At 48.5% G+C, this 72,089-nt stretch overlaps 2 protein-coding genes across 2 annotated transcripts in view; one reads left to right on the forward strand and one right to left on the reverse strand.

Moving 5' to 3' along the window:
• Positions 1–75, reverse strand: part of Tbc1d7 (TBC1 domain family member 7) — a 13,288-nt gene extending 13,213 nt beyond the window's left edge. Inside the window, exon 1 of the mRNA XM_077693672.1 lies at positions 1–75. This exon is cut by the window's left edge and continues 144 nt beyond it. Coding sequence (XP_077549798.1) covers positions 1–46 — 46 coding nt within the window. The 5' untranslated portion in view covers positions 47–75.
• Positions 76–6,370: 6,295 nt separating this feature from the next.
• Positions 6,371–49,961, forward strand: LOC144161718 (acidic mammalian chitinase-like). The gene is made up of 11 exons (XM_077692334.1): positions 6,371–6,420; positions 10,414–10,565; positions 16,635–16,679; positions 18,977–19,039; positions 33,055–33,210; positions 35,675–35,892; positions 36,634–36,728; positions 38,112–38,223; positions 43,571–43,732; positions 46,686–46,799; positions 49,666–49,961. Exons 1-11 carry the CDS (start codon positions 6,371–6,373, stop codon positions 49,903–49,905), a joined length of 1,407 nt encoding a protein of 468 aa, XP_077548460.1. The 3' UTR covers positions 49,906–49,961.
• Positions 49,962–72,089: the final 22,128 nt, after the last annotated feature.

Consider the following 72,089-nt stretch of genomic DNA (forward strand, 5'->3'; position numbering starts at 1 on the left):
CTTTATCGTAGTAGTGGGCCCGAAAGTTCATCTCAGCTGCTGCCATGACACCATCTGCCAGCTGGCGATGGTGCCGCCCCTCTCAGGTGAGAAATAGAAACTTCACACCGCACATTAGAGATTTATTTATAATATTTGTTATTTATTTCAACTTTTGTGGCAATTTAGTCTAAAAAGCCTTGTTAGTGTTTGTCGTTTGCATTTTTTTACTCAACATGCAACGAAACCGAAAACCGAAACTGCGTTGTGCGGGAAAACAGCTCCTGCTTCAAAGTCTCTCTCTCTCTCTCTCTCTCTCTCTCTCTCTCTCTCTCTCTCTCCTCTCTCTCTCTCTCTCTCTCTCTCTCTCTCTCTCTCTCTCTCCTTCCTCATGGAAGCTGAGGCGAAGGTTCAGCTGTTTTGAGACGAGAACGGGCAGGCGCGTCGCCAGGAATTTTTTTCGGATGGAAGGGGGGGGGGGGGGGGGTGGCGGTCGACCAAAAGACGTGATCACTACTACTACTAAGTGGTTCGAGTGAAAAGGAAAGGAGATGCACTGGGGATATTATTGAGCCAGCTGGGGGCTCACCTGCATACAAACCCATTGCGGGGGGGAGGGGGAGGAGGGGTATCCCAATCCAATCCAATCGAATCCAATCCAACGCCCCTCGCGAGAGAGTGTTCGCTATCGGAGAGGAGAGGGGGTGAGCGGCAGAGAGCGCAGTTGCGGCGGCAAGGAGAATGGGGAAGGGTGGACAACGCCGCCGCCGCCGACGACGATGACAACGACGTCCACGCCGGAGGGACAAGGCGAGTGAATCAGATGCTCTGCATCTAAAAAAGCAGAGAGTTTTGCCGGCGTAGCCCCCAGCTGGGCTCAATAATATCCCCAGTGCATCTCCTTTCCTTTTCACTCGAACCACTAAGTAGTAGTAGCGATCACGTCTTTTGGTCGACCGCGGCCCCCCCCCCCCTTCCCCCCGAAAAAAATTCCTGGCTACGCGCCTGCCCGTTCTCGTCTCAAAACAGCTGAACCTTCGCCTCAGCTTCCATGAGGGGGGAGAGAGAGAGAGAGAGAGAGAGAGAGAGAGAGAGAGAGAGAGAGAGAGAGAGAGAGAGAGAGACTTTGAAGCAGGAGCTGTTTTCCCGCACAGCGCAGTGTCGGTTTTCGGTTTTCGGTTTCGTTGCATGCTCTCTCTCTCTCTCTCTCTTCTCTCTCTCTCTCTCTATCTCTCTCTCTCTCTCTCTCTCTCTCTCTCTCTCTCCTCATGGAAGCTGAGGCGAAGGTTCAGCTGTTTTGAGACGAGAACGGGCAGGCGCGTAGCGAGGAATTTTTTTCGGGGGGGAAGGGGGGGGGGGGGGCGCGGTCGACCAAAAGACGTGATCATGAGTGTGCTCGTGAGTGGCGCGCGGTCCCCGAAGTTCGTCAGGCGGAAGTGGAGGCCAACACTGGGTGTTTTTTATCAGATTGGAGTGCTTCAGATATTCCTTTAGAAGGGTCGGTAATGCGATGCAAACGCCGGCAAAACTCTGCTTTTTTAGATGCAGAGCATCTGATTCACTCGCCTTGTCCCTCCGGCGTCGACGTCGTTGTCGTCGTCGTCGTCGTCGTCGGCGTTGTCCACCCTCCCCCATTCTCCCCAGGGGGGAGAATGGGGGAGGGGTGGACTGTATAATGTGGGGTACATCATATAATGTGGGGTACATCATATGCAAGCTGTATAATGTGGGGTACATCATATGCAATTGTGTGGCATGTGGGAAGGAATTTGTCTGAAGTCTTCGTAGTTGTGTCGATTCTTCTCTGGTGAGCTTTGGATGTGGAGGTGGGTATTTCCTTCTTGTAAGCCTGAGGTGTTCCAAGATGTCTTTGCTTCGTTTGGCGATGGGAGAGAGAGAGAGAGAAAGACTTTATTAAATGCCAGCAGAGGGGAGGTCCGGGCTACACAGAGCCGCTCCCTCCCACCGACGCGTTTACGTCGCCCTCGGGACTAGGCCCCGCCGGCGTCGGCGAGAGCGGCGCGCGAAAGGTACTCGCGAACTCGTCCCTTTACCCCCCGTCGGTGCCTCTCTCCGCCTCTGCCTGGCGAGAGCAGCCTCGAGCTGCTGGACGGCGAAGGTTTGTGATGTCAGGTCCGGTGAGTTCGCGGCACTGACGATGGTGTCCGGCAACCGGCCGTAGAGGTCGGCTGCTTCTACAGGATGCACTGCACAGTCCCACAGGATGTGGGCCAAAGTTGCGCGTTCACGCTCACATACACTGCACACATCACTGACATAGACGTCCGGGCACACGTGGCGTGCGAGTGCCGGCGTGATTACCGATAGTGTCTGTAACTGGCGTAACAGCACTGCCTGCGAACGCGTGAGTCCCGGGTGGGGCGGTGGCGCGGTGCGGCGGCCGAGCCGGTACCACTCCAGCACCTCCCCGTACGTGAGGAGGGGCTCCGGGTCCCACCCGTCGTCGTCGTCGTCTTCTCGGTGGTCTTTCGCCGCGGAGCTCGGAGGAGGAGGGGGGGCCCCGCCGTCTACGCGGACGACATCACGCTGTGGGTCCCCGGGGGTAGCAACGGCCACATCGAAGACGCGCTGCAGACGGCGGTGGACGCCATCGAAGACCACCTCGACGGTACGGGCAACTGCCCGGAGTGAGAGGTCTCGGGCTACGGCGTCAGCCGCTGCGTTACCTTCTAGGGACTCGTGCCCCGGTGTCCACACGATGTATATGTCTATTGGGTTTCGGCGTTATTGAAAAGTCTTGGATAATATTCGAAGCGCCGTTTTAGAAATTCGTCCTTTTTGGTAATTCCTGCAGGCTGCTTGTGAGTCCGTGAGCACTGTGATTCGCTCTTTGGTTACCGGCGCTGTGGTGACGGCAAGCGCAACCGCTGCCTCCTCCGCCGAGTCCGTGTCTCCCGTCTTGATTGTTGCCGATGATAGGTGGGAACCTTTGAAGTCTACAACGCTTATTGTATGGGCTCGTTTATTTATTTGGCTTGGATACACTGCCGCATCAACGTATCTTGAGTTTTGATCATTTCTGTAGGCTCTGTGGAGTGCTTTCGCTCTGGCTTCGCGACGCTTCTTGTGGTAGACGGGGTGCATGTTTCGTGGGATGCTTGCTACTTCGATGTGCGTCCTTAAATCGAGGGGGATGCGTTGCTTTTTGTTTTCTGTTTCTATTGGGCCCTGATAGTTTAGGCGGCGCAAGGTAGCTCTGCCCGTTTTTGTAAGCTTGAGACGTTCCAGTTGGCTTGCCCGGTGCGCTTCTGTCAGTTCGTCCCACGTATTATGCACCCCTATAGTTGCAGGAGTTTTTCGGTTGAGGTTTTGGCCGGTAATCCAAGCGCCATTTTGTATGTTTGTCGAATTAAAACGTTCATTTTTTCTTTTTCTGCTGTTTTCAGTCTTAGGTAAGGGGTTCCAAAAAAAAAAAAAACGCCTTCCCTTACTACCGCTGACGCCCACATTTGGCGCCGACTTCAAACCAACACTTATTACAATCACCTCCATCTCCATCACATATCCCCTACTAACTACCCACTTAACTGCCCCCAATGCGATGAGCCTAACACCACAGCTCATCTCGTGTGGACGTGCCCCACCAACCCCCCAGCACCCAGACCCCCTACCCTTGAGCAGTGGGAGTGCGCGTTGCACAGCTGCCAGCGGGCGAGGATGGCATCCGCGGCACGCGGCCTACCGGAATAGGATGGTCGCCCACAGCTTCTAACTCTTTTTCTCCCCTACCCCGTTCCTGTTGTTTCAATAAACGTTTTCTCTCTCTCTCTCTCCCGTGGTCGGAATCGAACCTTCCCAGGTCCCTCGCGTTACGAAGCCGACGTCTATCCGATTGCGCTATTTTGGATTTTGACTCTGACTTAGGTTTCCTGGGAGGAGGCTTCTCTCGTTTTAACCATCTCTCTCTTAAGAAAGGGTCTTTGATTTTATCTGTTGGTACGTCCCGTCCGTGTGTAATGCCTGCGGGCCTTTTAATAAAATCCATTGTTCATAGGACCTCCAAGGCAAACATACATAGATGTGTATGTGTGGAGATGAACGCTGGGAGGAACGCGCTTACAATTTCACTGAGGAGTTTCAACGTTTCTTCTGTTGTGGTTTTCTGTGCGTAGGCGGAAAAGCACAAAATTAAAAGAAATGAAAGAAGGCAGATTTCTTTGTCAATAAACAGGCGCTAACTTTCCCATTAGCTTTCTAGCAGGGCACACACGACATTCAGCCACAGAAAAGGGAGAAAGAGGGGTGCACTTAATTGGTTACTCAGAAGAAGAAGAAGGCGACGACAATCGGGATGTACGGTAAGAAGCCAAGAAATCCTCGGTTATCGTTCTTACGCAAAAAAGAAGATAAACAACACACAGCGCTTTTGTTGTTTATCTTCCTTTTGAGTCTCGTCCTTGTCGCCCAACTTGCGCAACTAGACACTTTACATCATTCTTCTTCCGTCACGAGTGCATTTATTCACGCGTATGGCTTTGAAGTGAACGCATTGATGCAAATACCGCTCCATTGTTTACCTGCGAGAAGAGAGCACAATGTTATTGGCTCACGTCGACGAATATTCTCCCAATTCAGTAACAAAGCGAACTAAGCTTGAAGCATGCAAGGTAGCATCCCTGGACCTTGGCTATTCAACTCCACGTAAATTATTTTTTCCAAATGAACCCATTTGTCAAGTTTGTCATACAATCCGATGAACGAGGTTGTTCATGGTTTCCGCCGAGGGCTGCATAAATCATTGGTGAGAAATAACAATGATAATATGGCATGAACTACAATCTGGATCGTCGCTTAAAGCCTGAACTCGTATATCTGTGGTTTTACGACAGCAATACATGCTTCATATGATCGCCGTACATACTTCATTAAACAAAAAATAAAAAAATCAGTGCCCTTCCCTTATGTGAAGGAGGATGACAAGAGAAGCTCAGCTGCAGCCCAAGGACTGCACAATATAAAACACGTATATATGTAGCAAAATGGAGAGACGAGCTAGTTGGTGGACATCCACGAGTGAAACTCAAGCGCAAACTGACCCACGGACGAGAAAGGGAAACGACACCAACTCATGATCACGGACGTGTACTATTTGTAATTTGCGATTGGGCACACTTCCTAGCCAATTAGCGTTATTCTAGCGGACAAACATGGGGCTGTCCATTTCCTTCCCGCGTCGTGAGCAACACATCACTGTGTAACACGTCGCAGCAACATAAATGTTGCGCATGATGTGCGCGTGTTTAACGTAAAGAAACTGGCTGAAATGTCGCTAGTTGAGCAAGACTTACAGGTTTAAACCAGCGTTCTAAGCGGGCAAGTTGCTCTCCATCCGGGAGGGATTCGGAGCTACACGACGAGGTAGAACTTGAGACGGCGAAGGTGGCGGCTCCAGGTTCCGCGGCAGCTCTTTCCGTTGTTTCCGAGCCCATTCGCGCTTCTGCGTAAGCCGTTCATCCGAGCGAACGACACGGGTCCGTCCCATAGCGAGTTAAACGTGCGACTGCTGATAACGGCGCTAACGCCGTTATAAGTGTTTGGAGACCGGTCCAAATTAGGAACAGGAAATCTCCCATAAGTTAGCGATCTCCTTGTCCTCTCTTCTTCCTCGTGTCCCGTCCCCGCTTGGCTACTCTTGGTTACGTTGTCCGTCCAATATTTCGTTTAGTGACCTCGATTGAAAGGATTCGCACACCGACACAACGACCAACGCGGTACTACGAATTGGGTACTAACCACCGTCTTGCACAAATAAAAAAAATTTCACAGATGATCACTCAGTGTGATGCTACTTTCAGAGCCGGCTGATATATGCATCCGCCGAGCATCTTCCAACGCAATATTTTGACCTCGCGATTTCGAACATCGGGGTACCAGCCAGCGGCGCAATCAGATCGTTGCCACCTGCTCCTGGGTTCGAATCCCTTCCACTGGGATTCCACTCTCGTCTGGGCTCCCGCCCATACCGCACTACCTGGAAACTCAGCGGTCCACGAAGCTGCTCGAGCTTTGGTCTTCCGAGGGCTTGATGGCGCCGCCAATGATAGTGAAATATTCACTCTACGGGACAGGCTCCACACGTACGGGGACATCCTCGCCCATTACCGCTTGGAGTGTGCCATTTTTCATCTTCCACACCTATCTCTATCCCGATCCTTGGCGGTCATTTATCTCGAAATTTACGTAGACGCATGTCCATATTATTCTGCCCTTCACGTTTCGCTATCCAACATCTTATGGGCCTGTGGTAGCGTCCCACTATCCAGGCACCGATCCCACCCCATTCTCCCTATCATCACCAGCGAGGGCGCTGGGAGGCCGCCCTGCGGGACCCAAACTCCCAGAGTCCAAGAAGACCTGGCCCGCTTGGCCGATGGCACCGGGCCCCCACCCAAAAGGGGCCCTGCTGCCCGACGGACGACGGCAAGGACGTCGCCGGTCTAGTAATAAAGTCTGTGTCTGTCTGTCTGTCTGTCTGTCTGTCTGTCTGTCTGTCTGTCTGTCTGCCTGTCTGTCCGTCCGTGCGTCCGTCCGTCCGTCCACCCACCCGCCCGTCTATCCGTCCGTCCGTCCTTCTGTCTGTCTGTCTGTTTGTCTGTCTGTCACGCACGATTCCAACTGATGCGCCGCCACCGCGAAACATTATCGATCCGCCTTTTGTCTACGCGTCTCGTATAACAAATAACGCTGTAAAAACATCCCGGGAAGCCATCGCGCGCTCTCTGCTCTCCATTGGGTGCTGGCACCACGGTGAAGCGTCGCACTTTTTGTGCAACACGCTTTTTTTCTTTCGTTCGTTGCAGTCAACAATTGGATGCAAGATGGTGAATATGCTCCACCCAAGGAGTAAGTACACAATTAAATGGGACATAAAGATAAAATACAAGTTCGGTTAATTAAAAAAACTGTTTTGTCCCGATAACAGCGATAGTAATGATATAGTAAACTTTAAACAAATATTAGATATACTAAAGAAAACATACTCAACAGTAGCGACTCCCTAGCCACTTCTCGCCATGTTTTCTATGACGTCACAGAAAAAATATGCCTTGGAGATTATAGTACGGCCTCTAGCGCTGTTTGAACGTATAACTCGAATGCTAACACGCGCAGTTAACGTACTGACAGAAATGTTTTTAATGCCGGTCCGTACACGCAACGACTGCTCATTATTACGTCACTATGGCGCGAAATTTGAAAGTTGTTGTTCTTGCGTTTCTTTGGTTAAAAAAACCTTCCGCTGCTGTAATGGATCTGAGTGAGCTACAGGAATATAGTTCGTTTCAGAGAGAACAAAGTTGCGTTGTCCTTATGTCCACTTCAACTGACACTCGCAACTGCGTATCGAGGCGGCGACCACCCTCCCTCACCTCTGCTGTCGCCAGCCTCTCTCTCTCTCTCTCTCTCTCTCTCTCTCTCTCTCTCTCTCTATATATATATATATATATATATATATATATATATATATATATATATATATATATATATATATATATATATATATATATATATATATATATATATATATAGAATGTAGTCGTCGCAGAGGCGAATTCTTCACCCGTGAGTCTTACACGACTTGTGGGGGTTTATCTGTAGCGTCTTGTTTCTTTTTCTCGAAGAAATTGGAGCTTATGCCACCGATGTGGGTCACGTTTAAAAACAATTTAAGTCAGCCCGCAGCTCTACCACTCGCGGGATTATGGTGTCTCGTGGCCTTATCAGGAGTCTATATGTACCGTCACGGACAAATGAAATGTTAACACGAAAATACGAAACAGAACACGCAAAATTGAAGAATACGGTTCGCGCAAGTCCAATAATGGCGCGCCATTGGTATATTTGGACAGCCACAATTCCCAACTTTGTTGCTTTAATTAGGGTACGCATCAATATGGATTGTATGGAAAGAAATCGCGCTATTTGCGTGTCCTAGTTTATATTTTCCTGTTCGTGCTTCATTTGTACGCATTACCAGAGCCATTCAATACTTCGCTCTATATTCTCGCAAAAAAACTTGGCGGTCGTCAGGCTCGTGTTTATAACATTGGGATAGCTTTTAAACAACAATATATGTACAAAAAGACCATTTATTTTTCATAGAACATGATCTTTCTTGCTAGGAACTGAAATTTCGGTCTGTCTGCCTTCCGTCTGAAACTAAATCTGAACTCTTGGATAATCTGCGAAATAAGAAGTTGACAACTCGAAGTAGGGACCATTCGTAAAATTCTGCAGTGGCAGAGGCACCATTGCCCTTGAACGTCATTTCCAGTGAAGCAAAAAAAAAAAAAAAACAGGTTTTTTTGCACTTGGGGCATACTTTTCTATTGGTAAGCTGCCCTCTGTGGCAGTGGTCCGGAAGAGCTCTCGTGTCGGGTCTTGCGGAGGGAAGGCGCACGACTGCTGCACCTGCTGAATCCTTTTTTTGCCTCCGCGTCAGCTCATTCATCGCCCGGCAACCCGCAATGGCTTGGAACCCACTGAATCGCCAAAACATTGCCTTGCTGCACCGGAAGAGAACGGCTCCACCTGATTGCAGGTTCCGGATGCTCGCAGGGAAAGAGGAAGTCACGCTCGGCGTATACCTTTTACTCATCGCTACGAACACTTCATCGGGGCTGCCTGTGACCCTGGCTGTGAAATGTTTAACATAACAGACACTATTGAATATGTACTTTGCAACTGTCCCTGCTACGCACATCACCGTGTAAAGTTAGTCCCGTCGTTGTCCCAGTTAGGCAATCGGGCATTGTCTGACTACTGAGTACGTCCTGCTGGGACCCTGGATAGACCCACAGTTTTCAAACAAGGCCTTCAAGGCAGTGCTGGCATGCTTGAAAAGAAACGCGTTGGGAGCTAGACTGTAGCCCACGCCCGTTGGGGTGAACCTTTGAACATGTACTATTACGAGCAATATGAAAGGGAACACAGGAACCCGTAAAAAAACACCCTCAGACCCAGCTATCAGTGATACTCTCTGGTGATACGCAGCGGCCGCCGTCGGAAACAAAGTGGAAAGGGGGACGCTGTTCTAACAGCTGTTCCCCATTCCGCCATGCATCTTATCGGCTGTCGGACGATACCACATTATCAGCGAAATGACGTAAGCTGCTGCTTTGTAGAAATGCCAGCGTGCTGGGAGGGCCAACAGTTGGTGGAAGAGCGCCCTCCTTTGTTTTTCACAGCGCCATCAACCTATCACTCCGAGTTTGTTTCGAGGCTGTTTGCCACGCGTTCCTGTGTTCCCTTTCATATTTATCATAATAGTACTGTACAGGTGCCGTTAAAACTGATTGGAACACGGTCTCGCAAATTTACAGGAGTTTCTTCTTGCGGAAACTGACTAACTGCATTGGTGTGTGTTTAAAGGAGTCCTCCCTAATAGAAAAAGTTTCCTGTAAACCGCTAATGGATATGTTATAAAGCCAGTAAGACAAATATTTTTTGATATTCACAAAACCTTGTTCCAATTACTTATGACGGCGCCTGTGCATGGTATAGGCATTTTGTTTGTATATTGTTATACCTTCACCTCTATCTCAACCTTCACACTTGCCACAATCTGTCTACGCTATCCGTCACGGCGCTTCGGTAACGGAGGCCGCCTGCAGGCGATTTTAATAGTCTTCACTCACTCACTCACTCACTCCCCCCTTCCCTGTCTATTGCACAAAGTAGCAGGCCAGAGCCTATGCGATCAAGCATACTACCCCTTTGTGTTATCCTTCCATTCATTAGGATTACTCTCTCCCTCTCTCTCTCTCTCTGGCTCTGTCATTCGTGGACCTTTCTCAACCCTTATCAACGCTTAGAAAGGGTTAAAAATTACCTATGTCAGTGCTCTCCCTACACATGTCCCCGTTTCCTGCTACGTCGCAGAGAAATTGGTACTCCACCCGCTTATCGGCCTATGGGACCACCCCTGAGCCAATATTTGGAGCCCTTTTACATATTTTCAACTCTTCAACCATTGTCTTCCTCAAGTAGGGGTAGATATATCCGCCTCTGTTCTGTTTCCCGGAAGAGGTTTTAATTCCGCGGCCGTGGTCGGCCATATTGGGCCTGCTCGATTATCAATATCCGGACCGTCCGCGGACTGCCCTAGACTTGATCCGGCGCTCGATCTTCTCAGTCTTCTCATTCATTCCTACGAAGCTCCCAGTCCGAGGGCAGCCCGAGGACTGCTCACGGACTGTCCAGGACTGGTTAATCGAGGATGCCTATTGTTGGGACGGGAACGATGCCACGGTTTCCTTCCTGCTTTCTCGGTGACGTCATGCGAACCACCACACTGACGAAATGATCGAGAACCACAACATCTTAATTTATGCGCATTTTCATAGTACAGACTATGACGAAAGAGCCCGAAGGCTTCGTAATCATTATCATTATCATCACTTCGCGCATGCGCAGTGAGCAGCAGCAGCTGCAGCATGACGGACCGGTGGTGTCGAGGTGGTTCCCCGCAGTCAGCCGGAAGCACAGGCTGTTCCTCGCCGTCGTCTCCATCGCGGCCCTGTGCGCAGCCACGCTCTTTGCGTTCGCCGGCATGACGCAGCAGGGAGGTGGGTCGGCTGAGCCGTTCTCTGCACTCCCAGGGGCGAGAGAGAGAAAGATTTTCGAGATATGGAGAAAAATTACAGAAAGTCCGAAGTGGTAGATGTCGCATAACGCGGAAGCATACGTCGTTGCTTGGAAGACGTCTTTTAAAGCGAACGCTATCTTAGTGGGACCGACGGCGTCCTGTCAAAAGCTAACGAATTTCTTCGTAGACCGGTCGGTCGACCGAAAAGCTCTGATAAGATCTCTGGACACGTGGTGTGTGCGTGATACAGGGCTTCCGTTGTGTTAAACTGGTTATCTAAAAATCGCGGAAAAGGAACGGTTCTAGATAAGACAATACAGGCATCGATCATGGAGTACAGTACATAGGTCGGCAAAACAGAAAGAACTCACTCAAGCTCAATCACAATTTTTTTCATTCACGCTGTACTCAATCAACCTCAGACTCAAAAAGTTCGTCTGTTCACAAAATCACTCGTACTCACTCATCAAATACTCATTTGTAATCGTACTCACTTGTACTCAAACTCATTTGTCCTCACGAGTATTCGTACTCAATCTGTACTCATGAGTACTCACTCTGTACTCATGAGTACTCAATCTGTACTCATGAGTACTCAATGAGTACTACTGCTCATGAGTAATACTCATGAGTACTACTCATTTTTCACTCATGAGTACTACTCATTCTGCACTCATGAGTACTCAATTTGTATTACTCACGAAAATCAACTTATCTGCACTGTTAGCTAGGTCGTAGCTCGAATGAAAGACTAAGTATAAAAAAATACATTGTTTAATTGATTAGAAAAACACAGGTTACATATAAATCAGGACAGAGGAAGAAAACGTCTGATGCGGTGCACTGCCGTTGGGCGACTTACTGCGCGAAGGCAAGTACATGTGAGAAAGCGAAACGGAACGTAAGCACTCGCGTTGCGTCTGGTGTATCCTCTTGTTCTCAGGCCGGGTCGGGCTCAGGGTAGCTCGGGTGTTGTCGGTGCAGCCGTGGCCGTAAACTGCGTTTTTCTGCGTGTCTTCGGGTGGCAGCTTTTGTCGTCCGTTTTCTTGTTTGCACTACTGTACTCAGGAGTGCATATACTCAAGAGTGCAAGCACTCGCAAAAACAGTATTCATGAGTATTGTACTCATGAGTGCTGTGTACTCATGAGTGCTGTGTACTCATGGGTACTGTGTACTCATGAGTGCTGTGTACTCATGAGTACTGTGTACTCATGAGTACTCATATTCATTTGATTCAAACTCATGAGTACTCATACTCATGAATACTGTACTCATGAGTACTCATACTCATGAGTAGTATACTCATGAGTACTGTACTCACGAGTAGTGGCCTTACCCCTATACTCACTCGTCATCGTACTCACTGTTTTTTTTTGTGGGTGTGTGATCACTCATCATCGTACTCACTCGTGAGTTTGAGTACAAATGAGTAGAAATGAGTGTACTCACGAGTGAGTATGCCGACCTATGGTACAGTAGCATAACTTTATCTCATAAACCACGTATCGGAATGGATTTAGATGGTTCGTACATGCGTTGACTTAGTGTGCGAAAAATCGTGGCACGGGTTCGTTCGTTTGCGATTTGGGTTTTTGAAGGTTTGAAGATCGATTGGACGCGCTTTCAGCGAAGGTTTTTGCGCACTTTTAGCTTACGTGCTTCTCTATGGGAAGCGATGGTAAATTTTTTGGGGGAGGGATGGTTATAAATGGTCTTCCCCGGGACCTTTTATTTATTTATTTATTTATTTATTTATTCACGTTACCTTACAGGTTCCCGTAGGAACATTGTTAAACAAATAACACCGTGTACGCCAATAAAGCACTATACACAGAATCCCTTTAAAGTGGGCTTCCCTACTTTACACAAATGCGTAGATGGGGAGACATTTTTTTCTGAGGAATATAAACAGCCTTCCGCGGGACCTGTTGTTAAATACATCTTCGGGCACCATGAGATACTATAGATCAAATATTTTTAAGTCGGCTTCACCAACATGCACGAAGGCGTTGCTCAGAAGACATCTCATAAAAAGGAAACACTAGAAGATGTTTTCTGAGATCATGTGTGAGACCACAAGGTATACTATACAAAAAATCTTTTCAAAGTCGGTTTCACTACTACAGTATAGCCCACTTATAGCGAACCCGGTTCTAACGAAATACCGCGTACAAAGAACAAATCTTAATTTCCCGTTACCATTTGCACGCATGTATTTTGTGTTCAGGTATAGCGAAAAGTGGATATAAAGAAGTGATTTCCGTTTCCCGATGTGTTCGTTATAAGCGGGCTAGACTTTATATAAAAATGCATTGCGGAGAATACTTTTTTCAGGTGTACTATAAACAACTTACTATCATTGTACGAAGGCCCCGAGGCCTCCTTATGAAAGGCATTTCACCATCCCCTTTAAAGTCAACGTAATTACTAAACGGACATGCATTGCTGACAATACATGTACTCAGGGGCCATATGAGCTGTCTTGTATAAAAAATTGAAGGCCCCATGACGCCTTTCGTTGTAAGCATTTGCTCGTGCGGCGAAAGTGTGACACGTCAACTCTTACAGATGGACAGACGGGTTTACTCGTTGAATGTACTTATAAATGCTTGCGTATTGAAAAAGAAATACGATCCCTCCCCCAAGAAAGTTGAGAGAAGCGCGAAAGCTTCGTTTCATCAAAGGAAGTGTCTAGCGTTCCGTCCAGACGGAACGCTAAAAACTGCTAAAGTTCCGTCCATACTGAACGCCAAATCAAAACCAGCCGATTAGCCTTCTCGTCCTGGGGTTTGGTGTAGCGCAATAGCGGTTCCGCCGCTGTCTATGGACGCTGTAGTCCCTGGTTCGACTCTTGGAACTTCTTTTTTTTTTTTTTTTGCTTTCGTGGTTAGCGTTTTGTAATAGACATACTTCACGCCCGCTTTGCGATTCACGCGATGAGAGCAGTTGGTCTTGGTTTTTTACTGTAGCGGCCGAACCGCTCCCGTTCACTGGAGCCAAGGCCGACGTAGCCATCGCCAATTACTCCCGATCTCCCGTAATTATTACCAGTGATTAATAATTAACAGTGACTCTGGCTAGTCAGTGAGCGGAAGCGGTTTGGCCGGTTGGGTAACAATCAAGACCGACTGCTCTCGCTTAATTATTGTGAAGCGGGCGTCGGGTGGCGGCTTTGAGATCCGCCCGGATCTGTATCATCTGTACTTATTAATAATGATTAATAATTATCAGTGATTCTGGCTAGTCAGTGAGTGGTAGCGGTTTGGCCGGTTAGGTAAAAATCAAGAAAGACTGCTCTCAACGCGAGTTGTGTTTTCTCTGGACGGAACTTTAGTGACAGTTGCCGTTCCGTCTGGACGGAACGCTAGACACAGCCTTCATCAAAACTGCGTCGAAACCATCTCTAAAAGTGCGTTAATCACAGAACAGGGAGTATTGGTCTAACCTTCGTTGAAAATGCGTCCAGTCGATCGTCAAGCCTTCAAAGACCCAAACCGCAAACGAAGAACGAACCCTTGTGGCGATTTTTTGCGCACTAAGTAAACGCATCTACGAACGATCTGAATATATACCGATGCGTGGTTCATGAGGTAAAGGTATACTATTGTGCTCCTAGTTCATGATCGACGTGTGTATTGTCTTACCTAGAACCGTTTTTTTTTTCGCGATTTTCAAGTAACCGTTTTCACGCAATAAAAGCAAGCTGTCACGCACGCGCCGTGTGTCCACAGATCTTATTAGAGCTTTTTGGTCGACCAACCTGTCTATGGGAAAATGCACTAGTTTTTTTGACAGGATCACTAAATAATTAAGCTTTCAGAGTACCGCCACTGAGGCACGCAAGTGAGTAACGGCGGCCATTTTAGTGTTTATCAGTGTTGCCAGATTGCCGCTTCTACGGCCTCGCCGCTAAATTCGACCGGGTCGTTTGTAAGCAACACTGCCGAAGACGCAGCAAAACGGAATCTTCGCACACACTTCTGAGGTTGAAATGCTGTTACACGCGTTATCTTTGATTCGCGTTCGGAACGACGCCAGTCGCCGGGCCAGTCGCCAGTTGACCGACTACAACGCACAAGCAACAAAATGGCAGCGCCCATGAACTGTCGCAGTGTAAACACTTGTCAAGCGATGCGAACTGACCAATGGTCATGGCGGCGGCACGGAACAATCATAGAAAAGAGTGCCGATACTCTGTAGCCTTATAGTGAGACTAGGTCCCACTAAGAAAGGTTTCGCGTTAAAAATTATGGTTAATTCTTCTTCTGAAGGGATTGGGAGGAAAACGATGATGAGTTATTGATGTGGTCTTACAGGGCGTTGATCGGGCCAGTGTATCAAAACGTGACGGGAGAGAACCGGCGTATTCAGCATAGTATGACAGATGCCGACTCTTGATTTGTCCCTTTGGCTGCTGCGGTGATGACAAAATGAAACGCTCTCGGTACAGTTTTTTGTGGAGCTTTGTGGTTCTGTGGGTAGTGTGGTCTGCTGGTTTTGTGGGGTCCGGGTTTTATAGAACAGAAATCAGGGAACGTCAACATCTGTTTACAGGCCGCTTGTTGAGGCAATCATGCAACGATTACACCGTTTCTCTGAATTTACCTGGCTGTCCCGAAAATTTTAGATCTTAAAAGCTAGATCAATAGTAATCTTAGATTGGCTGAGAATGGGCATAACAGCCGACTAGGAACCTCGTTTTGTCAAGCTGGGGATTTGCCGAATATTTGCTAACTTTGAGAATAGCCGCCTCGGTATGAGAGAGACATTCCTCACGTCAACGCATAGACTCAAGCGGTGCTGGGGAAAAAAAAATCAGAAGCTACGATCACTTTCGTTTTTAATGCTGCTCAGTTTAATGGAGAATTTCCTGTTTATAACGTTTTGCTCTCGTTGACTGGGTTACGGCGTACAGATGCCATGAGAGAGTGAATAGAGAGTTATAGCAGACCGCGGAATCGGTCCCGGTACGGTACCCGGTAGACGACCGGTACTACTGCGCGTGCGCAGAGGAAAAAAAAAACGGGCTGTGTGCATGCGCAGGTGCACCGGGTACCGTACCGGGATCGGTTCTCCGCTCTGCTATAACTCTCTAATAGCAAAGCCGATAACCGGTCCCGATACGATACCCGGTAAGCGACCGGCGACGCTGCGCGTGCGCAGAGGAGAAAAAACGGGTTGTGCGCATACGCAGGTGCACAGGATACCGTACCGGGATCGGTTCTCCGCTCTGCTATAACTCTCTAATAGCAGAGCGGATAACCGGTCCTGGTACGGTACCCGGTATGTGACCGGCGACACTGCGCGTGCGCAGAGGAGAAAAAGCTGGTTGTGCGTGTGCGCAAGTGTACCGGGTACCGTACTGGGATCGGTTCTCCGCTCTGATATAACTCTCTAATAGCAGAGCGGATAACCGGTCCCGGTACGGTACCCGGTAAGCGACCGGCGACACCGCGCGTGCGCAGAGGAGAAAAAACTGGTTGTGCGTGTGCGCAAGTGTACCGGGTACCGTACTGGGATCGGTTCTCCGCTGTGCTATAACTCTCTAATAGCAGAGCGGATAACCGGTCCCGGTACGGTACCCGGTAAGCGACCGGCGACACTGCGCGTGCGCAGAGGAGAAAAAGCTGGTTGTGCGTGTGCGCAAGTGTACCGGGTACCGTACTGGGATCGGTTCTCCGCTCTGCTATAACTCTCTAATAGCAGAGCGGATAACCGGTCCCGGTACAACAACAAACAACAAACCAACATTTATTGAACAGGATGGCTCTAGGCCGCATGGGGAAACGGAGGGAGGGGAGAAGAAGGCCTCAATAGTGTCCCAACATGGAGGAGTCAAGAACGAACCGCCACAGTGCGGATAAAGTCTGATGCGGTACCGGAACCGGTTCTCCGCTCTGCTGTAACTCTCTATTGTCTCATATCGGCGCGGGGGACATAACGAATATCGTATTATGAACTTGAAGTGATGAAAGCGAAGTTCGAAAGTCTTCTAGCTTCGGATGTGACTTGCGGATGCGAATGAATAACTCTGCTCTTTCCAACAGTTCGGATCAAGGGCTACGACAACGAGGAAGGCCTGCACGTGCAAGGCAAGTGTTTCGTGCGTACACAAATGAGGCGCTACATTCGGGGAGGAAATTCACTGCTCCAAAAGCAGCGCCTTTGCGCGGGGAACATTGGTCGAAAAATTGAGCGCTGCCCGAGCGTGTGTCTGTCTGTTAGTCCACCAAAACGATTCGTCTCGATACTCAGGTGCACCCTTCGAATTCTTCCAAGTGGCCGGTACGCATTTACAGTTAATATTCTGCAACTGTGTTAAGACGTAAATCTAGGCACCAGCAGAAAAATACAAAGTGGTCGGCAATGAAAGCCTTGTCGCGGAAAGGACCGAGCCGGGACACGAACGGTAGCCACCGCTTTAATGGGACAGGATGGAACACTATGTACGATGATGATGATTTGAGAGGTATGTTGGTGGGGCCACTTCTTCCTCCTCGCTACTATTTCCAACAAGCCTATGAGTTCTGTGGAACGCCCTGACATAGAGGGCGGCACGCCCGCGTTATTACAGTCGAACACGGATATATCGAACTCCAAGGGGATCGCGAATTAGTTCGATATATGAAAAATTCGATATAAGAAATATGGGCTCTGAGACCTCACCTATGGCAGACGATCACTTACCGATCGTCGCATTCAAGAATGACAACTAATCCCGCACTCACGACGCAACAGGACACTTTATTTCCGTGAAAAAAAAATCGCTGATCTTGGCCTGCTTCTTCGTCCTGGAAATGAAATTAAAGACGCTGGTCTCGATCTTCTCGAGGCTGCACAACTAGAAAATTCCAGCAGTACACTGCGCCTTCGCACACCATGCACAACACGCACGCAAAAGAACAGCGCGCACGTACCACAAGAACTTTGAAGGGAACAATTCCAAGACTCTCTGAACGGACTCCAACAAAGCGCTCGCGATGGTCATCTCCTAGAGAAACAGTGATCTCCGAAAGGTGCGGGACAACTCGCCAAACAGCAGCAACAGCAGCAAAATGTAAAAGAAGGAGGAGGCCGCCAGCGCCTTCGTTCCCTCTTCCCTTTCCCGATACGACATCGGGGAAAGACAGACCCAGAGAGAGAGAAACTCTTTTTCGGCAAGCCGGGGAACGTACGCAGCCGAAAGAAAAAAAAAAAAAAAAAAAGGACGTGCGCAGTCGGGGCACCCCTACCTCGCACTGTCATATTTTCGGAGCGTTCGGGCTTGTGTGCATAGAGAGATTTAGCATACCGGGCTCCGTCCGCTAACGCTATGGCGGCCGGTAGCGGGGCCCGACTGGGCAAGCGCAAATTCGTTCCGGTAGGGGGGATTAGTTACGCGACCCAGTCTTCGCCATGCCCGCGCATTCCTCCACATCCTCCTCAACCTCAATCGGGAGTGCAGCGACCGCCGAAGAGCACCTTCCAACTCGCGCGGCGTTCGATATACGCAATGTCGGGAAAAATACGGTTCGATATAAACGTACGAATTCCTATACTTTTACACAGAATTTTCAAGGGGATAATTTATGAGTTCGATATAGACAATAATTCGATATACCCGTGTTCGATATATCCGTGTTCGACTGTATATGCTTTATATAAAAGATAACTGTTCGAAGGCCTCGGGAAAAACATCGGTAATTTATATATTTCGATGTATACACAAGTAAAATCGTGTACAGTTGAGGGAGAGACGGGAAAGGGGGAGGATATATATATTGCGTCTTAGCGTCTAAGGCATCTAACCATATACTAACGAAGTCCGTGGGAAAAATAACGCCGGTAATTTATATATTTGGGTGTATACAGAAGTAAAATCGTGTACAGGGCTGAAGGAGGGAGGGGAAAGAGAGGAGAATAATAATCGATCAATCGATTGATTGATTGATTGATTGATTGATTGATTGATTGATTGTGAGGTTTAACGCGCGGACGCTGCACAGGGGATGAGGCAGGCCGTAATGGAGTGCTCCGAATTAATTTTGACCACCTGCAAGGGGTCTTTAACGTGAGCCATAATCTCGAACACACGGGCGTTTTCGCTTTTCGAACCCGCACTCTTGGGCTCAGCAGCGAGGGGACGATATATAAATTGTGTCCTAACTCCCGAGGTACGTTACGTTATCCTAAGAAACAGTTTTTCTATTATGTACAGCTGGTGAATAACCTAAGAATGCTTACCTTTCTCAAAAAATCTATTTGCTTTTTAATAATTTCACTGCAGTCGCGACAGAGGGTCGCGCAAGGTCGCCATTACGTGCCTAATATGACGCGTGCTTTGACGAATATTTAGAACTTGAACGACTCATTACAAGCGCTTTTTTTTTCTTTGTACACAACCACGCAGAAGACCCGGGCGAGAGCATGTCCGTCATCAAGAAGGCCTTCGAACAGAACTCCAACAAGGAACGTGAGTGTTATTACTGGTAGTAGATAAAGAGGCGCATAAAATGGGACGAAATTTTAATGCGTTCACTGGTTCGCTTGTGCATCGCGAAACTAACAAAGTAAGGCCATAGGAGGATATAGTTAACGAGCTTAACTGCATCTACGGGTATGTTTGTACAAATCTATCACAATGGCGTACTAAACACTGTAAAAAAACTGTGGTTGATTCTTCTGTCATAGGAATTGGTAAAACACGAAAGTGAAATGTACAGTGAAATCTGCAGCTGAGCATGATTGGTGGGTCGGCGGCTGTCTCGTGGGTGTGCTTGGAGAGCGACGTCCTACGGGTAGGTCGCTTCAGCAAAGGTGTGCTGGCGTCATTTCCATGACGGATATGACGTCAGTGAAATCTTGGTGCTTCCCGGCATGAAACACTTTCGCGTTAAAATATAAAACCCGAAAACGAGCAACCATAAGTATAACGTACTCTTTCATACTAAAGGTTGCTTCCCCCCAAGAAGACCCTGTGCGCAGGGTTGCACCCTTTACAGGCCGCTTGCTTCGTTGAACTGGCGTCACTTCCGTGACGTATATGACGTCATTGAAATCTTTGTGTATCCAGGAAAAAAGACAAGCGTTATAGAAGCAGTATTTTATCTCGTCTTATAGCTGGTGGTACAACATTTCTTCTATTCGCGCAGGTATACATAAGGTGCGATGTGTCTTCTGACGCGGGGGCAAATCCAGTCTTACAACATTTACAGCGGATCTCCACCCGGGGTGCAAGTGGTGTGTCCGCCGTTTCCTGAGTACTTCGGGAGCCTTCGTTATGAGCTTAACTTATATGTTGCCGGCTTAAGCCAGATCAATAAGGCGCAAAGTCGACTGGCGCAAAAAAGGAGGAATTGCGATCAGCCGTTTACCGCCGCAGAAAATAGTGAGGCGCATATCTGCATAGTCATACAACCAAATGAACCATTTCAAAGTGGATAACGTGACAATGCCTCTTAAGAGGGTGCCTCTTAAAATGCAAATCGACGACACTTGAAGAGACTTGTTTATACGCAATGATAAATGTCCCACATTTCTTCCCTGACGTCACATGATCATTCTCATTAACACTACCACATCCTATGCACTCGTGAATCATCATCATCATCGCTCTCAGTTCGGTGTTCGGAACCACCGCTTATATCGGGGAATAAACGTCCTGGTTCACCCGTTGTGCAAAAGCCCTACAATATATATATATATATATATATATATATATATATATATATATACAGGAAGAACTGCCGGCAGTCTACAACGCCAAAGAAGGCATAGGGGAGTGGTTAGATTTTTTTTTTTACCGTTATTGACGTTACATTTTTTTTATTAATTACGTAAGAAAGAAAGAAAGAAAAACACGCGCCCAGAGTGGGGACCGAACCCACGCCTTTCGATTAGATCTCGAATGCCTTACCAATTCGGCTATCTGGGCGACTGTGTTCTGCTTCACTTTCTGGGGTATTTATATTTACTGCAACTGTATCTGACGCTTGAGGGTGGTAGCCAGCGCCACTCAGACTACACGGGGAGAAGGGGACCTTCTTTTTCAACCCCCGGGGCGTGACGCGAACGTCTACAGCCTGTCATGAGCGGTTAACTGGCGGGAAACCCTCTTATGCTACCTTGGCATCAAGGCTGCCAGAACCGAGGCCCTCGCTAAGCTTTCGCACGATAATAGGGTTTGGAAATGAGGGGCTCATTAGGAAATACAGGAAGAACTGCCGGCAGTCTACAACGCCAAAGAAGGCATAGGGGAGTGGTTAGATTTTTTTTTTTTACCGTTATTGACGTTACATTTTTTTTTATTAATTACGTAAGAAAGAAAGAAAGAAAAACACGCGCCCAGAGTGGGGACCGAACCCACGCCTTTCGATTAGATCTCGAATGCCTTACCAATTCGGCTATCTGGGCGACTGTGTTCTGCTTCACTTTCTGGGGTATTTATATTTACTGCAACTGTATCTGACGCTTGAGGGTGGTAGCCAGCGCCACTCAGACTACACGGGGAGAAGGGGACCTTCTTTTTCAACCCCCGGGGCGTGACGCGAACGTCTACAGCCTGTCATGAGCGGTTAACTGGCGGGAAACCCTCTTATGCTACCTTGGCATCAAGGCTGCCAGAACCGAGGCCCTCGCTAAGCTTTCGCACGATAATAGGGTTTGGAAATGAGGGGCTCATTAGGAAATACAGGAAGAACTGCCGGCAGTCTACAACGCCAAAGAAGGCATAGGGGAGTGGTTAGATTTTTTTTTTTACCGTTATTGACGTTACATTTTTTTTTTATTAATTACGTAAGAAAGAAAGAAAGAAAAACACGCGCCCAGAGTGGGGACCGAACCCACGCCTTTCGATTAGATCTCGAATGCCTTACCAATTCGGCTATCTGGGCGACTGTGTTCTGCTTCACTTTCTGGGGTATTTATATTTACTGCAACTGTATCTGACGCTTGAGAGTGGTAGCCAGCGCCACTCAGACTACACGGGGAGAAGGGGACCTTCTTTTTCAACCCCCGGGGCGTGACGCGAACGTCTACAGCCTGTCATGAGCGGTTAACTGGCGGGAAACCCTCTTATGCTACCTTGGCATCAAGGCTGCCAGAACCGAGGCCCTCGCTAAGCTTTCGCACGATAATAGGGTTTGGAAATGAGGGGCTCATTAGGAAATACAGGAAGAACTGCCGGCAGTCTACAACGCCAAAGAAGGCATAGGGGAGTGGTTAGATTTTTTTTTTTTTACCGTTATTGACGTTACATTTTTTTTTATTAATTACGTAAGAAAGAAAGAAAGAAAAACACGCGCCCAGAGTGGGGACCGAACCCACGCCTTTCGATTAGATCTCGAATGCCTTACCAATTCGGCTATCTGGGCGACTGTGTTCTGCTTCACTTTCTGGGGTATTTATATTTACTGCAACTGTATCTGACGCTTGAGGGTGGTAGCCAGCGCCACTCAGACTACACGGGGAGAAGGGGACCTTCTTTTTCAACCCCCGGGGCGTGACGCGAACGTCTACAGCCTGTCATGAGCGGTTAACTGGCGGGAAACCCTCTTATGCTACCTTGGCATCAAGGCTGCCAGAACCGAGGCCCTCGCTAAGCTTTCGCACGATAATAGGGTTTGGAAATGAGGGGCTCATTAGGAAATACAGGAAGAACTGCCGGCAGTCTACAACGCCAAAGAAGGCATAGGGGAGTGGTTAGATTTTTTTTTTTTTTACCGTTATTGACGTTACATTTTTTTTTATTAATTACGTAAGAAAGAAAGAAAGAAAAACACGCGCCCAGAGTGGGGACCGAACCCACGCCTTTCGATTAGATCTCGAATGCCTTACCAATTCGGCTATCTGGGCGACTGTGTTCTGCTTCACTTTCTGGGGTATTTATATTTACTGCAACTGTATCTGACGCTTGAGGGTGGTAGCCAGCGCCACTCAGACTACACGGGGAGAAGGGGACCTTCTTTTTCAACCCCCGGGGCGTGACGCGAACGTCTACAGCCTGTCATGAGCGGTTAACTGGCGGGAAACCCTCTTATGCTACCTTGGCATCAAGGCTGCCAGAACCGAGGCCCTCGCTAAGCTTTCGCACGATAATAGGGTTTGGAAATGAGGGGCTCATTAGGAAATACAGGAAGAACTGCCGGCAGTCTACAACGCCAAAGAAGGCATAGGGGAGTGGTTAGATTTTTTTTTTTTTTACCGTTATTGACGTTACATTTTTTTTTATTAATTACGTAAGAAAGAAAGAAAGAAAAACACGCGCCCAGAGTGGGGACCGAACCCACGCCTTTCGATTAGATCTCGAATGCCTTACCAATTCGGCTATCTGGGCGACTGTGTTCTGCTTCACTTTCTGGGGTATTTATATTTACTGCAACTGTATCTGACGCTTGAGGGTGGTAGCCAGCGCCACTCAGACTACACGGGGAGAAGGGGACCTTCTTTTTCAACCCCCGGGGCGTGACGCGAACGTCTACAGCCTGTCATGAGCGGTTAACTGGCGGGAAACCCTCTTATGCTACCTTGGCATCAAGGCTGCCAGAACCGAGGCCCTCGCTAAGCTTTCGCACGATAATAGGGTTTTGAAATGAGGGGCTCATTAGGAAATACAGGAAGAACTGCCGGCAGTCTACAACGCCAAAGAAGGCATAGGGGAGTGGTTAGATTTTTTTTTTTTTTTACCGTTATTGACGTTACATTTTTTTTTATTAATTACGTAAGAAAGAAAGAAAGAAAAACACGCGCCCAGAGTGGGGACCGAACCCACGCCTTTCGATTAGATCTCGAATGCCTTACCAATTCGGCTATCTGGGCGACTGTGTTCTGCTTCACTTTCTGGGGTATTTATATTTACTGCAACTGTATCTGACGCTTGAGGGTGGTAGCCAGCGCCACTCAGACTACACGGGGAGAAGGGGACCTTCTTTTTCAACCCCCGGGGCGTGACGCGAACGTCTACAGCCTGTCATGAGCGGTTAACTGGCGGGAAACCCTCTTATGCTACCTTGGCATCAAGGCTGCCAGAACCGAGGCCCTCGCTAAGCTTTCGCACGATAATAGGGTTTTGAAATGAGGGGCTCATTAGGAAATACAGGAAGAACTGCCGGCAGTCTACAACGCCAAAGAAGGCATAGGGGAGTGGTTAGATTTTTTTTTTTTTACCGTTATTGACGTTACATTTTTTTTTATTAATTACGTAAGAAAGAAAGAAAGAAAAACACGCGCCCAGAGTGGGGACCGAACCCACGCCTTTCGATTAGATCTCGAATGCCTTACCAATTCGGCTATCTGGGCGACTGTGTTCTGCTTCACTTTCTGGGGTATTTATATTTACTGCAACTGTATCTGACGCTTGAGGGTGGTAGCCAGCGCCACTCAGACTACACGGGGAGAAGGGGACCTTCTTTTTCAACCCCCGGGGCGTGACGCGAACGTCTACAGCCTGTCATGAGCGGTTAACTGGCGGGAAACCCTCTTATGCTACCTTGGCATCAAGGCTGCCAGAACCGAGGCCCTCGCTAAGCTTTCGCACGATAATAGGGTTTGGAAATGAGGGGCTCATTAGGAAATACAGGAAGAACTGCCGGCAGTCTACAACGCCAAAGAAGGCATAGGGGAGTGGTTAGATTTTTTTTTTTTTACCGTTATTGACGTTACATTTTTTTTTATTAATTACGTAAGAAAGAAAGAAAGAAAAACACGCGCCCAGAGTGGGGACCGAACCCACGCCTTTCGATTAGATCTCGAATGCCTTACCAATTCGGCTATCTGGGCGACTGTGTTCTGCTTCACTTTCTGGGGTATTTATATTTACTGCAACTGTATCTGACGCTTGAGGGTGGTAGCCAGCGCCACTCAGACTACACGGGGAGAAGGGGACCTTCTTTTTCAACCCCCGGGGCGTGACGCGAACGTCTACAGCCTGTCATGAGCGGTTAACTGGCGGGAAACCCTCTTATGCTACCTTGGCATCAAGGCTGCCAGAACCGAGGCCCTCGCTAAGCTTTCGCACGATAATAGGGTTTTGAAATGAGGGGCTCATTAGGAAATACAGGAAGAACTGCCGGCAGTCTACAACGCCAAAGAAGGCATAGGAGAGTGGTTAGATTTTTTTTTTTTACCGTTATTGACGTTACATTTTTTTTTATTAATTACGTAAGAAAGAAAGAAAGAAAAACACGCGCCCAGAGTGGGGACCGAACCCACGCCTTTCGATTAGATCTCGAATGCCTTACCAATTCGGCTATCTGGGCGACTGTGTTCTGCTTCACTTTCTGGGGTATTTATATTTACTGCAACTGTATCTGACGCTTGAGGGTGGTAGCCAGCGCCACTCAGACTACACGGGGAGAAGGGGACCTTCTTTTTCAACCCCCGGGGCGTGACGCGAACGTCTACAGCCTGTCATGAGCGGTTAACTGGCGGGAAACCCTCTTATGCTACCTTGGCATCAAGGCTGCCAGAACCGAGGCCCTCGCTAAGCTTTCGCACGATAATAGGGTTTGGAAATGAGGGGCTCATTAGGAAATACAGGAAGAACTGCCGGCAGTCTACAACGCCAAAGAAGGCATAGGGGAGTGGTTAGATTTTTTTTTTTTTACCGTTATTGACGTTACATTTTTTTTTATTAATTACGTAAGAAAGAAAGAAAGAAAAACACGCGCCCAGAGTGGGGACCGAACCCAGAGCGAACCCAGAGGGACCGCCCAGAGTGGGGACCGAACACAGTTAACCGCTCATGACAGGCTGTAGACGTTCGCGTCACGCCCTGGGGGTTGAAAAAGAAGGTCCCCTTCTCCCCGTGTAGTCTGAGTGGCGCTGGCTACCACCCTCAAGCGTCAGATACAGTTGCAGTAAATATAAATACCCCAGAAAGTGAAGCAGAACACAGTCGCCCAGATAGCCGAATTGGTAAGGCATTCGAGATCTAATCGAAAGGCGTGGGTTCGGTCCCCACTCTGGGCGCGTGTTTTTCTTTCTTTCTTTCTTACGTAATTAATAATAAAAAAAAATGTAACGTCAATAACGGTAAAAAAAAAAAAAATCTAACCACTCCCCTATGCCTTCTTTGGCGTTGTAGACTGCCGGCAGTTCTTCCTGTATATATATATATATATATATATATATATATATATATATATATATATATATATATATATATATATATATACAGAAAGAAATGCCGGCAGTCTACAACGCCAAAGAAGGCATAGGGGAGTGGTTAGACTTTTTTTTACTGTTATTGACGTTACATTATTTTTTTTATTAATTACGTGAGAAAGAAAGAAAGGAAAACACGCGCCCAGAGTGGGGACCGAACCCACGCCTTTCGATTAGATCTCGAATGCCTTACCAATTCGGCTATCTGGGCGACTGTGTTCTGCTTCATATTCTGGGGTATTTATATTTACTACAACTGTATCTGACGCTTGAGGGTGGTAGCCAGCGCCACTCAGACTTCACGGGGAGAAGGGGACCTTCTTTTTCAGCCCCCGGGGCGTGACGCGAACGTCTACAGCCTGTCATGAGCAGTTAACTGGAGGGAAACCCTCTTATGCTACCTTGGCATCAAGGCTGCCAGAACCGAGGCCCTCGTTAAGCTTTCGCGCGATAATAGGGTTTGGAAATGAGGGGCTCGTTAGGAAATACAGAAAGAAATGCCGGCAGTCTACAACGCCAAAGAAGGCATAGGGGAGTGGTTAGACTTTTTTTTACCCGAACCCACGCCTTTCGATTAGATCTCGAATGCCTTACCAATTATATATATATGCCTTATATATATATATATATATATATATATATATATATATATATATATATATATATATATATATATATATATATATATATATATATATATATATATATATATATATTGCAAGTCTCGGACACGGGAGACTTGAAGGACGCGTTTAATGACGACGCAGCCTCGCCGAGAGATCGTTGCAAAAAGCGATGGTGGAGAAGGCGCGAGCATGGAAGATGAAGAAGATGGTGTGGTGCTCGCGTGCGCCACACTGATGATGAGTTGCTAGGTGGGATTGGCCATTCGAGTAACAGTTATGAAACAACGATGACGCCTGTGCGCCTGTGCTCACAATATCCCCCCCCCCCCTCCCGGCGGAAGCGGCCCCTCCGGGCGCTAAAAAGATGAGGGGCGCCGATGAAATGGCTTGATGCGCCAGACATGGACAATTTCAGTTCCGCGGCACCGACGGTCGGACGTGGGGAGAGTAGGAGCCACCCGATAGTTGACTGGAGAAGTCTGCTCCAGAACGGTGTAAGGACCGGTGAAACGTGGCAGGAACTTTTCACGTAATCCCACTGCACGCATGGGAGTGGCAAGTAACACTTCATCACCTGGTTGAAAGGAAACAATCCGATGCGTCACATCATGACGAGACTTGCGGTCTTCTTGACAGGCCTGGGTGTTCAACTGTGCGAGACGGCGGCAGTGTTCAAGGCGAGAGACAAACTCTCCTGGGACATCGGCTTTAGGCAGGTGCAGAAAAGAAAGCAGCATCGGGGACGGAAGATGGAGGGCGGCGTTAAACGAGAAAGAAGGGCGAAAAGCCAGTAGTTCGTTGTGTTGCGGTGTTGTACGCATAAGTGACGAAGGGTAAAACGGTGTCCCAATTGGTGTCTGTCCCAATATATATATATATATATATATATATATATATATATATATATATATATATATATATATATATATATATATATATATATATATATATATATATATATATATATATATATATATATATATATAGAAAGAAATGCCGGCAGTCTACAACACCAAAGAAGGCATAGGGGAATGGTTAGAGTTTTTTTTTACCGTTAGTGACGTTACATTATTTTTTTATATTAATTACGTGAGAAAGAAAGAAAGAAAAGCACGCGCCCAGAGTGGGGACCGAACCCACGCCTTTCGATTAGATGTGGTAAATAATGCCCTCAGTGAAAGTTTCACGCTACCCTGCCTGAGGCTGAAGCTGTGTGTGCGCATGTGCTTTTTTTTTTTTAACTACAACTTATTTGCATCATCTTTCCCAATCCCTTTCTTTTTTAGGGTTTTTTAGCCTCCTATCTGCAATAGCGTCATTCATTCATACGTTCTTTTTTTTTCCTCCTTCTTCAGAGGACTCGCCGGTCCAGTACTCGAGTAAGTCTGTGAACTAAAGCCACAATGGCTGGAATTTGTGGCCTGAAATTACGTATGTCGTGGCGCGAAAATAAGTGGTAAAACGGCTATGTTCCACGTTAAGTTGTACGTATATCGTTCAGAAGAGGTTATTCTCTCACTTGCTAATCACGCTTTAGCCGATAATATTGTTACGTGGCGGCAGGACACATGAAATAAACCATGGAAGATATTTACGCTATTTACACGATGTCGGCTATGAGGGAGCCCGCCCAGCTGGGTCTTCTTCTTCTTCAGAGGTTGGGCCGATAGCTCTCGTCTTCTTCTTCCCGTGACAATATGTTTATAACTGACTGCAAATCAAAGCAACTACGGGTAAACCAATGCCACAGAAATCTCTTGAAAAAAATTTAAAGCCGTTCCACTCAATATGAAAGCTGTCGGAAGTGCAGAGCAGTGATTCGCCATAATGGGTGGTGGCGCCGTTATCCGATCACTGCTACCACCCATCACGCTCTTCGCCGCTCTGTCTCATTCCTCTATAGATGAATATGAAATTCAAATTTCCCGCCTTCGCAGTGCTCGCGCGCTCCCTGCCTGAAACTGCGCCAGCAAGAGTTCTGTTCTTTTTGCGCTTGCTTTAATTTCGTATACTGGAGCTGTTTTGCGTCATTTGGTACGTGCGAATTTTTTCTCGCGCAGCTGGAGCCTTTCCGCGGCATTTCGAATGCGCCATTTGTTTCTTGCGCGGCCGCTTTTTTCGCTTACTATCGTAAAGACCAATCCAACGAGCGTTCCTAACTAAATGAACGCGGGGGCTTCCGGTTATATACTCAGATGTTGCCTCAAATGTACCTGCACTTTCCTCTGCACTAAACAACGGGGAGATGTATGACAAGCGCCAGCGGTTCACAAGGTTCGAACGGTTATGACTATTTAAACGGTGTGGTTTTCCAAGCGTCCGCGTGTCTTCCTGACGAAGGTACACCAGGCTCTACTTGGGTCCGTTATCTCGCTGCGCCGCCTGATTCCGGCGGTCGCTTGACATCGATCCATTAGCGTGCTACGACGGCAAGGCGAGCCCATAAAGTGCTGTGCACTTAAAAACCTTTTGAATGTCTAAAATTTATCTCCCACGATGGTTTTGCACTGAGGAGCAAACTGCGTTGCGCTACGTTTTAAGTCGCTGTTACTGTCATAAATATCAAATGAAGGAGCGCATCGTGTCACGTGTAGCATACAGTCAGGCATGCAGACATACTGACAGGCGCTTACAGGCAAATTTTTAGGGAACCTCGCACTAGAATGCTTACTCATTAACACAACATTGGCAAACTCTCTGTACTTCGACGAATCTCGCTGAAACTGTTATTTGACTGTGACGTCTATCCACAAACAATGCACCAGGCAGCCATGATTGGACGCCTTCCACAGGGCGACGCCCACACATCAGCCTCTGCTGGAGAAATAAATTTTTTTTCTCTCTCTCTATCTCTCCTGTATTCCAGGAGGACGACTGCTATGCTTACCGCTGTACCTTAGATGATATCCGTGGGCTTTTTCTGGATATGCCGCAATTTTCGTGACCAGGGCGTGAAGGAGGACAACGTGCATGACTGTCGCCTTTCGCACAAGGCTGCACACTACATACGTATTAGAGGCAATTAAAGTAACTAGACAGCTTTAGCTTACCGTACGTACCGGGACCCGACAGCGCATGCGCGCGCGGATACGCTGAAGAGGCACACACCTCACCGGAACGATTGCGCGGGCACGGCAAGTCGGGGGCTGCCCGTCAACAGAACTTTGCCCAGCCATGGGTCCCGGTACGCACGGCACAAGCGATACACATGGTATGTTAAAACTCTCAAATGTCACGGCCGCGGAAAATGTGTTGCCTGACCTCGGAAAATTTGGGTTGCAAGCTTTTAAGCGTGACGAAAATTTGTGTACACCTGGCTTATTTATCTCGTTGATGTTCCGGTTTCGCTTAGCATTTCACTCCAGTCTGATCTAGATGTTCATCAAAAAAAAAAAAAAAAAAGAAGTGGCTGATTTCTTTGTCATAGGAATCGGTAAAACACGAAAGTGAAATGTGCAGCGAAATCTGCAGCTGAGCATGATTGGCGGGTCGGCGGCTGTCTCGTGGGTGTGCTTGGAGAGCGACGTCCTACGGGCGGGTCGCTTCGGCAAAGGTGTACTGGCGTCCTTGCCGTGACGAATATGACGTCAGTGAAATATTGGTGTATCCCGGCATAAAACACGTTAGTGTTAAAATATAAAACTTGAAAACGAACAACCCAAAGTATAACATACATTTTATTACTATAGGTTGCTTCCTCGCAAGACGACCTTGTGTGTAGGAGTGCACCCTTTACAGGCCGCTTGCTTCGTTGTACTGGCGTCATTTTCGGGACGGATATGACGTCAGTGAAATCTTGATGAGTTGACCTCGATATCTGCCACTGATTGCATTGTTTCGCGGGTTCTGCTTCTCATTTTTGTGACTTAGCGGCGTTACGAGTTTACCCGGAGTAGCAGCAGAGCCCCTGGCCTTCGCGGTACACATCTAGCATCCGAGATAATTAGCGCAGCGGGGTTTTGGCTAACGCGTACGATGACCAAGTGATGCTTCCAATATTGCGAAGACGAAATGACGCAGAAGCGCCTGTGATAAAAGGGGCATGAAGACAAAACGCAAGTTTGGTTCATTGAAAAGACTTCCGCCCCGATAAAAATGATACCATTTTATCGCAACTTTCAGAAAAAATAATCGATGTACCGTATTTTTGCGCGTATAACCTGCACCAAGAATGCGAAAATTTCAGTGGCAAAGTACGGGTGGAGATACTAAGCGGGGTCTTTCCTTTTGTGCAGCTTCACGGCAAAGCGGGTTGTGCCGTGAAGATGACCTTGTGTACAACAGTGAGGACTGCGGCTCAAGTGATAGCTCTAGCGAGAGCAGTGACACTGAGTGAATTGTGACTTTCACCTTGCAGTCAGTGTATTCTACTTGCTCTCAAATGTCACTCTGTTTCTGTCGCTTTTTCTGTCTTTTTCTGTCTTTCTATCTTTTTACGCTTTTTCTGTCTGCATAGTATGTGATGTGTTGCTTGAGTAGTAACTGTGGTGCAGCCTTTCCTGTATCAAATGTGCGGGAAATACGCGAGGATTTGTTTTTCTTTTTTCGGCGGGCTGAAAGTTGGAGTGCGGATTGTGTGCAGGGGCTGGTTATACGCGCGAAAATACGGTATTGACGAAAACAGGTGAAGCAGTGGCGACTTCTTTTTCTTGTGGGATCCCTGTGGTCACAGGATTTTGTGTAGCGATTAACAGCTGCCCACCGAAGCCGCCGTTAATAAACGTGACTGGGTGATTATTGTGGTGGCCGGAGCTTCTATTTGAGCGTATCACTCGAATGCTAACGTGCAGTTAACTCGTAAAGCAAAACGTTTTTAGAGCTGGAGCATATTACGTCACTCCTGCCCATACCACGCCACATGTACACTGTAAAATGATTTACTCTTTTTGTCCATAATGAACACCCTTACACCCCATCAGAAAATAGGAAATAACCTTTGAAAGGGTGTAACAAACGGTAAAACACCTTAAAAAAGGGTGTATTTTTGTGGTCTTGCTAGGGTGTAAGGTTGTTATTAAGACAAAACACCCTAAATCCTGTTTTCCTTTGCTTTTTTTTGCTAAAGTGAAGGGTGTCAGTTGTAGACAGTGCTTTACATCCCTAGGGGTGTACATTCACACCCTAAGAAATGTAAATTTACACCCCTGTGGATGTAAACGTACACCCTCCGTACTTTATACTTACTGGGGTGTGAAGTTTACACACTAAGGGGTGTAAATCATTTTACAGTGTGCGAAAAATTTCAATACCTTTTTAAACATTCCTTGTTTCTTTCGGTTAAACAACGTCTTTCTTGGCAGCAATAGAGCTGAGCGAGTTACCCAAGGCTAGTTTTATTAGATGCGACGCATCTCTTGCTCTGAGGCATGTCCCTCCTGCGTCGGCGTCGGCGGCGTCCGCACGCCACCTGCGCATGCGCGACTCTCCTCCGCTCATCTCTCCGACAGCTGTGCGCAACACTCTCCCTCTGTCGCATTATCATAAACAACAGCTGCGTGCGCGCGCTTCGCTCGCTTCGCTCCGCTCCCGTCGCGCAAGTGCGCGCATGCGCGACTCTCCTCCGCTGTCTCCTCTCCTTCAGGCGCTGTGAATATAAAGCGGGTAGCGCGCTGCAGCGGTTCAGTCAGCGCTCGCTCTCGTTCGACTTCGCGTCACTTTGCTTGACGACTGCGTGCTTCACTTGATTCTTCCGATGAAGACGTGATGGTAGCGACAGTCCCTTCAGCAAGTGGACTGACGCAATCCAATACCAGCGTCAGTCCAAACGCTCCCCCCTGATGCGTCGCATCACTTCAGGGTTCCCTCGCGGGAAGATAGGCGTAATTTTTCAAATTGAACAAGTGCGTATTTTGTCTCCACGGCCCCTTAACTGCCAGTGCTGCTGCTTGGCCATGCGCGCGTATATGCAGTAGAACCCCGCTGTTACGTTCCTCAGTGCTGCGTTTTCCCGGCTGCTACGTTGTTTTTGTCTAGTCCCGGTGCAGCTCACATGTATTGAAATCCTCACTCTTACATCGTGGCTCAGGGTACGTTCGCTGATCTGACACACCGAACACGCCCGGGCAACATGCGCGGACCACCATTTTGACGTTTGACGAGCCTTGGCCAGGCTTGGCTACGAAACTGGCTGCATGAAGCCGCTCATGGCGCGATTCGGCCCCACTAGATGGCCCTATGTTACTCTATGCTATCACCACCATCACTGCGCTTACAACGGAAGTTTCACTTCGGAATGCCGGAAGTGCGTGTTTGCCATAAAAGCCCCACCACAAGAACAGCACGCCCTCTCGTGGTCATCGCGCGCTTCAAGGTTTTTAGAACACCGTTGAACTTGCAACCGCGAACTTTGCCGTGCCGTGATGGCGTCGCAAAAACGGGAGGTGCTTTCCCTTCAGGAAAAGCTTGAAGTACTAAACGCAGGAGACAAGCAGTCAGCGCGGAAGAGAGTCAACATCGCTAGGGGCCTTGCATTGCCACGTGTGTTTTTTGGTTATCGCAAAAAGCGGTAATCCTACATTGTCGGGTTTTTTAAGGTTCGAAAGCCAAAGTTGCAGAAATACATAATTACAATCCAAAGCTACGCTGTTTTCGTTCATTTTCGAAGGTTTCCTCACTGCGGCGTTTTCCTGGTTGTTACTTTTTGTTTTCCCGGCCCGGTGAAAAACGTATGATTGGGGTTCCACTGTATATATACTTGCAGCGTCGAACGTCACCCTGCTGTGCCGGTTCTCGCCGCGGTACCGGCTGGGCATCTACCCGTACGGCATCTGCACGCATTTCATCTACGCTAGCGTGCCCAGCCACGCCGGCCCCAACTCGTCCGAGGGGAGGGACGTCCTCTACAACTACGACCCGGGTGGGTGGCCCTCGGAGGAGGTCCGGTTGCGCCATACCGTTTCCTTTACGGCACAGTTGTGAAAACGCGTGGCGCCATCTACTGGCTTGCTTGCAACACTAGCGCGTTCTTTTGACCATGCTTTTTACCGACCGCTAATGAGGGCCTTCTGTTCATTTTACGTGGCTTTGAGGTACAGTCGTTAATTGCACTCAAATACATTGATTAAAATAATTTTTCCAGGGACAATATAAACAGTCTGATATCAAAGTAGGAAGGCTCCAGGGCTCTTTGAAAGCCTGCTTACTGAGCTTGTTTTAGTAAGTAAGCTTTTTTTTATGCATTCTTGCATTGCTGGGAAGACATCTTTTTGTTTTGGAGGGCGGGTGCATTACAGAGAGTCTGAGTATTTCAATAAACTATGAAGACAATAGCGCGTTTTAATAAATACCTCTCTCTCTCTCTCTCTCTCTCTCTCTCTCTCTCTCTCTGTCTCTCTCTCTCAGTTCTTTGTATATGGTTCTGTTTACGGCTGTGGTTCTGTATACATTTCTCTTTTGCAATATCGCTCGTAATATTTATTTTGCGTATCATCAATGGAGGTCAGGCGTACGGCTCCTGCCTTGAGACACACTTCTGTACTACGCCTCAGCTGTAAATATGTATGACTTGCTGATTGCTGAAATATGTATGTATGACCTACAAAAAACCCATGTACTAGTATAGAGCGCTATGCAGCCACCCCTTTCAAGTCGGCTTCACCAGATTACTCAGATACATCACAGGGAAAACTTTTTTTCACTGGTAATAACAGCGGTTTTGTGTGAAAATATGACGACCTTAGGGTCTTGATTTTTAGCATTACCTTATGCGTCGAAAGTGTGACACATCAAGCGTTACGTACAGACAAGCGAGTTCGTTCGTTGAGTCTACGTAAAAGTTTTTTGGCAGTTAAAATGAAGTGCGCGTTGGATGGAGCACGTAACGACTCTACGAAGCCGCTGAAGGTGTCCTAAAAAGCGTTCACCAATGCGATGCACCCGCACGTAAGCGGATAAACAGCGAGAAAATGGAAGAATCCGTCTTTATTCAGCCTTGATTAAAGAGAAACTTTTGGGTAAGCAGTTTAAATGAAATCTCGCATTGCTGTAGAATCACCATTTGGTGTATTTGATTCACCTAAACGAAATTTGTGGAACGCAAGAGATGTCGCGCAGGGAAGCCTTTGTGCCGCCATAAAGAAGCCACCAACACGTCGTTAAGGGGCCGTATAAGTTTACAAACATACTGACTCCTTCTAAAAACAATCCGTTCAGTAACACCGCATTTCAGGGATTTCTTTCAGAAGAGTAAGTGGTCGGTGCTGTTCAAGGCAGGGTCGAGGCTACCCCCGCCGCACACGCACACAAACCGATAGAAAGAGAGAGAGAGAGAGAGAGAGAGAGAGAGAGAGAGAGAGAGAGAGAGAGAGAGAGAGAGAGAGAGAGAGAGAGAGAGAGAGAGAGAGAGAGAGAGAGAGAGAGAGAGAGAGAGAGAGAGAGAGAGAATTGTGGAAACAGCCCTAGTCCGGGCCGTCATGCTGCAGATCGTCATTGGAACACGGAACATTCATACATACATACACACATACACACACACACACACACATACATGCATGCATACATACATACATATACATACATACGTGCACGCATACAAAAAATGCATACAAACACACATACGTACGTACAGTCGGTAAAACGCTTGTCTATAACAGCGATTTCAACTTCAACCAGCTACTACCGAAAACTGCCGAAACATACTCGTTCCAAACATGTCGGAGGCAAAAGCGAAGGGCTAAGACTTCAGAATTCCGCAGTCGTTTTATTCAAATCCCCCTCTGTCGGGGCAGGATAGGGCTGAGAGTACGAAAGCTGTGTTATAGACAAGCCTTTTACCGGCTGTACATACATACATACATACATACATACATACATACATACATACATACATACATACATACATACATACATACATGCATGCATGCATGCATACACATACATACTACATACATACACACATACATACGTGCATGCATGCATGTATACCAACGCACATACACACGCATACATACATACATACATACATACATACATACATACATACATACATACATACATACATACATACATACATACATACATACATACATACATACATACATACATACATACATACATACATACATACATACATACATACATACATACATACATACATACATACATACATACATACATACATACATACATACATACATACATACATACATACATACATACATACATACATACATACATACATACATACATACATACATACATACATACATACATACATACATACATACATACATACATACAGGCAGGCAGGCAGACAGACTCAGGCAGACAGAGCAGAACACGGCGCTCCACTGACGGTGTTGCTGCGTACTGCGCACGCGCAGACGCCTTCCGGAGGTTCCTGCACGTGCGCGACACGGCGCCCGAAGCGCGGCTGCTGCTCTCCGTCGAGCTGGAGGCGATGCTGCGCACGGGCTGGCCCGCAGACAGGCTCGCCTCCGACGCCCGCATCTGGCTCGACCGGAGCGGCGTCGACGGCCTGCACCTCGCCGGCCTCGACCTTCTGCCCAGGAACGTCCGCAACACCACCGACATTGTCACGGTAACGGCAATCCTACATTTCCCACCACAAGCGTCCTTATTCAACGTTTTTGGCTGGAAAAGGGGCCGTTAAGCATTTCGTTTTCATCATCTTCATCGTCGTCGGTATCATCATCCCCTTCCGGTGGACTAACCCTTCCGGTGGTATACTGTTTGTGGAAATACTGCATCGTTCCTTTATAATTATTCCACCGTCGTACTGGATAGTGGAAGTGTTCGTTTTTTTTTGTTTGCGGTTCCCTTAATAACCATGAATAACGAACGTGGACAGTGCGGTAACTTTTTGGCTGTGTCTAGATTGCCGTCCGACAGTACTATAAGCTCTCAAGTATATCGACGTCAACCGGCGTTTCGTAAAAAAATGCCGTGTCTGGCACTCCATCGATCCAACTAACGCAGAGTAAGGTAACCTAACCTAAACTAACATAGTATGTCCTAACGAGCACAAAGCAATAATTTAAAACACCAAGAGATAACCTAAGACATAAAAATTATGATCAAATTTAAAGGTGAATACAGGCAATAGCCGGTATCGAAACACCGACCTTGGCATCAAGAAACTATAACGGAGCCCCTGCACTACAACGACTTCGTTTTTTATTGCCCTACACCACAATGACCGACGCTCTAGGCGGTGCTAGCCTAGTTATAAATATTCGAATGCTGTCGGATAGACATGCGTGCAGCGCCGAGCTAGGGCGCCGTCGTACGGCACTGTAGACACTGCGTAACTTTTTTCCAGGCCTTACGCAGATGGTTCAAGCAGCAGTACCTGCTCACCATCGGAATAGACCGCACACAGAAGATCGTGGAACCGGAACTGCTTGAGCTGCTGGAGTAAGTGGTGCAGTAGTGACTCCTAACTGCAGACTCATGTTTGCTGGACATGATTAGGCTCTATTTACCTTCAAAATGAAATTCAGCGTGCGGCGAGAACAAATCATTTCACACCCAAGTCGCTATGACAGTTCTCCATTCTCAGCTGTACCTTTTTTTCCACCCCTGGGAAATTCGCACCGTATTTACATTTATTTCTCGAAGGGCTGGATGTTCACGAGAGCAAACCCGATGAGTGAGGCCCACTGCTGCAAACAAGAACTTAGAGCACGCTGTTTTTGTTTTGGTAGCGTGAGCTACACTGGCTGAGGTTGAGCAGTTTCGCGTGGCTCTTGGAGAGCCGTGCTGCGCATGCGCGAGGCGCAGTGACATCTCACGGCGCACAGCTGGTGCGCCAGAGCCGCCGCCGCCACCGCGACTGGATTTAATTGGATTGGATTGAATTAGATTAGATTGTATTGGATTGGAAATCGTTTTAGCAGCAGTAAGCATGATAATCAGCTAATCCTGGACAACCAGGCAACCTAAGAATAATCTGCTGAACCTTAGCTCACGCTGCATATATCCTGGCATAGCCGAGCTAAGCCACTGCTAATTTTTGAAACCCGCGAAGATGAACAAATGATGATAACTTCGTGATGATGCTAATTGCAGATGGTAACTTCATGTTGAACGTACGCTGCTAAGCTATAACATATCCAAACTGATCAAGTAACCCACGCACGCGCGCAGAGAGAGAGAGAGAGAGAGAGAGAGAGAGAGAGAGAGAGAGAGAGAGAGAGAGAGAGAGAGAGAGAGAGAGAACTGAACGTTTTCGCCCCTACAATGAGTTTTGAATATAGCTTTGAGCTGAGCGAACGCTATTTTTGCCGATGGTTTGGACAACTGTGGAACAGGAGTTCTTTCTGAGGGGAACATAAATGTGGTGTGGGGGTGATGGTTGTGGTGATGATGATGATGATGATTTTGCGTAGCGAAGCCAAGGAGGGCGACGTGGGAATTGTACAAAAAATGCTTGAGTAGAAAATATTTAACAGAATTTGTAAATGAAATTTTTCATTGCTGGTTTTAGAGCACGTGGCGAAAACTGAGGCAGAACCTAAGCTACAACTGCCGACGAAAAGTCCTAACCTTGTTTCTGAACGGACGTGCGTGCACCTATTTGAGTTTGGAATTCGTAGACTTCCCGACCATATCGCGAACGTTTGGAGCAAATGCGTGATGCAAGATAGCCTAAAAAATGTATGTAGTACATCCACAGGTACCAAAGGTACATCCACTACTACCACTCTAATTAGGAGCTCTACTACCTAATCAGGAGCTCTACCACTATGTAAAGTGGTAGAGCTCCTGATTAGGGAACTCTGGCTCCTCTCTGCGCAGGCTGGTGGACTTTGCGAGCTTCATGACGAGCCACACGCGGCATACCGACGAGCGCACCACTCTGACGAACCCGTACAGCAAGTACGACAACAGCACCTCCGTCCAGTTCCGGGTACGCACATCTTCTAAAGCGAAGCTGGCTGTGCCTTACTGATGGCGTATGTCTAGTCGAAAACACACTGCAGGAAAGCCAACTTTCTCTGACAATGATAATGATCGTGGGTGGAGCGAAAAAAAAAAAAAATACGCCACCCGCTGTCCGTTATGAAGCCGACGTCCATCCGGTTGCGGCATTTCGACACCGTCAAAGCAGTATGGGTTTGTAGGGGGGTACATGCAAAATTGGACAGCAAAATCATGAACGCCTCCGTCTAACGACGACAACGTCATCATGTGAAATCAAATAGCCAAAGGTCGAAGTCAAAGCCGCTGCAGTCAAAAGTCCAAACTGCGTGCGAGTGGAAGTCAAAGCTTACCGAGTCAAAGTCCGAACTCAGACACCGGTGAACGAATTTCTCACGTAACAGCATCGCGTTCAACCACCATCTTCATTAAACGGAGGGGTGCCCAGTGATGTTCTGTGCAGGAAATTTTCGGATGTAATTTCGGCGTAACGAAAAAAAAAAGGAATTTTTCATGTGCAGTTTTCCCACTAATGGCAGTCCTTTCAATAGTGATTACACTGTAGGTTTTTAGCGAAACGGAAAGATTTTTCTTTTCGCGCAGCTAATATTGGGGGTGAAAACTTGATATGTGAACAGTTTCAAGTCTTCCACGTTGCGCGACTAAGTTCCAGAGCCATGAAAACTATCCCATACAAATGTATAAAAAGTAAGATTTGACAGTGAATTACACAAAAAAATATTCAGAATCCTCTCTTTATGCGAAATATCACGTTCTTGAAGTGGGTTTGCTAGGTTCCTGAGAGGTAGGGATTTTGAGCGAGAAAGCTGGGTACGAACAGATGTAGGGGATTTTAGGAGTCTTGGAGTATAAAGGAAAAATAATGCCAGTAAAACGGATCTCGCATCAATTTATTACTTTGTTCCCTTTGAGATCTATGTCCAAATATGTGCAGTCGTGTTCCCGCAAGCTAGAAGCATCCGAGACCGCTTCCAATCCAGTTCACAGAACAGGAGTACAGCGGCTACGTAAAGTAGACATAAGTGGCGCTAGCTAACGCCAAAACCATAACAGGAATCCACGCGAAGATCTATCAGGTGAAAAAAGAGGATGCAGGGAAAATTTTCAGGGAGTTGTTGAGAAACCTGTGAGGAGGAGGAGGAGGGTAAACATCGTTATTGTGGGAAAAAGTTTTGTGGACTCTTCGGGAGGTGAAGTCCTCAGTCCAGGACCCCATATGCCTTTCCAGCCGCTACAGCCCACACCACCAGCCGAAGCTGGTCGGACAGGCATGAACTGGACAGGGCGCGCTTCCAGACCTCGGGAGAGTTGAAAAAAGTGCTAGAAGTAGGAAACTCCTAAACGTAGAAATGGGAATTTTTCTCCCCAGTACGGGATATCACGGGGATGGGAGAGTTTTGTTTCTATTCGAAAGTTTCCCCTGTGGAATAATAAAGGAACATGATCTCAGACATTCGTAGGGATTAACTTCATGTCTGAAGGCCAGAAGTTCTCGGTGAAACGGTGTATCATGCACCCATCAAATGGTGTAGGTCAAGGGAGAGGCTTACGCGTAGGTTCACATCAGGGGCGGTATTCTCGAAACTGTCCTTCTTGAAAACGTCCCTTTGCTTCCCTTTCATCGTGACGTACTTCCGGTTAAGAAGTGGACGTGGGCAGCATAGACGAAGGTTGGCAGTAGGTTTGCCGCGCTTGCGTTACGTCACTTCCGGTTGTTTGCTTTTAGCCAATCAGGGCTCGCTTAAAGGGACAGTTTTGAAAGGGACGCAAAAGGGACAAAACTCGAGAATACCGCCCCAGGTGCTGCACACTCACGTCTTCAGTGGCGGAGTCGCAGAATGGGCTGGCGGAGCAGTCATCTTAGAACTCTGTTGAAATGCGAGACTTTTCACTTTTCAACGGATAGTGAGCAGTGGCGGCAAAGTGCGCTGAGCATGTGCTTCGTTGGTGTCGTCCTTTCGTGGTTGTCATAGCAACCACGCTAGTTGCACAGATTGATTGGGGTTATCGCGTGGCCGGTCCCCCGGTAGGCATATAGTGTGTCGGGGGTGCGCACGTTCGGGCCGCTTGGGAGACTGGCTGATTTATTCGGGTTCTCCTCGGGTGCGGATGTAGTTGGCATTGGTGTGGGCTGAGGTTGTGTATGCACGATGTGTGTGACAGGGTTGGGGACATCAAACTTAGTTGGTAAGGTGTCCATGCTTCAAGAAGACAGCTTTTCGACATAGTTTAAACAGTGCGAAGGTTGCTATTAATTATCTAATTTTTTTTGTCTCTGCGTTTTGCGAGGTCAACTGCCAGGAACCCTGACATATTTCTGGGAGCGATATAGGGATGACTGATTGCACGTGTGAGGAAGACCCCTCCACACACACAAAACGAGTAAATTTGATTAAATAAGCGAAAAAAAAAAACTCTCGGTTCCTAATTTTAAGGACATGCCCGAACACCTTGTCATCAACGCAACACGTTACGAGCTAGCCGCGTAGTGGTTTCAGGAGCCTTCAATGGGCTATGAACACAAAACACAAGTTCGGTTCGTTAGAAAGACTGCTTCATCCCGATAACAATGGTGCCAATTATATCGCAATCCTGGAACAAATAATGGAGGCTATAAAGAAAACATGGGAAGCCGTGGCGACTCCCTAGTCCCTTTCCGGCAACTTTCGATGACGTCGCAGAATCTTGTTTGTGCGATCGGCGGCCGACGACCTAAATCATCACGCAGACACGTGACAGGGTGATTGTACTGCGGCCTTTATTTCCATTTGATCGCTTAACTTGAATGCCGACGGGCAGTAAACACCCTAAAAATATAATTTCATTGCTGGCCCACATGACGTCACTCCTGATCATAAAACGTCACTGTAGCGCGAAATTTGAAAGTATTTTGAATACTACTTACATTTTTTTGTTTAAAATTTTTCTTTCGGGGCTGGAATGAAGCTGAGTAAGGTATTAAAGCACAGTTCTCTCAAATTATACAAAGTTGGGCGGTATTCACGAAGCGACAAGCTCAGGAACAAAATCATGTCCATGGCGGCCTTTCTTTGCCATACATTCATATCCGCCAACGAAGGCGGCCTATATTTCAGCTAAGCGCGGCAACTGGCACACCACATCTTATGGTCACTTCCTGAATTATGGTCAGCACTGCGCCTGTAGGCTGTGCCATACATGCATTAATTACTCGAGCAGGTACCCAATGGACGCGGTTCCGTCTTTTGACGTGTCCTCATTTAAAACCGCGCTCATTATTATTTAAAATGATTAGCCAACTAAGCCAGCATGCTGCCTCGCCAATCGAAATATCGCCTTCGCAGATTCCTTGCTATAGACCTTATTTTTTTGCCCGTAAGTGCGCCTGGCTTTTCAAAGCTATACTGTTGCTGTCTACACACCAGCTATCATCTTTAACGTCACCGCTCTAACGAACAAACCACAATATTTTGTGGTTTATGCATTTGTGCTGCTACCCTTGAGTGATGTGACTGAAATTAAACACTCCCCCCTCCCCCTCGACGTTCTAAATTCTGTTCTTAGGCTATGTTCGAGAAGGTAGTGTCTTGATCTATTAGAGGTGAACAATGGGAGCGCACAGCGTCCGATACTATCAGGTCAGCGTAGCAATTAACACCGTGAACAACTTCGGCACGCGCCCAATGCGAGTCACGTGAAAATTTTTGCGGGTCGGGAATGTGAGATAATAGAGAGTTTTAGCAGTCCATCTGTTCCGTCGTGTACGTAGTTACCGTGATGACCTGGACCCGACTGCAGGGCGAGGATGAAGGGCGAGGAGGCGCACCCCTCTGTGGCGAATTCACGGCCATGGCGAGGGCCGGCCCGCGGAAATAATCTCCCTATCGCGACAAATGCACGAGTGCCCAGACGAGTCCCGGTCAACACGGTAACTACGTACACGACGGACAGACGAACTGCTAAAACTATCTAATGTCGTTGCACGTGCAACGCGCATGAGCAGAGCCTCTCTGCGACGGCGTTACACTGCTCTGATAGTACCCGCCCACGCTCCCTTGTGTTCTCTTTAGGGAGGTAAAGATATACCTCCATATGAGGAGCTTTTTTTTTTCGAAATGAGCCAAATCCAGAAACCGAAACTAAGTTTGATAAAACTGTGGTGACGATAAAAACTCGGCAACTTTCCTCTTGATTGCAACAAAATATGTCGGATTACGCCCAAAGAACGTGTGCGCAGATCGTATTTCGTATCGCAAACGAGCCAGCTCTGGTTGTGACACGGACGAAAATGAGCCAAATTGTTTCCCGATGCGAGTGTGCTTTTGGTTTGACGTCATACAACCAACATGACAGCCTCCGTGTTAGTTCCCGCCTGACATCTCGGAGCTGTCAGTCGGGATTAATTAATCACTTAAGATATTAGCGAATGACTAATTAAAATTATACTAAATTAACTAATTTAATTTTTACTTATTTGTGGCCGTAAACTGCTCTAGCTGACATGTAAAACATACCCAATAACAGCGTTGCATATAGGTCCCGTAACAAAGTTTTGCTATTTTCTCAAATTCTGTTTAGCTGCACGTGGGTCATTTCGAAAAAAAAAATTAAAGCCGTTCCACTCATTGTGAAAGCTGTCGGAAGTGCAGAACAGCGATCCGCTATAATGGGCTGTGGCGCGGTTATCCGCTCATTATTACCGCCCATCATGCTCTGCGCCGCCCTCTCTCACTCCTCTCCCGATGAATTCAATGGAGGTTTGTCCAATGCAATTCAAATTTCCCGCTTTCGCAGCGCTCACGCGCCCCCTGCCTGAATCTGTGCCAGCCGGCGTTGCCCTGCCACTTTTTTTCGCTTACTATCGTAAATATAAACCCAACGAGCGTTCCTAACTAAATGAACGCGGGCGCTGCGGGATCATAACGTGTATTTTGCCTCAAGTGTACCTGCAGTTTTCTTCGCGCTAAACAACGGGGAAATGTATGACAACCGCGCGAGCGGCTCACGAGTTTCGAACGCTTGTGACTATATAAACCGCTTGGCTTTCGAAGCCTCTGGGTTACGCCGCGACGACAGCCGCTACGACGGGATGCCGTGTGGCTCTATGTGGGTCCAGTGAGTGAGCTACGACGACAAGCGAGCCCCTAAAGTGCTCTGAACTTAAAAAAAGAACTCCTTATATGTAGTATGAGTTGCAACTGCCCCCCAGTATGGCTACTTCTTTCAGAAGTTGGTGATATAAGAGGTAATAATTTCATAATTGTCCCTTTTCGTTCAGGATCATCCTACATGCTGGCCTCCTGAGCCTCCCAATGGATGTGCCTCTTTTCACGCAGGGTCGCGAGATTGAGAAGCTGGCGAAGCTGGCCACGCGTGCCGCCAAATCTCAGATCTGCTTCACTCTCACGCTGGGAGGCAACCAGTTCCTCCTGCGAGACGAATCCCATCACGGTCTCGGAGCCACGGCTAAACACGTGAGGGACGCCTCCTACGCCGAGGTACGTAGTACTGCATCGCTTTATCACCAGACGTGTAGCAACGTTCTTTGGGACTCAAGAGATGTCTCGGTGCGTGGGCTGCGAGTTGACATCTAAGGGACCATAGCTACGACGACGGAGTATCTACTCTGCCCCTTCGCGCTGTGCTAATACCCCCAAAGTCATTTCCAATCAATCAATCAATCAATCAATCAATCAATCAATCAATCAATCAATCAATCAATCAATCAATCAATCAATCAATCAATCAATCAATCAATCAATCAATCTCATAGCATGACAAGTACAGAAATTCGGTATCAATTCAAAACGCCGAAGTTTCCTGTAAAGCGTGCTTTGCCTGCACAGCATGCGTGCGTGCGGGAAAGGCGGATTACATTTGCTCGGGCACTTCGTTCGTTTTGACAAAGTTCAAGGCAGAGCCCCGCACAAATTTGAGAAAACATAATACCGCTAATAATGGCGCTAAAGATAGTGGTGCCGCACATAGTAGCGATCAACTAATCACGCGGGCATTTGTGATAAAAGAACAGTCTTTCCCAGTATTAGTGGCGTACGCAGGATTTAATTTCAATGTGGAGATGGAACCACAAGAAAAGAGAGAAGAGCTTGAAAGACAAAAGACAACAGAAACTAGGAAAAACAACATATGACAAACAACAAATTGAGAAATTAAACCAGAACACATCGGTATGCCATGGGCGTACTCCACGTTAGCTTCCCAATATTTTGTTCGCTTTTTTTTTCTGGGACATTCCGAAATGGCTCATCTTAAAGGCAAGAGCAGACATTGAAGTCCCTTGACGTGGCCACGGGGCTGGCGACAGAAATATAGTTGTATATAGTTGTATATATAGTTGTATATAGTTGTATATTTATTACTGGTAGTATAGTTATTAGTAGTAGTAATTATGGGTGATATGATAGTAAGTGGCCTCGGATAGACCTCCCCCCCCCCCCTCCGCCCTCCCTCTTCCCCCGACCCTGCGGCTTCAAAACCACTTCAAAAAAACTTCAAAACCACTGCAGGGCTCCGCTATAACCGGCTGATATCGCTGGGCAAATGCTGTATTTTCTAAGCCGGACAATGATTTAAAAGGTAAGGTCCCCAGTGACAGCCCTACTTAACGCACGCTGCTTTAACGCATTAATAGAAAAAATTGCGCCCACCTCCCCGCGAGGGGAACCCTGTGTAGATGCGACGCATCGTGGGGTTCTCTTGGTGTTTCCGTTGGATTGATTCTGAAATCGCGTGAAACGTGTCGGGAACGCGTATGATTATTATCTTTTATGATTATTATTATGTTTTATTGGTCAATCTTGGTCAATCTCTCTAAGTGGTATGCTTGGGGCTTCGCTATCGCAACGACCTTTACTCCATCATTGTTGCTGTAAGTGGGAGCTTCTTTTCTTTTATTGCGAGTGTTAATCATTGCCCCATCATGCGTTGTATCAGTAGCTTCTTGACGTAGTTTGAATGAGTCAAGGATATAAGGCGCGTTCGTAGCATTCGATTCTGTCTCGGTTTTGTGGCGCAGTGGGAAGAGCACCACGTACCTCGCCTTCCGCCCACAGGGTCGTGGGATCGAAACCGGGCGCCGCTAACTATTATTTTTTTATAGTGTAGGGGAAGGGGTGTGGACGAGAGAGGGGCATCGGAAAGGAGAGGGGGTGAGCGGTGGAGAGTGCAGCTCGCGTGGCGAGGAGAATGGGGGAGGGGTGGACGACAACAACGCCGACGCTGCATGGACAAGGCGAGTGAATGAGATGCAGTCACATCTAAAAACTGACCTCAAATGTATGCCAAGTGTGAACACGGGGACTGGGTTCATTGAAGCTCGACAATATTTAGTATTTTGTCAGTTAAGCTAATGTCAAATTTAAAAAGATGTCGAGGTAGGCGAAAGCGTACCCACATAAGATTTGATGAGAACATATAACAAAACATCTAAGTTGAAAAAGTTTAAGAATTGATAACTGAAGGCTACGTTACGACTGATCTCATTTACGGAGAATAATGAAATTGAGTGAAAAGCTGCAATCACGTGGTTTTAAAGACGTATCACAGTAGTTTTCGGGAAAGGACCTGCGGTAGATAGGGATGTAATGACGAAAGCCTAAGGAACCCCACAACGCACGGGACGACGGTTTTAGAAAAACCACTACCAGTAACGAAGCCCTAACGAAGAATAAATCAGAACCACGTACGTAAGCAGCGGTACGAAGGGCCTCGCATTGTTCTGCGCCGTTGCTTGGACATTGCGACGCATAGATACTCAAGCGCTTCCCAAGTGAGCGGTGCATTGCGCGGGTGCTTCATCATCACGATACCTTCAAGCCTGCATGGTGACATCATGTGTCCGCTGGTGTCGGGACAATTATTTTACAGTATACGTACTAACGGTGAGGCATGCTTCATTTGGTTGTGGCGGATGTTTGTAAAGGGGTCATGAAGGCAGAATGCAACCTTGTTCATTTGATTTGATTGTAGGGTTTAACGCGCCGACGCAGCGCAGGCGATGAGGCGCACCGTAGTGGAGGGCTCCGGATTAATTTTGACCACCTGGGGATCTTTGACGTGCGCCGAAATCTCGAACACACGGGCGTTTTTGCTTTTCGCCTCCTTCAGAAAAGCAGCCGCCGCGGCCGGGAATCGAATGAGGAAAATCGAAGAGAGGGCAGTTACTTTTTTTTTCGTCTTTCTCAGAGATATGCGAGCTTACCACTTCACGTGCACTTGTAATATTTGGCTCAGGCATTCCTGGCAGTGTAATCTAAACGTCGCACAGGTTTACTTGCACTGCCCAAAGAGCTCGGTCCCTTTAAAAAACGCTAGGGCGATGCTGCAGCTTACTTGGGAACCAATGAATAGTAGTTCGAGTTGCAACGCCCGCTTAGACTTTCCATAATTTTTGAGCTTTCATTTTTTTTTGTACGACATCCACCGTCTCAGGTATGCCGCAGACATTGGACTGAGGTGAAGTACATCGAGCCCGCCATTGGCTTCTACGCGCGTAGCGGGCGGACTTGGGTCGGCTACGACACGGAGAGAACCATCGCAGCCAAGGCAAGCCACTTCTTTTTTTCTCGGCCACTTAATTTGTCTGTAACCAGAGCGCTAAAACTTCAGCGTCGAAATGTACTCTCGGTGGGCCTATTACCTTGTTAAGTTGGTCGTAGCTTTAAACGCCAATACAATGCATATTTGTTCCGTCCATAGTTGTAAATGTTTCTACTCCTGATGTAGGGTGGTTTTGCCTAGTAAACATAACAATTCCAAAGTTAACGCGTACAAATTTGGGTCACCGAGATGTTCCTTCTGGGGCTAGGATTTAACTTGGGCCGTTAAGACCAAGGTGCTGATCCGAGTGGACCGGAAAAATCATCCCACATTCCGTGGGCTCGAAGTGCTTGAAACTTGGAGTTTCTCCTGTGCTCACAGGTAGGCCTAGCCTTGCCACAACATCGTAAATCTATCGAGGTTTTCCTTAACCAAACACCTCTGTGTGCGCACATGTAGAAACGTCCTATTACTCCGTCCCTATACACGACGCCATGTTGCCTACGACGTCTGAATCAATCACTAATGTGGTACTTTCATATTGTCCATCTGGCTTTGTAACAGTAATGCTGTTCGGTTTGAAAAATTTATTGCTTAACCGCTGATGCAAATAGTGCAACCACTATTCGTTGTAAGAGTAGCATTTCTTTGTCCTTTTCGTAATGGCAGAAACAGCAAATAAACCGCACTGTATGTATTCTTGCTAAACCCGTTAGCACATTTTTTTGTGGGGATGCCTTTTTGTTTTCTTAAGAACGCGAGATTATGAATCGGTGAAAGATAAGAACAGCTGACAAAAAGTTGCAGATGGTCACCAGGGTCGTCTAGCATGACCTGATTTACGGAATACTCTATTATACTTACTTATTCCTTTACTATTGTGAAATACAAATAATTCGGAGAGAACGACGAGTTCTCACTCTAAACAAGAAAAAAAAAACACCTCCTAATTTCACGAAGCCGGGTTTTATAGTTCGGCGTACCTTAGAGCATGCAGGTAGTTGTAAATCCCGAGTTTTCGTTTGTGTCTCGTGGTAGCTTAAGAGCAACTAAAGCCACAAACGAATGTCTTTAGCTAATCTAGATATTTGAAGCTACTGACAAATCGAGGGAAAACGAACACGGGTGCTAGCTTTCAGATAGCGGAGCTGGTTGGTAGCTAGGCCGTAATACTCCGTCATAGTTAAAGCGTCCCCTCCCCCATTCCGCAGCTACGCCAGCTCTTTTTTTTTTTTGTTGCTGTTGCTTAATTCCCACCTAAAAATGGGCGAGCTTTATTACTTGGAAACCTCGTTATCAAGAGCGAAAGGTCTGTTTGCCTTCGTTTTGCAAAGACTATGTACACGGTGTTTCATTAAAGTTAGTTTCTTCAACCTTCCGCACTCGCGCTCCGGCGTTGGCTCGGCATCCGTGGCGAAACTGAGTGACCGAGCGCCGGCGAAGCAGCCGTTAAACCCTTGCCTAGTCACGTGGTACAGCAGCAGCAAGGCTCTGCGCTGGCGCCGGGCGCAGCTGCTGCGCCCCTTCGCAGCGGATCACCCTGCGTGACGTCACACCTGCCACATTTGCGCTTCGGCGAATCAAGGTCATTGGGACATGATAAATGACCTTGGAAGACATGGCGTAGTAGAGATTTCGCTCTAAATGCTGCCGACACCCCCCAGGTAAACTCTTTCGTCACAATCCACCGCAAGGGTGATCGCTGTACCCCAGACCCTCGCTGAAGTGACCTGGGTCGTATGCAACGGGAAAACAAAACGCAGCCGTCGACAATACGAACGTGAACATAAAATCCCGAGTTTTGTTCAATATAGGTGCAAGTCCAGCTCTGGTACCAAAACCTTGAGCTAACCGCGTTCGAGTAAGCATGGTTAATACTACGCCATGCTTCATTTCTTGTTGACTGTAGACCGTCTCTGTTCTGGGCGACGTGGAACACTTGAATTAAGGTACCAAAGCCTCATAACGAATGAACTCACTCTAACCCTTTCGGCCTTGGTGGTGTCAAGTGACACCATCCCATAAAAGTTACTCTAACTATAGCACATAGAGAACGAAACCAAAACTGCCAGTTTGGGGGGGAATTGTCCTTAAATGGTGCCTATTGCGATAGATATCACTGTTGTTTTATTTTAGTGGAGCTACACGCTACAAGGGAGAACATGCTCCAATGAAGACGAAATTACGACATTGAGATTAAAAAATTGCGGTCCCAGTTTTTATTCCCAAGCTTGTAAATATATAAACACGTGCACTACGAAGGTCAGTTTTATTTGTAGGGTCATTTAGTTACAACATTAGGGGAAATATGCAAAAGCGATGTCTCTGCTCAACATAAAATTTTTAATTGGCAGGTGTCCTAATTAATTGCCTCAATAATAAATCTGTTAATACGTTTACTTCCAGCTCTATTTTTGTTTGTGGGCTTTTGGGGTCCTAAAATTTAGGAAAACACACAGAAAACACTGTTTTGATTGAAATAAAAAAATAAGGGCTGAAAGGGCTTAATGACTGAATCGGAGCTGAATTTCCTCAACTGCAGCTTGCGAACCAGCTCACAACGGTTCAGTATCGGTTCCGCCATCCTGCATGCACGAACAGGGGAACGACAACTGCAATTGTTTGTCTGCTTGAGCACCCCCTCGGCTAGGAGTGCAATAAAAGCCGTGAACTAGGCTAGCACTCGTCTGCACCGCCGGTGAATCGAACGGCGCAGTTCAGGTGGCGCCAGCTGCACCACTGAAATGAATGGTTATGCGCCGCGCCACTTGCACTAGTTGACAGGATGCAGACGACTCGAACGGACCTAATGTACGCTCTACTGAGTATTTGCATTTTTCGGTGCGTGCAACCACCCCTTCGCGACTTGCAGGTGCGGCTGGCAATGCGAAAGCATCCCGACTTCTGCGTGATGCTGGTTCAAGTCGACAAGGACGACTTCCGTGGACTCTGTTCCGAGAAGCACTTCCCGCTCGTCCAGAGCGTCAAGCAAGCCATGCGCCTCTACCACCGAACGCCGCCAGGGCGTGACACGAAGCGCCAGCGAGTGGTATACGGACGGAAGTTGGTCTATAGGGCGAGTGAGCGGCCAAATATTCCAGCAAATAAATGAACAGTGTGGTCAGCGGTGACTGTTTGTCTGGTTTAAAAAATTAGCAGTGGCTTAGCTCGGCTATGCCAGGATATACGTTGGGTGAGCTAAGGTTCAGCTGGTTATTGTTAGCTTTCCTGGTTGTCTAGGATCAGCTTGATTATCATGCTTACTGCTGTTTCAATGACATATACACACGGTATACGCATTATGTGACACATGTATATTTATCAAGCGGCTCCGGCGCAGCGTCACCAGTCGCCCCAGAGCTAAGATGGTTCCACAGGCGCACGCCGGTGTTGCTACGACGCACGAGCCATCGGTTCCACACCCGGCCGCGTATTCCCAAACCATATCCCGTAGGGGCCCAGGCCGACCACACCCCCTTCAAACGGCGACGTCACAGCGTGACGTCACTTTCTCGCCGTGCGCGACTTCATGCGACGTGGATTTTTTTTCCCTCGTTTTGGGCGGCGGCCGATGGTTTCGCTCCATGCGCGAGGCTGGGGCTGAAGCGCTGGGGAGCTGAGGCACATTTGGTAGAAGTTAAAGGCCCAACCACCTGCAGCGTACTTTCGGCGTTTTCTCGCGTGGCGACGCGAGCTGACGCGTGAGCAACGCAGATGTCTACGCTCGCCAGATATCCGTCGACGCAGCGCGAGAAAGCAGCGGAAAGCTGGCAGCGGCGGTCGGGTTTCACGTCCTTCTCGTGCTTTGGGGTCATTCCTTTCAGCAGAAGAGAATCAATTTCTTTTTAACTTGCGGTTATCGGCTGCCTTGAGACAAATTGCAAGCTATTTCTGTTCGAAAGCGCTCATTCATTTGTGGCTTGTTTGGTTTTCATCGGGGAGATCGGGTATTTGCGATGGCTTTTTTTTTTTAGTTAAATAAGGGAGCTCTGGCTACGTCGCTTGTAGTATTAGCATGATGGGGCTTGACTGCAAGATTGCTGCGTGACGACCAAGCCTTATATCAACGCCAGAATGCTAGCGGCGCATGCCATTCCATTCGTTGCTACCGGCTTGCGTAGGGAAGACCGAGGTTTTGCGATAGCTTATCTTGACTCAAATAAGGGGGCTGTGGTTGCATCGCTTGTAGTAATAGCATAACTGCCCTCGGATCCAAGATGGGTGCGTAAGAAACAAGCGTTACCACGGCTGAAATCTCTCAAACATGACCAAAGCGAATCACTCGACAATATCGCGAGTTGGCAGCCTCTGTCAGGGTACCGAATACTTGAGGCCCGCGTCTTCTCCTGGCCTCACGGAGACTCTCTGCGCGCTCATTGAGGCTGATGAAGAAAAACCAGGGGAGTTTAAAGACGATATCCGATTAATTAAAGAAGAGCTCCGGGGAGAGCTTGAGAAGAGTTTTTGGGGAGCTCTGGTGCGGAGCAGGGAACAAAAGGTAGAGTTCGAAGCAAGGCCATCGAAGCTTTTTGCAGCCTTCGAAAGGGAGAACTCGGCACGGAAAAAATATCACGGAGGTCAAACATCCTGCAGGCATGGCAAGAAGCAACGAGGAAGTCGCCAGAGCTTTCGCTGACTATTATGCAGAACTATTCTCTCGACGGTCAGTCCTAGATGCAATCCCAGCTGAAGTGCTAAATCAAATTCCCAAAATACCTGAAGAAACCAAAGAGTTGATCAACACCCCCATAACAGAAGCGGAAATAGAGCGTACCATCAAGAGCCTACAGCGGAACAAATCTCCTGGACCGGATGGCATCATCTCAGAGTTCTATATGAGCTTTAGAAAGGAACTGAGCCCCATCCTAGCCGTGGTCTTCGAAGAAATAAGAAAACAGAAGCGCCTGCCATCCTCCATGCGGACAAGCCACCTAGTCTTAATCCCCAAAAAAGTACCCAGGGATTCTATCCCCGACGTCGCCGATTACCGTCCGATCAGCCTCCTCTCAACAGACTACAAGATCCTGGCCCGAGTTCTCGCCGGACGGCTGGAGAGTGATTGATTGATTGTGGGGTTTAACGCGCCGACGCAACGCAGGCGATGAGGCGCGCCGTAGTGGGGGGCTCCGGATTAATTTTGACCACCTGGGGATCTTTAACGTGCGCCGAAATGTCGTACACACGGGCGTTTTTGCTTTTCGCCTCCATCAGAAAAGCGGCCGCCGCGGCCGGGAATCGAACCCGCGACCTTGTGCTCAGCAGCGCAACGCCTTAGCCACTGAGCCACCGCGGCGGGTTACGGCTGGAGAGTGCACTGAGCGCTGTAGTTGGTCCTCACCAGACATGTGGTTTCAAAGGGCGGTCCATCAATTCCAACCTACATCGCATGAGGGTATCCGTCGAGGCGGCTGAATCAGGTCTGCTACCTTTGGCCATTGTTCAACTGGACCTGAGGAAAGCTTTTGATCAGGTGGACCACAATTTTCTACTGGATCTCCTCCAACACCGCGGAATCGGTGACACAATGATCGATTGGATCCAAACTTGCTACGAGGACATCTCTACCTGCGTAGTAACAAATATGTCTGTGGGAACGCCCATAGACATCCGCAGGTCGGTGCGCCAGGGCTGCCCCATGTCACCCATCCTATTCACTCTCTATCTTGAGCCACTTTGCCGTATGGCCCTTGCATCCGAGGTCATCAATGGCCTGAAGATGGGAGACGAGGAGCTCCGCGTTGTCGCCTATGCGGACGACGTGGCCTTCATTTGCACTCGTGGATAACAAGTGGGCGAACTAATTAAACTAGCAAACCAGTTTTGCCGCTTTCCGGGAGCAGAGCTAAACCTACTTAAGTCGAGGGGAGCTTGGTTGGGTGATTGGGCCTCCAAACCAAGTTGCCTATTTGGAATGGCCTGGGAAGAGGAGATGTCCAATTACTTGGGCGTCAACCTCAACCAAAGCGCCGCAGTCAAAAATCGGTGGAAACCCAAGCTGTCAGCTGCGGAAAGAAAGCTGCAACCATGGAGAAATAGAAACATCGCTCTGTTCACGAGGGCTCATGTGTGCAATGCGATTGCATACCCCGCAGTGCTGTACGGGGCCCGCATAACTTCCATCGACGCAGACACCCTGAATAGGCTGCACCGGTCCTGGGCGGTATTTCTCTGGCGGTCCACATTCGAACCCATGCGCCGCTCAAACCTCTTCTGGAGCCTAGAAAAGGGTGCGTTTGGGCTCGTCAACGCGGAGCTCACACTCACTATCCAACGATTCTTGTACTTTATGGGTCTACGCGATCCGTTCCTAGTGGCAGCCACGCAGTGCCTGGGCACCAGACATTTGGCCCCGTGACTTGCCACGACAGGATCACTTTGCTTTGACACGCGCGGAACGAGGTTCTACAAAGAAATCGCGCTAGCCTTAGCCCTGCTCGAGCAGCATTTCTCTTGGGATTATCTGCTCAAAACAAAACCCAGAAAACTGTATTGGGACCTCGTGGAGAAGGTCCTGCCGCCCCCTCTCTACCGACAACCCCCAATACCCAACGATGTCTTGAAACGAGTAACACGACTCCCTGTGCCCACCGCCTCAAAGGACTTTTTCTTCCGCCTCCACATGGGGGTGCTGCCCGCAAAGGCACGTCTGGAGGATAAGGGTTTCTTTCTCCATGGCGGCGCTGGTTGTCTCCTGGAAAACGGGAAACGGCAGAACACGTCCTCACAGATTGTAACACCGTGGCCGTCTTCTGGGACGAGCTGCAGACCGCGTACACCGAGCGATGGGACCTGTCGTGGTCAGGCCTCCGGCACCTGAGTGCGCCCACAGAGAACAAGGCGCTTCGGGACTGCGTGCTTGTCCTGGGGCTCCACTCGCTGTGGAGGGCTCGAGTGGATGCAGTGGAGTGCGCCAGGAACCCCAGGCCTACCTGGCGGCACTTCACGGCAAAGGCTGAATGTACAGTGAGCGTGTTGGTGGCATCAGATTCTGACACGGAGCTTCGCGACTCACTGCAAAAAGGATGCCAAGCACTGCAGCGCTTTAAAGAAAAAGAGATGCATCGCTGGCAACGGCTGTGATGTTGCCTCACTAGTACTTTGTAGAGACGCTTCTCCTCTCTGAACAGGCGTTGTACATCCTTGCCCAGAGTTTACACTCATATGGGAACATGTTACCTTCACATGATTCTCAGTTCATGTACTCTGATATTACAGTGTCTCAGGATGTCATATTTTCCTGCTTGTTTGTTCGTTGTTGCCACCACAGTCCCATTACGTTGCTTACTCTTCGGCTCAAGTGAAGGCACGCCTAAAGGTGGTTGGAGTCCCTGTGGCGACAGTATGTACGCGTACCAGCATTGGTCACCGCATCGAGCGTGCCAGTGCATTATGTATATATGTATATCCTTGTAAATAAAAAAAATGTGTTTGAAAAAAAAAAAAAAAGCGTGGTCGAGTGGTTGCACGCTTGTGTGCTGGCGTTTTGTTTTGAAATTCCATGGTTCGAATCTTGGCAAAACCTCGTTTTTTTTTTTGCAATGAGGGTTTCACCGGCTCTTTTCTTTTTCAAGCTAAACAAAGGGGGCCAAAGTGCCTTGCCGTTTAACCTACAATTGACGTTCGACGGTAACCTCAGTATCAAGGCAGCCCCGAAATTTGCTTCGCTCACACTTTGAATATATCATGAAGCTGCAGTCGGTACGTAACATCAAGGTTAAATCAAGTAGCAAGTAAAGTTGTGCTAAGTGCGTCTTCGTTCATCATCCTATCTTTCTTTGTTCAGATTTGACAGTAATGACACAATTATAAAAACGGATCAACATGCTCGCTGATGTTAACAGCAGATGAGCGACCGACGTAACGCGTGTGCTTTCCATACTTTTTCGTGCATTTTTTTTTCTGATTAGTAAAATGTGCTGTTGGGGTAGTTGGTGCATATTGCTTCAAGAAAACGAGCGCTGAAACCAGGACAGGAAAAACGAAAAACGACGTCTCGTCGTTCTTCGTTTTTCCTGTCCTGGTTTATAGCGCATCTGTATCGTCGTTCTTCGTTTTTTTTTTCTGATTATTTGACCAATAAGCTGTATATAATTGTACCTTTCACAAAACTGCTGTTGTGTGTTTGGAAGAGCAATCTATAAGGTGCAATCTCAAGCAAAGCAATACTAAATGTGTCCACTAGCTCAAGAGAAATAAAATTACACCATCTTCCCGTGGGAACCCTGATGAGGATGCGAAGCATCGAGGCGGTTCCGTGTGGTTCCATTGTGTTGCCGTTATGTTGAGTGATCTGGTTTTTACTAGCGCCAGAAGGAATTCCGCGTCCGGGTCCACACCGGTGGCAAAGGCACGCAAGTACTGTTGTGTTATGGTGAGTAGGCGGTGGTTCTCGAGGCGCCGAAACTCGTCCATCATGTTCTTGTCGATGTTGTCTCTGTGGTAGAATCGGTAGTCTCCGTCAGCGTTGTTGAGGTAAAGGTTGTTGACATTGGTGCACCGGCTGAGAGCAACGTACACGCCCTCCTCTTCGCAGCTTTGTCTTCTCCTTCTTCTTCGGCGGTTCCCCTACGGGAAGATGACGACGGTGGTTGAACGCGAACCTATCTCGTGATAGATTCTTTGGTTGGCCAATCTCTAGGGGCATCTTGCCACAATCAGCATCAGAGGCGCTGCGGACGGGGCTGGTTGAGCTGCAAGGTGCGTGGCGCTTTCCGCCACATCTTTCCCACGGGAAATTCAACATCCTCCTCTAAAGTTTTCAGTTCGTCGTTTCCGTTGACGTTCAGCTTCGCGTGCCTTCGTTGTATCAGTAGCTTCTTGACGTAGTTTGAATGAGTCAAGGACATAAGGCGCGTTCGTAGCAGTTGCTCCTGTCCCGGTTTTGTAGCGTAGTGGGAAGAGCACCGCGTACCTACCGTTGCGGCCAGAGAGTCGTGGGATCGCAACCGGGCGCCGCTAACTACTCCTTTTTTTTTATAGTGTACTATCGCGCAGCTGTGGGTGCAAGGAGGAGAGTTGCGCATGCGCAGTGTCAGTGCGGACGCCGACGCGGGACATGCCGAGACCTTAAGATGTTTTCGCATCTAAAAAAATAGTGTTGTGGAAGCATTCAAAATTGGCCGTTTTTCCACCGCAACGGAAAAGTTAGTTTTATTCACACATGCGAAAGACGTTTTCTTTTGATTTCGTTGTGGTTCAATACCATCTTCGTATGCGCGAACATAGCGTGGTTTTTGTTTCATGCGAACCTTCCTCAGCTCGTGCGGCGCGGACACAAAGGACATCATCAAATAGACCCATTACCCCTCTTCGAGGGCGGCTTTCCCCAAAATGACCTGAACTAAGCGGCCCGTGCGCGGGGCTGATGTGTAAGGGGTCACTAGCCAACAGGATTTATTGTCTCCCTTTCCTCGATTCCGCGACATGAGGCGCTCGACCATTCCTATCTGAATAAATTCATTCATTCATTCATTTACAGAAGTCTAATTACCCGGCTGCTTGCATGTAGACATCTTTGCGTGCAATGAACCCGATACAAGAGACGAATTCATCGCAACTGTTGTTCTGTGCGACGCAAGCGTATTGAGTTAAAGGATGTTGTGCCTTACATGCATTCTTACGTCGTGGCGACCTTTAGCTACCAATTTTCAACTCATTTGCCTGTTCCCTGCGCTGGCATGTGAATGTTTTGAGGCCACCCACGCGGCCCTCGTAACCATCACCAAAACAAGCAAGCATACGACCTTGCGGTGACAGTGTAAGCACCGGCATCTCAAATGCTCATAACAACATCACCCATAGCTCTCTAACAAGCACTTCATTTTCGTCCTTCTTTACAGCCCCGACTCGTACGCAGTAGCATATTTGCGTTCCCGCTCGAGACGTGGCGTTTTTTATTCGGTTTCAAAAGCCGCGGAAGACGGCCGGTAGCGGCGGCCGCATCATCGAGAGCGCCGTGCATTCGCGCCCGCCAAAGCCTGGTAGCACACACGCAATGGCATATCGCGATAGGCAGGCAGCACCACGAGGCAAGAATGTTATCTTGCTCCGTGACGCAGCATAAAATGCCTGGTCATGCATGCTCCAGTGCCCGCGCGGCAGCGGAAGTTGTCTTTTTCTGTCATTTTGTTTACAACTGGCAGAATGTTCTGGAAGACGATAGCGATGTGAAGGAGTGGAAGGGTAGGCGGTAGCTGACCAATAGCTGCGCTGTGTAATGCCGGGATAAACGCGTTTTAGAACGAGGGGCACGCCGTCTTACCCGTCTGTTGCGTATCGGACGCGGAGTAGCTGGAGAGCCGGCGGCGCGCTGCCGGCGTCGATGGATGGGTGAGTTTTTTTTCCACGCGGTACTGTCTATTGTGGAAGTTTGGTTCGCGCTAAGAATTGTTTTAACTCTATAACTGTTCTCGTTTTCTTTTTCTAGAGTCGTTTTTCTTAGTGCCTGTGCCATTCACCGCTCCCAGCCCGGCTTTCTCGGACAAGCGCATCCAGGAGGGCCCTTCGATTGCGAACTTGCCTCACGTCAGACCTGCGCAGGCTGCTTCGCCGACAACTCTTCCAAGCGGTGAGTTCCGTGGCCGAAGGCCCGGGGCGACGTGCGGCGTACCCACGAAACCGGCTTTTGTCTCGTTCTTTCGCGCCTTTCGCGAATTTGGATTAAGTTTCAAACCGGGCGCACATTCGCCTCGGAGCCGAACGTTTCGTGGGCCGTCGCGACGCAGGGACTCCGACTATCACCAAAGCTTTGCGGTGCGCGTTAGGCTGTAGCTTCCGGGACAGCGGCGCATGTGCGGTTGAAGTCCTTCGTCGCTGCCTCTATTCTGGAAATCTTTCGCTCGGAAGCCCGTTCAGTTGTGGTGATAGTCCGTCTTCCTTTCCGAACGCCGCGGTAGCCGAGGCATGCCTTCCGCTCGCTCGTCCTCGGTTCGCGCGGCGTTCGGAATAGTCGCCACCTTCAGCGAGCACCACTGAAGCACGGAACGCAGCTCTGCGGTCCGCGGCTCCAAATTGGGGCCGTGGCAAAGGCGAGTGATGGAATTGGTGTCCTTGGTTCCATTTCAGGTTGGCGTCCGGCACCGCTATACGCGTCCTCCCCTTTCCCTGACCCATGTGTCGTGTCTACTTGCACTTTATCCTTCACGCAAACATGCACTACTATTCTGGCTAGGCAGGTACACGTCTCCATCTGTCCTGTGTAGCTGGGCGACGCGTGTTTTGTACGCAGGTGTTTTGGGGCAATAAAAGTGGTTCTGTCGCTGTTCGTCTGTGTTACTTAAATTTGCCTTTCAGCGTCCCTTCCCGTTCCTGTCAGGCGTAATCCTGCACCCTGCATTCGGTAAGCAGTGATGAACTCCCAAACGGTAACATTTCTAACGTGATTTGCCTTTTGTTGCAGACCGCCTACTGTCTATGCGTCCCGGCCACCGCCAAGCAGGACGGTACCGTCATCGAGCCGTCCAGACTGCCGTTCGAGTCGAGCTGTCCGTGGCTGCGTCTGTCCTGAAATCATTAAACCCTGTTCAAAACCGGCGTACTGCCTTTGTCGTTTGTACACAGTCAATGTGGCTCGCTGGCATTGTCGGCTTGAGCCATCACAAGTACTGTTGTCCCTTGTATGCTATGGATATAACTTGTCGCTCGCTTCGAACAGTATTTGAGCCAATCTTAGTGGCGCTCATTGAAGTCGGGGGGGGGGGGGGGGGGGGGGGGGGGAGAGTCTGGATGGGTTCTTGTTCCAAACAAGTTGGTCAACGGCCTTCCAATACATTTTGTGTTGTTTTACCCGCACGTTATATGTAAATAGTTCCTTAAAATATAGAGAACGGGGTGTGCATATTTTGGTTCGCGATATCTAAAAAATGGGAAAACATTGCAAGTGTGCAATTAGAGACGGCGGGGGCGGGGGTTCACTGCGTGCTGCAGTGAAACAGCCTGCTGCGGACCCCTTCCCCGCTGGCAAAAGTGACGGGGGAACTCTTCATAAACTATGTTGAAAGCATAGTTTCTTAGTAAGTATACTAGAGAGGAAACTGCGCCTCGTAAGCCATGTCGTCGTGGGGGCACACGGGAAGACGATGCTATTTGAATGCTGGTATTTATAAGCGCCATTACACAGGCGTAACTACAGGGTTTGGCACTTAGCGTTATCGGTAATTTCATAGCGAGTATAATGGTTTCAACAAAAAAAGGAAAGGGTAGAAAATATATCCCACCGCCATATCTCTTGGTGGAACCCGAACCGTTATTTTTTGAGCGCGCTGAACCCGAACCGGAACTGATCCGGAAAAAAAAATGGCTCCAACCCACGCTGTGAAGGTGGTTGGAAAGCAAAGCTGTAAACGACACCCACAACAATTGCTCATGCGACGTCACTTGAATTCACAGACATGTCTCTACAAAAAATTCCCCCGCATTTCCCCGAGGGGGAGAATGTGAAAGTGCGAATGCACGGTTGTCGGCCCGCTTGCGGCGCTTGCGCTCGGCCCCCGCAGCCCACCGCCTCGCCGCCTTCTCTTCCATCTCTTCCATCGGGTTTGTAGTATCACGTGTACACCACGCAGTTATCAAGCCGCTATAACGCCGCTGAGTCGCCAACGCACGCCGCTGACGACGTAGTTTGAATGCGTTAAAGATATAAGGCGCGTCTAACACTGATATCACCGTCGCGTCCGTGGCTTGGTCGGTAGAGCGTCGCGCTGCGGCCGCAAAGTCCTCGGATCGAAACCTGGCGCCGGATGCTGTTTCTTTTTCAAATATAGAGGAGCACTGCGGACGCCAACGGCGCCGGCGGTGGATGGTTTGGGGTCGCTTATAAAGTGCGCACTTAAAAAGTGAAACCAGAGATTCTGCAAGCCGTTGCCTGGGATTCGCGGGGGCGGCGTCCCGAACGCAGCAGCGTCGGCCCGGGCCGCTCTAGCCGGGCCGTAGCCCGGCGGAACCGCTGTAGCCCGGCCGTGCGTCGGCAGAAAGAAAACTGAGAGGAACGTCTTTCGGAGGGAGAGGAGGAGTGCGGCACGCGCGGCTACTGCGTCATCTCTGTCACAACCTCACCCTTACGCTTGTTACCTGTGTCGCCTCCAAAGCGCCCTCCCCCTACCCAGCCGCTGAATCAAAACCAGCGTCTGTCTCCCCTAGATTTCCTCTATATAACAACCCGCAGGGACCTAAGAGTTGCGCAACTATTTTCCATGGGCCGCCGCGATGACGTCGACTCGGTTATCCATGCCGCGCAGGAAAGCCCCCGCTACAGCCGCGCCGCAGCCGCCGACGCGGGCGGTACCGCGCCACGCCCAGGAGCAGCAGCAGCAGCAGCGTGAGCGACATCGCAGGAATCCAGCCTCACCGCCGTAACATCATCAACATCACCAGCCTGTCTACGCCCACTGCAGGGCAAAGGCCTCTCCCATTAATCTTCTTGATCTCATCTGCCCACCTAACCCTGTGCCACCCCCTGCCACGCTTGCCTTCTCTAGGGATACACTCTGTTCCCCTAATGACCAACGGTTATCTTGCCTTCGCATTATATTCCCTGCCCACGTTCATTTCTTGTTCTTAATTACTACTAATATGTCCTTAAACAACGTATGTTCCCTGACCCACTCCGCCCTTTCATTGTCCCTTAAGGCCGTAATATAGTGCCTAGAATATGCTGCATATTCGAGGCCCTATAGCCCTAAAGTACCGCCAACCGACGCGCCCGCAACGCGTTTAGGCCGCCGTCGGAAGCGTGGTATAGCGCGCCTCCTACACTCGCGACGGGCGGCTTTCCCGCAGCAATACGGATTACAAGATGGCGGGTGGTCGCACAGCTCTCAACTCTAGCCTCCCCGTGTCCACGTCGCTAAGCCGACGGCTCTCCCTCCGGTTCTGGTTCGATCCCTGGCGGTGCCAATAGTTCTATTTAGCCTGGCTGAGAATTTCCTGTGGCGCACGCCACGACGAAACCGTTGGCTGGTAGAGGTAGAAAGCTTTACTTTAAATGTTGTTTACGGTTTACGAGGAAACGGTTCGACGATCCGTTGTTGACAATGCGCGGTCAACGGCTGCGGGGTTTTCTCTTACACGCACCATCAACTTCGTGACTTCACGACTTCACGCACTTTCCCCTTCAGATCAGTCACAGCACTATCAACGCTCACTCCGTCGTAGCATGAGTATAGTTATGCGCACCAATACCGGGAAGCTGGACGGGTGGCGCCATCATTCGGCGCTCCCCTCGCTAGTGGAATGAGCTGGCGCATTGGACTACGCAGACTCCCGTTGGTTTTGTCGTCTCCTCTCCTTCAACCTTGAATGTAAATCGGGTAGCGCACTGCGCGCGTTCAGCTCAGCGCTTGCTGCGGTTGACTCCACTTCACTCCGTTCTTCCGATGAAGAACGTTGCGTTTCCGTTGTGCTCGTAGTCGAATTTGGGGGAAATGTAGGTAAACCCCGCGATGCCCCGCATCTACTCAGCCTTCCCTTCGGGAAGATGGGGCTAATTTTATGTCTTGTTTTTACTGCCCGGCCGCGCCCGGCTGTGTTATCTGTGCCCCAAGCGAAGCGCGTGTTCCATTTATTTTTATGCCGCACGGGTTATCTCATTCTGATACCGAGAGCGTTTCGCCCCAACGTCACTAGCCTCATGTAAATCGACGGTTCGAGAAACACTCGCGCCGACAGATAAAAGCCTTCAGAGCACACGCCGCGGTTTTCTGATCTCCGGAACTCGCTTGCGTACTTCACTCTGCTGACTGCTGCTTCACCGCCTGTGTATTCTTTGAGCTGTTAGGGGAGCACAAGTTCGCTCCAATGAACTTGTTTTCCTTGAAGACAACTGCGTCGTCTTTGGCATCATGACAATATCACGCGGTGACGGCACAGAAGCACCGGGACACTCGATTTCCAACGCCTCGCGCTAGAACGTAACGCGTACTGAAGGAACACACAGGAACACTCGTTTTCCAACACGTCGTGCTAGAATGCGTCACCTCAGTGGGAAAAAATGCGTACTAACAGAACACACCGGGACATTTGTTTTCCAACGCCTCGCGCTAGAACGCTTCGTGCTTCAAGCAAAGCTGTATACCTCTACCCCCAACGGTTTGATCTTCGTGGCAAAAACGCAAAGGCGCCAAGAATACACGTATGCCCTGCATGCTTCGCCCCTCCCCACGTTTCCTATTAGTGGAGATGGCCCGGGATTTTTTTTAATACATAAGCATTCTTTACCGAGTACCTAAAAAAATTGCGTTGTGCCTTGGAAAGAAACCAAAGCCGCGCGACTTGTTGCCTCAAATAGAGGAGCGTCAGCTCGAGTCGTCCAGCACAGACGCATTTCCAACACGCTGGAATCACTTTGGATTTAGAGAGGGGCGCACGGACGCGCAAAATTAGACTGAAAAATCACCCAGCCGTCCGCCTAACGACGATGATGGTTGAATGCGAAGCTTTGTTTCTGCAAAACGGAATGGGGAATTGTCAAAGTCAAAGCCACTGCGATTAAGCGACCAAATTAAAAGTCCAAACAGTCTACGGGTCTAAGTCCAAGCCCAGATAGCAACCAAACCAAGAAAAAGGGCCCATCTCCCCGCGAGGGGGACTCGAGTAAATGCGTCGCATAGGGGGTGGGTGTATTGCGTTAACGTTTAGTGTTTGGGGAGTTGGTGGTAGTGAATGCGTTGTATCAGCAGCTTCTTGACGTAGTTTGAATAAGTCAAGGATATAAGACGCGTTCGTAGCCTTTCATTCTGTGTCGGCTTTGTGGCGCAGTGGGTAGAGCACCATGTACCTTGCGTTCCGCCCGCAGGGTCGTGGGATCGAAACCAGGCGCCGGTAAGTATTATTTTTTTATATAGTGTAGGGGGAGAGGGGTGCGGACCTGTTGTTGAGAGCGAAGAGGGTAGCGTGATACGGGAGAGGAGGAGTGGGGGAGACGGCGCACCTGGAACGGCTGTTGCGGACGCCGAGGCACGACAACGCCGGGTGACATCGTGAGTTAAAGAAATGCTCTGCATTTAAAACCAGCAAGAGAAAGGTTTGCGTTAAACCATCCTCCCCGTTAGACGGTGGAGTGCATGATTTTCAAGCGCATGTGGCAGCCTTTTATAAAACGCGACGCAGCATGCAGCAGTGAAACTGAGGGTAGGTTTTCGGCACCCTCCAGTCTCCCGTCCTTCATCTATGCAGTAATTGTTTTTTTTTTAAAACCATTCACTAGCTAGACAACAGACATTGTATGTCCTATTACAAGCATAAAGCAATGCTTTTCCACGACAAGCAATCACGTTCTGCTGTCACGTGTTATTTATCCTGTAAATGATTCCCGATGGCGGTTCTGAACGTATTTATGTGAAATTAAGCACGTTTAACCGTACTTCTTCTGATTTAAAGTCTTCTTCTTATAACAAAATCATATAAAGTCTTCTTCCTCTTCTTCTTAATGAAATTACATAGCGTCTTCCCACAAAATTTTTGTTTTGGGGTAAGGTACCCCCCAACTTTGTCTTTCGCTCGTGCACGACGCCGTTTCTTCATAAACTGCCAAAGGGCCGCGAAGCAGCATACTTGAATCGACTGCACATGCCGGCTTTTCAGTGTTGCGATGCTGTTGCGAAGCCTGTCTTCTGCGCTCGGGCGACCACCGAAAACCTGCCGTCGGCCTTCCCTCGACGTTCGACGACTCGGCGTGTCCACAATGTCGAGCTATGCTGCTGCTGGACGATACTTCTTTCAGGCAGCTCGGGGTCCTCAAGCGCGAACTGGCTAGCGGCGGTGCTGGGCGCCTCGCACGGCAAGCTTCGGCGGCGTGTCTCGCATCATTGTCATGCCCTTTTTGTGGTGTGTCTGACGACGCTGGAGATATCTTCAACGAGCCGCTTGACGAATATTACGAGAAAGGAACGCAAGACGACTTCCCGGTGGTTCAACATCTAAAGAACAAAGGGGGCACCTACCCCAGGCGGATTGCCTCGGCGTAGGCAACCTAACGCTCACCTGCGCATGCAAGAGAAAAGCGTGTCTCTCGGTGCGTGCGTGCGTGCGTGCATGCCTGCGTGAGTGTGTGTGTGTGTGTGTGTGTGTGTGTGTGTGTGGGTGCGCGTGTGCGTGTGTGTGTGTGCGTGCGTGCGTGCGTGTGCGTGTGCGCGTGCGCGCGCGTGTGTGGACGTAACTCTCAGCGCCATGAATTTTGTGATTTGTGCGTCCTGACATCACCCGAGAGAAAGGGTGAAAGGAGATGGACCCAACGTGCCTATTTATTCTCGCGCGCGCAGAAGTGCACTGCCTGTTTTCTGAGATCGAGATGTAGATACTTGTACATAAAGTTTTCTTCTCCTTCAATTTCGCCGTCATGACTGCCCCGGCACGACACCAACCACGGTCCACTTCGACCACGCTACCCCTGTTCGCAGAATTCAGCACCGCAGCCGTTGGCGGCATGCCCAAACCTTTCTTTCCATCTTGTGCTTTAGGCCGAGCTTGTTCCTTTTTGCTTTCAACCACGCTCCGTTCTCGGCATTCTACTTCATTCATGAGGTGGGCCAAAGGCGCGTCAAACTCATCATCAAAGGATGCCTGTGGCGCAGCTGCTCCACAGACACGGGACTGTCCCTCTAGAAGTCTTGACCTGAAAATTAAGAAATGCGTGAAAATTTATTCTAAATTTTCGAAATCTATAAAGTTAAAGTTCCTGTTTCTTCCCGGGTTTCGGCTCCAAGAAAATGTCCAATAATTGAGTCCGACACCATAAAAACCGGAATAATTGCTGTATTCTACATTAGACTGAATTAGAGCTATTGGCTACTACAATGGCTTCCGCTGATCCTTCTTTTCATTTTTCAAGCCGACCACGATTTTCCACTCGACCTTGCGTCGTCTTCATCTAGATGCTCTTTTCGATGCAACAAATTTAACACCTCCAGCTGACGTCGAGGCATCCGCGGCCTGGGAGGAGCGGGGCTCGGTGGGACAAGATGCGTGTATGGTCACAGCCTGACTAGCGCAGGATCGTGGCTGTGCGGCAGGAGCCCTTTCACTGGAGTGGTGCTGCCGAACATTTCTCCGGCTGCCGTCGAGGCGTCTGCGGCCTGCGAGGAGCGGGGCTCGGTGGGAGCGCCGATGCGTGGATGGTCACAGCCTGACTAGCGCAGGATCGTGGCTGTGCGGCAGGAGCCCTTTCACTGGAGTGGTGCTGCCGAACATTTCTCCGGCTGCCGTCGAGGCGTCTGCGGCCTGGGAGGAGCGGGCTCGGTGGTAGCGCCGATGCTTGAATGGTCACAGCCTGACCTCTGTTAAGACTCAAAGCCAGTCGTAACATAGAAAGGACATCAAAGAGGTAGTCGGAACAACGCGTCTATTCTGAACTGCAACCCAGAACTCCAGTCCCAGGAATGATGATGTGGATGGGTATGAGAAACAGATGAGGTACGACATCGCGATGATAATGGTCGTGAGAAGCAGGCGAAAAGCAAGCTGGATTGGACACAAAAGTAACAGGCACCTTCCATTTGTCCTTGAAGCGAGCACTAGCGCACCGCAAATATTGATGCTCACAATATATATATTGTAAGGGAGATAGCCGAGGCGCACGTAGGTGGTTCAGGCGATTTATTTACAGGCTAGAGGTGAGACGAGCGTAGATTTGAGCGTCCAGACGGTGGCCGATCTGACGCGTAAAAGCGCCTTCCGCGGTGCTTCTTCTTCCGCTGTCACCGGAATGGATGCATACCCTCACGGGTAGATTGGACTATTTGTCCACATGGCTGATGCCTCTGCACGGCACATACTCTGATGGTATCATGGGCATATTATTCTCGCTACAATACATACAATGGAATCCCGATAATACGACTTTCAAGGGACCGTGAGAAAGCATCGTATGACCGGGGTGTCGTACGACCGGGGTGCGGGTAAATGACTGCCTAGTAGACGGCTCACGGGACAGGTGAGCTAAGTACTTATTTAAACTACTTTATTTAGCGCGTTCTCCCGTGATTTTCGAACCTTTCTCTGAAATCCCAAGTTAAAAAAAATTACACCATCTTCTCATAGGGGAGCCCTGAGTAGTATGCGAAGCAGCCATGGGGTCTACTGAAGTTCCCATTAGTTTTCAGTTCGTCGTTTCCGTTGACGTTCAGCTTCGCGCGCCTTCGTTGTATCGGTAGCTTTTTGGCGTAGTTTGAATGAGTGAAGGACATAAGGCACGTTCGTAGCACATGCTCTCGTCTCGGTTTGTAGCGCAGTGGGAAGAGCGCCACGTACCTTCCGTTGCGGCCAGAGAGTCGTGAGATCGAAACCGGGCGCTGCCTAACTATTTCTTTTTATGGTGGACTGCGCTGACGTCAGCCCAAGTGCTGACGGGGCTGAAGAGACGCGCATGCGCAGTAGAGTGCGGACGGCGGACAATGACAAGGGAGGGAGGGACACAGCCCCGAGCATGAGATGCTTCGCATTTAAAAAAATAAACGCATATGTTGTGCCCCCCTACACTCCGCGGCGTCCGAGCTAGTCCTCCAGTTAAGCGCTGCACGCTGCTATGCGACTCCCGTGCCATCCGGCGCTATTGCCAGCCCCGCGCCTTGTGGGCGCGAGATACGGTCGACGCAATACAGCAAATTGGGAGGGGAATACGCGAGTGTGAAACTGCCAAGGCTAAGCAAATCAAACGATAGCACAAGGGGGAGTTGAAAAAAAAAATTAATTCGCGTACAGGGTGGAGACACCCTTTGAACGGTCTCGTGCCGTCGCTATTGGGTCCATGTACTCTACTCAACACATACGTATTTTCGTTTCCCAGAAGACCCAGCAACGCTAAATAGATAAGATGATTCAAGCTTCGCGAGTAAACCGTGTTGCGGCAAAAATTATAGCGTAGTCTTGCTACAGTGACTTGCTGCGACGGCCAGCGAGTGTCCCAGAATGGCGGACGCGTGTGAATGAAGGCACCCTAGCAAACAAAGAAGCGGAGTGACAACGCCACTTTGAAAGACATGGATAAGCAGAGAGAGGGGGAGATAGCGTCGGGAAAGACAGAAACTTTGATGGAGCGGGCGAGGAAAGCGGATGTTCAGTCATCGCCGTGGGATTGTGCCGTAGTGCTTTCGCATTCATCGGTGGCTCGATGGGAGCTTAAAATTCACGGTCCGCCAGCCACATGAACTCTAAACTGATTGATTGATTGACTGACTGATTGATTGATTGATTGATTGATTGATTGATTGATTGATTGATTGATTGATTGATTGATTGATTGATTGATTGATTGATTGATTGATTTGATTGATTGTAGGGTTTAACGCGCCGACGCAACGCAGACGAGGAGGCGCGCCGTAGTGGAGGGCTCCGGATTAATTTTGACCACCTGGGGATCTTTAACGTGCGCCGAAATCTCGTACACACGGGCGTTTTCCACATGAACTCTAAACTATCACTTCTCGCGGTTGGCGCGTTGTCGTACTGCTGCCGCGTGGGGCCGTCAAAGGTTAACTCCCGCTCACGTGTACCCGTCTGCTTGCTTACATCTGTTTAGCCAGTGGTCTCGCCTGTATGCGGACCTTTGCACATCAAGCAGCATCAAATGGGGGTTAGTAATAAAGGTCGGCACGACGCGGCGAAGCGGAGCAAAATGTGGGGAAAATGCCGGTTAAACCGCGCCAGGGTCCGTCGGACCGCGTCCACCCGAGTGTCATATCGTTGTGGTTTTTAATCCATTGTTTCTATGGGCAGTTTGCCGGGACCGCGGTGATCCGTCGTAAGAAGCGGGTCGTCGTAAGTTCGGGAGACGTGCCAGCGGGGCCCGAGTGCACACAGCGGGGCTGTGTGCATTCTCGGGTGCACACAGTCCGCCTCATACGACTGCACCTGGCGCGGACAAACAGACGTTTTTCCCATCTTTTACACCGCGTCGCCGCCTCGTTTCGACATTTTTTTTATTCTTAACCCCTGTTTGACGCTGCTTGATGTGCAGAGGTTCGCAGGCGGGCCAGACCCCTTGCTGAACTGACGCAAGCAAGCAGGCGGGAGCGGGAGTTAACCTTCAACGACCCCACGTGGACCGTGAATTAGAGTCGAGGCGCTGACGAATGCGAAAACCCTACGACGCACGGTGATGACCGAACACCCGCTTTCGTCGCCTACTCGACCCAAATTTCTTCATTTCACGACGCCCTCTCTGCCCCTCTCTCTGCTTATCAGTGTCTTTCAAAGCGGCGTTGTCGCTCCCCTCCTTTCTTTGCTGCTTTTTCCATTGCTGAGTTAGTTTTGCTTGGCCTTGGCAGTTTCACACTCGCCTTTTCTTTTTCAATTTGCTCGACCACGTCGGCCTTATCTCGCGCGCGTGAGGCGCGGGGGTGGCGGGCTGTAAATAGCGCCGGATAGCAAGGCGTTCGCATAGAGCGCGGTGATTGGATGGCGTGCTAGCTTGGACGCCGTGGAGGGGAGGGGGTCCCAAAATAGGCGGTTTTTTCTATCGGGATTTTATCGAAAGTTTCGCGAACCACGTGCGAACGCGCTAAATATAGTAGTTTAAGTTCTTAGCTCACCTGTTGCTCAAGGCCGCCTACTAGGTCGGCATTCACCCGCACCCGGTCATACGACGCTTTCGCGCAGTCCCTTTAAAGTCGTATTATCGGGGTTCCACTGTATATATATATATATATATATATATATATATATATATATATATATATATATAGGGGCAGGGTCGGGCGCCAAAACGCGCCCGACCCTGCCCCTCTCCAGACACCTCAGCCTTCCAGATCATTCTTTCGATAAACTAAGCGTCACGCTCTTAGAGACGGGGTTCAGGTCAAACCGCGAACGAGAACAACGTGAATCCTACCTCATATACCGATTCAATACAATCAAAAAAGGTATAAATGAGGACCCAGGCACACTTGCAGCGATTAAAACATTGTCATCTACCTAACCGTATCAGTGGCGCTGTGGGTGTAGCCGGAGCCGGACTCTCGAAATCACATGCACGTGAGCGTTTGTTCAGTGGATTTTTCCCACATTGCTGATGTCTTTCCGTTCCGTTTTTGTTTTCATTTTTATTCCTTCTCTCCTTTTCCGCTCTTCGTGTTCACTCCTATCCTTTTTTTTTCTTAATTCTCTCTTTTATAATATTGTGTTATAACTTTGGAAACCTTTTCTAAATCTCCGTCACAATCTTACAATTAAGTAATGTTGCTTAGTGTGGGTGCTGTTTCAGCAATAACTTCTGTTTACCTTCTCCCCAAAACACGTGTTCGAAAATTGGTTGGGGGATTTACACGTTTGGATATGGCGCATAACCCGGAAGATAAGCAATACCATTCTGGGGTCTGCGTTATTACTCGAGCGCACATATCTTTGCCGCTTTTATCACTATTCGCCCCCGCGGGCTGGTTACATTTTTGACTGCTTGCAAATCTATTTTTCCCTCCCTTGCACCTACAGTCGTCTTCTACGCCCGGCTACCGAACCATCGGGGTTTATTTTCTCCGTTCCCCGCCCCCCATCCCGTTGAGCAGCTTGGGTTCTGGTTTGGCTGTTCCCCCCCCCCCCCCCCCCCCCCCCCCATCCCCCACTCAGCGGAGAGGAGACACCGACGACGCACGGGTTGTCGCTGAACTGCAAAGTGGCAGCTCTTAACAAAGACCTGAAAACTCGGCCTAGCGCCCCGTTCTCGGAAGGCGTCCGTCCGGCGAGGGAACGGTGGAATGGTGGCGGACCGTTTCCTTCTGCACGACCACAAAACGTCCTTTAATTGTCTCAGCTCCGGGAACGGGCCCATAAACGGGCTGTAAAATGCCTTGTTCGCACTTTCCGAACATATGGCGGGACACTCGCTTTCAATCAATGGAAACGCGAACCCTCGGAGCGTCTGGGCGTTAGCATGGTGACGGCAAGCGGCGGAAGATATATTGCCTTCTCTCCTTTGTTCTACAACCCCACTTTCGGACGCTGTTGAGCTTTTCGCGTTTCCGCCACCACCCGAATTCCTGTTCAGTGCTCTTTCATCTCCCTTTCTGCCTTTTTTTTTTTCCCCTCCAACTATCTTGGCGTCTCTCTCTTCGTTGATCATTTTTTTGTTCATTCTTCCAATAAGGAAGATTCCCGCTTCATGTTTGTGTTGTTCACGTATGTTTGTGTGTGGCCATTCGTAAACACGCTTTCCACTTTCGACATATATGCTCTCTTCCGAAACGACCGAAGCCATCATTCCTGTAGAAGACTTGTCTCGAAGTCGAAATAAACCCTCCGCTGTTGCTGTTACCGAGGTTTCTTACTTTATATATATATATATATATATATATATATATATATATATATATATATATATATATATATATATATATATATATATATATATATATATATATATATATATATATATATATATATATATATATATATATAGCGAATCAGAATAGGAAATGAGGGGCTCGTTGAAAATAACACAGAAATAAGGGTTGGCAGTCGAGAAAACCTCGGAAAGCAAAGGGGAGGATGTGGTAGATCATTGAAACAGATTAAGATATATATATATATATATATATATATATATATATATATATATATATATATATATATATATATATATATATATATATATATATATATATATATATATTATGAGCGTGCTCTAAGCATCGCGTCGTATTTACAGTGACCGGGTCGTACGTTGTGGGCACCATTCTGTGCTTCACCTTCTTCCCCTCATAATCATCCTCATTACTATTCTACCAATCCTCCTCTTGCGAAGATCATCGTCATCGAACGCTGGTTCCGAGTCGGCGATGGTTGCAACCAAGGAGGTTTAAAAAAAACTTTTTTTTTAAACCTCCCTCTCAATACAAGGAGGTTTAAAAAAAACTTCTGGAGTGGAGGTCCCCTATTCACGCCTACGCAAGCGGGTGAAGCCGGGGAAACCGGTTGGCGGCCATCTTGCTCCAGGCAAGAGAGAGCGCAGACAACGTATCCAGCGCGCTTCCGTGGCGGCGTTTTCGAATGAAACGGGGCACTTAGTGTAATTAATTTTACTCGCATTTTTTTCTTCGTGTTAGATAAACAAGATCTGCACAAAGCCGTCAGTTACGATATTACACGTGAGCCGTACGCGATTACGTATTAGCGAATATGCATCACAACAGTTAGCTGCTGTAAGTGAGGATTCGCTTGCAATTCTCGAAATGAGGCTCACGGTGGAAGCAACACAGGGGTATATGAGTTTTTATTCATTCAAGACGTTATACAATTTCCAAAAGCACATACAATAAAACAGAAACAATTCACACGAAAACGGCCTGATTCTCAAAACGCAGGTTATATCAGGCAACTCTATAACAACACACTAAAATTGCAAATAATATAGAATATACCAGCTGCTCCGCTTTGTTCAACGCTGGTTCTCATCTGTAGCTTACAGATTTTTAAATATAATAGTCCTTGTCAGCTGGGTTCGTACCCCACTGCGCGAGTTCTTGCGGTTGATTTCTTTGGAAATGTGGTGAAGCCTGATTGTTATATACATGTAGGCAGACCGGCCGGCTGCTCCCAGCGCGCGTCTTGCCACCCACCGTCTCGAGCGTCGCGCGTCGTTCTTTAGCAGCGGTAGCATTTGCACTCGCAGCGCCTGCGTCACATCCACGGTCGCTTTTTAATTAAGCGCTTCACGAGTTCAGTACGTGGGGGCATTCGCAGAATCTGCCGTCGATGCGGATTCGACGGTGCTACGGCGGCTCTGCTCTGTGATATCCCTCCGACGGTCACGTGGTCAGCTTTGTTCACACAAAATCCACAAAATCCATCGTTTCGCGGCACTCGCTGAAACCGAAACTGCGATTGGCCGCATTGAAAATGCCTCTAATTAAACAACCATCACACGCTGAAGCATATGAGGTTTCTACAGGTCATAAGTAGGTCACTAGCTACTTATCGCAACAAAAAAAAAAAAAAAACAAGATGCAAAATTTTTGTGTCAGTGCCCCTTTAAGCACCCAGGCGCCAGTAAGCGTCCACACCATAAATGTGCCTCCAAAGCATGTCCCCTTGTTATGATGACAAATGGTGCTACATCACGTGGACACCCTATATAGTGAAGACAACATCTCACCGTTTCTACCGACCAATGAATGGCAGGCGTCATCACCTAAATTGGGTGCTCACGCGAATGGCAATTCTTACGTTCGAAGAAAATACTCAGTAAATGAGTCATTTGTTCGAAGAATTGCGAATTGAGCCAATATTTTCTAATGAAAGCAAACAGTTTGCACTCGCCTATACATAAACTGAATGTTTATAGTATATATTCTCACATGAACCTGCGTTTTA

The sequence above is a fragment of the Haemaphysalis longicornis genome, unplaced genomic scaffold (assembly GCF_048455015.1).
Source record: "Haemaphysalis longicornis isolate Haplotype H1 unplaced genomic scaffold, Haemaphysalis longicornis Haplotype H1 scaffold_12, whole genome shotgun sequence".
Taxonomy (NCBI): Eukaryota; Metazoa; Arthropoda; class Arachnida; order Ixodida; family Ixodidae; genus Haemaphysalis; species Haemaphysalis longicornis.

Excerpts from the sequence above, each read along its gene's own strand:
- LOC144161718 (XM_077692334.1), top strand. The coding sequence starts at position 6,371 with ATGGCACCGGGCCCCCACCCAAAAGGGGCCCTGCTGCCCGACGGACGA. Across the intron at positions 6,421-10,413 it reads CTGCTGCCCGACGGACGACG|TGAGCAGCAGCAGCTGCAGC; the intron begins GCAAGGACGTCG and ends GCGCATGCGCAG. Across the intron at positions 19,040-33,054 it reads ACAGAACTCCAACAAGGAAC|CGTCGAACGTCACCCTGCTG; the intron begins GTGAGTGTTATT and ends ATATACTTGCAG.